Genomic DNA, 60,948 nt, shown 5'->3' with positions numbered 1-60,948 from the left:
TCTCTGTAACATGCAAACCATGTGCGTTGAGGGGTGTTGACCTCTATCACAAAAGGCTTAGCCAGTGCAAAGTGACACAACTGTGAAATAATCTGCACTACCCCACCCACCTTTGGCTTGTCCAACTTTACCTATGCATAGGAAAATACATTTCTGAAGTGTGTAAAATCATCTCAATTTTTCAAAAACAGCCCATTTTCTAGGGGGAAGGAAAAAGCACACCCATCTCAAGTAGTAGGATTCATAAATAGCAGCCAAATACTGTAAATTTATTGAGAAAACTTTTTTTGCAAAATTGGATTACAACAGATTTATCAAGGTGGTTTTTTTCTTATCCTTTAAATTTATAAAAGTAGATTTAACAGGGCAGACTGCTGTCCTGTAGCATATCTACACAGAATTGTGGATTTGCAAACATGACATGGAATGTATAAAACCATCCAAGGTAGTAGAAGATGGCAAACCGTTAAATATTAAAGATTCACTTTTATAGCTAGATTTACTACCTACAAAAGAGAAGGAACAGATAAATGTCATTACATCTTTAAAATACTCATTTTTCAGAAAGAAAGAGTGGGGTTAATAGATTTTCATTCAAATATGAATAGGTATCAAAATGGCCTAATACTATTTTTAATGCAAAATCAAAGTTAATCAATGGTTGAAACAAAATCAGCAATCTCATGTGTACAATGATGAGGGCTTTCCATTTTCTTTGATACAATATCCCTCCCTGAATTAGGTGTAAAGTCTAATTTTTAGAACGAGAACTCCATTCTAGAGATCAGCATGATGGTCTTTGGGTGGTGGAATTAAGCTAAGGGAAAATTAAACTCCTTAATTGGGTGGGTATCTCTGTCTTCTCCTCAAGGTGCCTACAGCTATTCAGCTGCTCAAATGGTGCTGTATTTCAATGTCCATTAACTACATCTGAATAAGACCCATAATTCTCTGCATTCTAACTAGTTTGCCACAATTTAGTGCCACTGGAGACTGAGAAAACACAACCGGAAACTTGCTTAACATTCAAACATTTCTTTTCTGCTCTCTTGAGAAACCTGAAGTCAAATCTGAAAGAAGTTATCCTATATAATATGAATAATCAACTATACAGGACACAGCTTCAATCTGTGCATATACTCTGTGGAAAACATTTTTCAGCCAACATGACAACTGCCTTCCCCCCAAATCCCATTTTATTTTTATTTTACAACTCTTGCCAAACAACACTTTATCCTGGCTTCCACGTATCGCTCAATTAACTCAAGAAAAAAACAAGCAGCATCAAATATGATCCCCAAATTAAGTCACCCCTTATACACACTTCTATATCATGAACTAGGATCTAATGTATGCCAAGAAATGATAGCACATTAATCTGAAAATGCCACTTCTGTTTAAGACTCTCTCTCTCTCCCTCGCAGCTTCCAAATCTCCCCCTCATTAAAGTATGTTCATTCTAAAACATTTCACACCTCAGTCCAGCAGAGCTGAGTGAAAAGCATTTGTTGGAATACAGCAGTTTAATGTCCTTATGTAATAAACACCCCCAAACCCACCCCATGACACTGAAAGAAGACAATAGTCCTATTAAGAGACCCTCCCTGTGAATAAGTTATATAAAATTTTGAGGCAGCCTGACCAGAGACTTCTTGCATTCTTTTCCTTGCCCTTCAAAGCACCTTTTAAGAGTAGTAAAGATGGAAGAATAATTTTAACCATAGAAGTTATTTGCATCTTTTTTCCTTAAAGAATCACATTTGAATGATTATAAAAATTATCTATTGTAACAACATAGGTCCAGCTACACTGAAAAAAATTACACCGCTTATTTGAAATACATTTCATTTTAAAAACAGGCTACTAAATAGGTCTATACAAAAACTCTAAAATAATTTTTTTCTGTATTAAAATAAAGAGTGTGTTAGGAGAACTACTCAAATGAGATTAAGTTTTGTTTACTGTCTTTTTGCTATAATGCTTGATATTCTGTGATGATGTGGCTAGCTCACTCCACAGCCAGCATGCCCATCCACCCGCACCCACACGCTCACGCTCACGCTCACACACACACACACACACACAGAAAGCAGGAAAAAATTAATGATACACAGTGATAATTAATGCTCTGGAATTTAGTCTCACAGTCTTTTTGATTAGTACAAAGGAAACCAGGGTCATCTCCTCTTTGAGGAGAAAATCCAGGATATAAAAGCAAGCATACCTCATCAGCTGATATGAAATTATAAAAAATTCCACAAGTGTCAGTCATTTCGAAATCTATAAAAGTCAACAGTAAAACGTGCAAGCCAAACTGGGCTTCTCTCCTATCAGTTCCCCTTGGGCTTGATAACCACTTTTCCAGACAGCCGGAATTAATGCAAAGCTCTTACACTGGGGCTGCAAAAGAAACCACAAGATTTCTTGGCGGGGAGCACGCTTCCAAGTCCGCAAGACCAAGACAATGGCTGATAGAAGACAAGAGTTAGTGGTGCTGTACTGAACTGTTCTTTTCTGCTAGGTGTCGCAGAAAACTGTCCTCGCCTTGGCCCCTATGATTTAAAGGCTCACTCTTAAACAGAGCAGGAGGTGGAGGTAAGTGTGAGACAGGGGGAACAGGAACTGGAAGGTGATGGGGATGGTGGGGATGGAGATGCAAGTGAGAAGGATAAGGATGGCCAATGGGACGGGGGGAAAGTGTGCCCACTGGGTTCATATTCATCGGTGGAGTTGGAGCAGGGGCATTTACTGTGTTCACAACAGAAGGTAAACTGGGAGCAGGAGAGGTGGTGGCAAGTGGTATCTGGGCAGCAGGCAGCACGTTAACAGGACTGGTAACACGGAAGCACTTCTCCTTGTGTGCCTTAAGCATGTTGGAAAAGCGGAACCGCTGGCCACACACGTCGCAAGGATATGGCTTCTCCCCTGTGTGAGTTCTGCGGTGTCTCTTCATGTTGGGACGACTGGTGAAGCTTTTGCCACAGATTTCACAGATGAAAGGTTTCTCTCCTATTAACAATTAAAGATTGAACTCATCAGATGCTATTCTCTCATGTGTTAAGATCCCCTCAATCAGATTCAGTCATTTCTATTTATACAACTGCAATAAAAACAAACTGAGTAGGTCTACTATCAAGGACTTACAAATAACATACAGAAAAATCAAGATAAATGAATACTAGAGTATCCAAGAGCAATAGAATAATCTGTTACTCCTTGAACTAACCAACATTACTACACTACTATATGAATCCTTGAAATGTTTTAATCCGAGATACCACACATTATATCTCAACATTTCTACCTTCTTGTTTAAAGATACAAAATCAAAGCTATCCACACCAACTTTTCATTTCTTTTCTTCTCTATGTCCCTAAATTTTCTCTTCCTATCCCTCACAGGCTAAAGTGACCACACTAATGTCTTACCCTGCTCCCTGATTCTGTTCTCTACTAATTTCGGTTTCTCATTTCAATCAATTGGATTCCTTTTCATCAGGATAACAAATTTATAAGAAGTCTTCATGTCTAATCAGTGACATTTACCTTCCAGATTTTACATTGAATTTCTGGTTTATACTTTCAACACTTTCTGAACCAAGTTCTCTTCCAAAACTTCTTCTCTCAATTACTTACAACCTAGCCTTGACTTCTGGACTCAATATAATTGCCGCAGAAGTAATTATGTCAGCAGCCCAATTACAGTATTTAAAATTCAGTCTGACAGCAATTCTTCATGATTTCTGGAAGAAGTTTTTTCTATCTGAAAAAGCTCTCAGTATCCTCTTGAATTATCTTCTGTCTTTATTTTTCCAAACATATGTATTTGGCTTCCCCTTGTCCCATCTCAGTATTCCCACATCTATTCACAACTTAATTAACTTTTACTAGGAATGTTTTACTTTTTAATATTACTTTTCAATAACGCAATAATGTATACCCTCTTTTACCATAACCATAACATTCTCCATTCCCCTCAGCATAATGAATGGAGTTCCTGCATCTGATGTATGGAACTCCATGGATTATGCCAACAATCTTTTGTTGTGAATCTTATGTCTTGTTTAATCTCATTCCCAACAGAAATGAAACAGAAAGGCAGTTTAACATCATGTTTTAAAATTTAATTCTTGTCAGTCCTGACTTACTTCTTCACAACTTCTCATTTGGACTAGGGCAGGGGACTATGCTTTTTCTCCACTAGGAAATTATTACTAAAGGGAGAAAGAAGTTACATGCTGCCAAATTAAATCTGATCTCACTATTACAACTCATATTTGATCACAGTAGGTCCCATGTACTTTTTGATGTTGCCAAAGATTACTGAGGAAGGGGGGACAACTCATCCTTACCAGTGTGGGTTTTCATGTGCTCATCAAAGTACTGTTTCATGTTGAAATCTTTACCACACCACTGGCACATAAACTGCTTGTGTCCGATGTGAATGCTCATGTGGGAACGAAGCTGATATTTGTACTGAAACCTTTCATCACAGTTCTGCAAGAGGCAGTGAGAAACAGATGTTTAATTTGCAGAAATCGTAAGTAATGGCATTATAATATTGCAGTAGTATATCCGAAATACAACAGAGTATTTGCATCAATATATCACTTTAGTACACAGCACTTCAAGGTTATTGACAATATATTGTAATGTAGTTTAAAAAATGAATCATCTGCAATGTTGAGCAGTTTTGGGGATAGCTTTGGAGTATATTGTCTCGAAGTATGAAACTACATAAAGATTTCACGAGATTATTGCACTGGTAAAAAAAGGAATGCAATACCTATTTTTCAGATTTATGGACCTCAAGGCAAGGCGCTGAAATCTCAAATGGCTTTGGCACAAAGCAGAAAATGAAGAGGAAAAATGTTCTATTTTATTTCAAGTTCCAACACCCAAGATGTAAGTTTTACAAAGAATTTGTAGAAGAATTAGATCATGTCTAATACTGACATTTTGCATCCATCAAATTTAAGTACAATAGGAAGGTATGTGTGGAAAGAGGAGCATATTGTTTCCCAGGGCCAACCTTTCATTGCTATGGATCAATGTTTCTCAAACTTTGGTCTTCTGTGTGTTTTGGACTTCAACTCACATAATCCCTAATCATTACCAAGGCAGCTGTGGCTTCTGAGAGTTGCAGTCCAAAACATCTGGAGTACCAGAGTTTAAAAATCACTGCGATAGATGACAAAGCAATGACAAAAGATTCACACTACCATGAGCTTGAGTATTTCTTGCCCTGTACATTCATACTCAAATTTTGTTCTGTTACTTACACTAAAAGAGGATGCAGTCAAAATTTGCAATATAGTGACTAAAGATTCACGAAGAAATAGCACCAACAGCCAATCAGCTGAACAAAGCAAACTTTAACAAACTCCTGCTCCCTTCCATTTTTGTTCATCTGTGGGGGTGGGTATAATTCATAGCCTTACAAAGAGTTAAACAGCCACCATGAAGCAAATAGTCACCAGAAGCAGGGTGCAGAGTGTCACTGTACTTACATCTTGCTTGTGGGCCTCTCAAGAAGTACTAGCTAGATACTATGTAATGGGAACACAGGACTAGAAAGGCCTTTGCGATGTAACCAGTCTCAAGAACCATTCATGACCATATGGTTTTCAAAGTCAAAGTAATTCTTAATGCAACATTGAATTAATTGAGTTCATACCTCACATCGAAAAGGCTTCTCTCCAGAATGCTGCAGGGAGTGAACCTTCAATGACATACTACGCTTGAAGGATTTTCCACAGGTTTCACATGTAAATGGCATGTCCTTTGTATGTGCTGAAACATCAAATTATGGAAATTTTTATATATTTGTATGTAGTGAATCAAAGGAGGAGATTGTAAGGGATACTGAGGCAGGATTCTCCAAAAAGTATTAACATCTAACTAATGTTTTGAGTTGATATAATAAATATCTATTGCACCTTCCAGCCAAAATCATCCCCAGGTTCATATATAACGAAACATAAATATGAATTCATTGAAATATAAATGAAGGAGCAGGGCAATAAAATATCACAACCAAAAAACTTAAAAGCCTACTATTGTGCCTTTCAAAAGGAAACAAACAGAAGATTAGAGTAGGGGGAATCTATGGTTTTCCAAATCTCCCAATTCCCAGTCTGATCAATTGTGAAGCACGACCAGTAGTTCATCAACATTTAGAAGACTTAAGGTTTCCTACTGTTGGGGCCAGATGGGATGCCCCTCTTCAAGAAGGCAAACCTCCCCCCCCCCCCAAAAAAAAAAACCTTGTCCCGGTTTTGCAAATAAATAACTAGGAGGCAGATGAGATAGGGAAAAAAACCCCACAGATTTGCAAATAAGCTGCGGGTGACAGTCCTGAAAAGACGGCACACTGAATGAAATCTTACATGGGTTCTTATAGTGTTTGCAGGTACAATTCACTTCACAGACATCCTTGTTCCCACGCCCCCTCTCCCTTTCATCCTGTTTCATCCTGCACATGGTCCATCCGGTCGGACACCCATCAAAACGTTCAGGAAAGCAAATTCGATTATAAATAAATATACAGTCTAAGGTTTATTGCCTGCTTGTGTGAGTTCCCTGAGCCACACAGAGTCCTTTGCATCTTTAAAGAAGGTAATTTCTGAGCTTGTTTCCTTGTTTGTGTTTAGAGTTCTTTGCATCTCTAAAGAATGTGATAGTCTGTTTATTGCCCTGATTCCATTTGGTGCATGTTTTACTTGTTCTGTTTATGTGAGCCTGTCCCCCACTGTCCCCTTTATTATCTCTACTGTAAATAATTCAGTTACAGTTATTTTGGCAATGTAATCTTACCATAGAACCTATGGCTTATCAATTTGACTACAAGAAATCCTTCTTTTCTGCTGCTAAACTACTGCAAAAACCCAAAGAACTAAATATCTCAACTTCTTACTATCAAAGTGGAAAACGGATTTTTACTAGTAACCCAACCTGTTTTAAATCCCACCTCTAAGGTCAAACATTTCATTTTACTGGGTTAAAACAATGGTTTCAGCCAAGCATCAAGGGTATCTTAATATAAGAGACACTATTAAGCAGGGCAACATAGCTTCTATAGTTCAAATCTAGCTATTTAAAGCAAACAAATATATCTCCCCCCCCCCCAAATTACACTGAGCATAATTCTGTCAGACCATTATCAGTAGGATAACTCTTGTTGTCTCTGCCTGTGGATCTTAGGTCCAGAGGTAAAAAAGTTAGGCAAACAACCTGCCAACTCATTTTAAAGCTATAATTAGATGCATCTTTTGATGACGGACATCTTTATTTAATTTTTAAAAAGGAAGAACCGCACAGAAAGCTGAATCAAGGCACAATATTATTTCAGTGTACACAATCTGGAGCACCACCTACCTTATTTCAAGCTGCATTTGTAGCTTTCACATTACATTGCCCCCATGTTCTTGCATTTGGCAGTTCTTATAAGATAGTGAAATATGTGAGGAGGGGGAGTGTAGTCTGGTATTTAAAATGTGAAAAGAATGCCAAGATCTACTTGTCTGCCCTCTTGCCACGTGGACATTCAGCTGATGCAGGCATTTACTCTGATTTTGGAACTTGGGTTCAAACAGTGATGTAATGGTTGATCAGAATCAATAAGGGCATAGAACTGGAGAGAAACCTTACAACTCAGGAGGCACTTGTAATCAAGAGTGAAACTTGGAACAGCCTTAGAAGGGTGGAACAGAGATACCATGTTGTGAAAAAACAGGCAGCAAGAACTCACCAACCATGTGCTTTCGCACGTGAGCCATGGTGTAGAACTTCTTTTCACATATCTCGCAGGAGAATTTTTTCTCTGCATATCCATGGACAATCTTGATATGCTCATGAAGGGACCACAGCTTCTTGAATGATTTACTACAAGTGACACACTAAATGGATGGATGGGACAAAAAGGCATAATTTAAACAGGGCTCAATTCTGATACTTCAAGACAACTATAGTCGAAATGAAGAAAACATATATATGAAAAATGAACACAATCTTGGATGCATTATTTCAGAGCAAACTAACAAAATGCCACTCACTGCAATTTCCTAAGAGTTGCTGAAATGAAAAGATACTAGCTTAGATCAAAGGAGTGTATGCTGCTGGACTTAGGATGCCACCTACTGATTCCTCAAGAGAAGAACATGAGACTTCAAGAACCTGTGTGGTATACAGTAGTTCACTCCACTCCATTTGGTTTAGATGGAAGAAGGCAGCTAGCTCTGTTGTTACAGAAAAATTCAGTAAAACCCATAAGCCAAATCCTTTTTGTGACTAAAGCCACTTTGCAATATTTTAATTTTGAAATAAGTCAGCAGATTTGCATTCAAGTACTGTTCTTTGGAAGTTTATAATGTTATGTATCATGAAAACAGAAGCCACTTTAATTTTCCTTTGTGGAGAGAAAAAGTGAGGTATCTAACAACAACAACAACAACAACAACACCACCACATTATTTAGAGTGAAGCACATTCAAGGTTCTTATTCACTTCAGAAAAACCTTGTAGTTTAGGCAGGAACTGAGCTGGGGTGGAAGCAAGGCAGCTATCCAAAGGCTGTTTTTAAAAGGATTTACAAAAGACTGACCTAAGCAAAGGCAATAATAATACCAATTTTAAGTTAGTAAAAGGAGATAATTTTGTTTTTCATCAACTAATAGTTAGGTAATTATTTATTTAATGATTTATATTGTACTTTCTAAGTTATAATAGATCCAAAGTGTCTCAAAAATCAGCTGAGAGGAAGAGGTGGATTCCAATATTTCAAATCAACAGAGTTCGACTTGCTCAACTATAATGTCTCATGCCCTCTTACTGCTTGCAACTCCCAAAATCTGCTATAAAGGACCCCCAAATCCTGTGGAGAAGATTAGTGGCATAAAGTACAGAGCTTGCAGGAAACTCTACACTTGAACCACCAGTAGTCTTTGTTCTGTCTGCAGAATACCATCACTGGACACAACATAACACGGAAACAACAAACTTAATTCAAGCCAAGATACAATGAGACAATTTACCTCGACTCTTGGGTAACATACAAAAATTTGAAATGGGAATAATCACAAATAATCCTTAACACAATCCCTAATATCTAATGTTTAATGCTCAAACATTAAAATTATAAGCCAAGAATTAGAGAAGTGGAATTTTATAACTTGTATCAACTGCATACATAAAATATACAGAAAAGCACTAATCATTCAGTAAATCAATTTAAAACATAAAAACAAATATTATAAAAATATGCAATAAGAGCCCTGATGGTTTTAATCCAGCCTCTGGCACTGGGGATAGAGCATTCAAACAGATTAGCCTGCTACATAATCCAGATTAGTGTGGTCCATTTGGAATTCTCATTTAATTTACTTGCTTGCTCTTTCCCATCCAAACTGGGTGTCTATAGAAGAAAATGAGTTCCTGTTCCAACGAGGAAATATTCCAAGATGAGATAGAGGCATAATAATAAGAAATCTAAAATGGTAAAGAGAAGCAGCAGCTAATCTGACTCACATGAATATCAGAACAGCTACTTTTAGTTTATAGGGTAGGCTCAATATCAGAATGTGGAACAGCAGAAGAGCCCTTGGAAGATTTAGCAAACACTCCACTACAAGAGTCAATTGAGTACATGAAACACAGCAACTACAAAGCTATTGTAACTGTGCGGTATTCCTGACAAAAAAAGAGGTTTTTTTATGTTGGTATTTAGTCATAATATGAAGAATACTAGATGTAAGTCTTCAGCATCTTAACTACCAGACACTCCTTAACAAGCAAAAGCTGTGGCCATCAACTGCAGAAATATTTGAAGGTTCCCCTATCATTTTATAATCTTTGATAAAGTATAAATCTAAACTAATCCTGATACTTAGCTCTATAATACTGGATTCCTTGGGTTCAGAGTAGCAAGTTGCTTCCCAACCCACCTATGGAATACCACCACCTCTTTTATGTTCATCCATAAATCTGTGTCTTTTTTTTTATCATAGATGCTGTTCGAAACTTCATTACTTCTACAAGCCTAGATGAAAACTGCATAACTTCTTGCTGGAATTGCTTTCTAAGGGCCCCCAAGATTTAAAACACTTTCTTATTAGCTCTGGTAAAATATCTCTAAAAAAATAAAGTCCAAACCATCTTACATACCAAAAGGCAACTGAATCATAATTACTCAGACGTTTAAGGCAATACCACTAAGTGCAAATTTGATTGACTGCAATGGAAGCATTTTTGTTATATGAAAATAAAGCTTTTATATTATTTTTATTCTGGCTGACAAAGCTGTGTCTTAAATATAGAGGTGCTAAGAGCCACACTTGAATAAGTGCATCAGTTGTGGCTTTATGGTAGCATGACAAAACAAACAAACAAACAAACAAACAAAAAACAAAACAGAGTATTAAAAAGGAAGCAGAGTAGGCCTTGGTAGATTGTAGTATACATAACATGGATATCCCATTCCCAGAATAACGGCTGAGACTGGTTACAGACCAAAGTAACTACATATGCAGACTGAGTTGAACATGATTTCATCTTGCGTTTTGGCTTATATGTATTTTAATCTTGTATTGTTGTATGATGTTTTAATTTGTATTAGTAGTATTGAATCCTTACTGTAAGCCGGTCTGAGTCCCTCTATGGAGGTGAGAAGATCGGGATATAAAAGTTTTAAATAAATAAATAAAATTTTGATCACATAAAGATGCACATTTTTAAAATAATGTATACAGAAGCAAGCCCAAAATATACAAGATTGTATTTTGTAAATTGCACACCATGTCCCCAAGTTCCATGCACTTGTCATTTCCCTTTAAAAACAAAGCACACATGGGACAGACTTTTTTCTGTTTTATGTCTAGTGTTAGAGCCAATGTAGAACACTTTAGCAAAAATTACCCTTGTTTTCAGTCATGATGCCGAACTGATGTTCTCTGGTTGGCCTTGTTGAGAGAAAATCATAATTTCTATTATTCAAGGGACAATGGGAGTCACTGGACTCAGGGAACACTTCACAATACAATGTGTGTGTGTGTGTGTGTGTGTGTGTGTGTTCGATTTCATTTCATCATATTTTGATCCCACCTCATTTCTTTGGCTCTGAGTGTCTGGGTAAAACAAAATTGGTTCTGTACATAACATCTTTGGACATTTAACACTCTGTATGTGGTGCACTGGAATTCTCACTGGGATCAGAAAATTGCCCACAACTTTAACAATCAACCTTATCCTAGTAACTGTTGTGTGCCTTTATCTTAACTCTAACCTAAGGCAATACTATGGTAGGGTTTTCATGTCACAGCACATAAAGGTTAAAAGAGAGGCATTTCACCAACAGAACAGCATAATCAATGAAGTCTTGTGAAAACTGCCATAAATTAACACAATAACAGAACTTTAGCAGAACATTGTAGTATACTGACTATAAGAGAGATGTTTTTGAATGAAGAAACTTTACACTAAGACTATGACACAAATTCATTGAATTACAATTCATCAAGAATATGGACTTCCAGGTTACCTACAGGATCGCCTTCTCCCGAACAATACACCCCAAACACTGAGGTCCTCTGGAGGGTGTCTGCTCCAGTCTGGCAACCATCACCCAGAGGACCTTTTCATTGGCCGCTCCAAGACTGTGGAACGACACAGTTCTGACAGCTATATCAGGCGTCGGAATTTAAGACATAAGTGACTTAAGGCCTACCCAGAAAGTTTTAATAATGAATTTTAAACTTGCATCTTATGTTTAATCCCTGTTTTATGTATTTTAATATGTATCTTGTGGAAATATGTTTTAATATGTTTATTTTAAAGAATGTTTTTAGGCAAATGTGTGTTGTAACCAATCTCAAGCCATGAGGACAGGCAGGCAAGATGATGATGATGATGATAATAATAATAATAAGTAGTGCATGGCTTATATTGTGCTTTCAATAGGCAGTTCTTGTGATACTATAATATATAGTATTATATTTGAGTCAATAAGTTTTAATGTGCAAAAGAAAATGTTGATAGAAGCAGAAAGGCTGGAACCTTGTTCTTCTCAAAGGATTTCCATCCTTTCAAATGTCCAGGGGACAGCAGAGGCAGGGAATATATTATATTATATATAATATAATAATCATCTTAGCATTATCAAGATGTGTGTGCTATTATCAACACTGCATTTTAAATTATCACAGATTGCCACATTACTCAGTTGCAAAATAAATACAAATTAGCAGTGAAGAATCTTGCAATACCTTAAAGATTTGTGTATTTTGTCATTACATGGGTGGATTAATGAGCCAGGGATCCATGTTCCTTTGTATATGTATCTATATGTATACATTCTTTTTATATATGAATTTTCCCTCACATGTTTGCAAGTCTCTACAAATCCTATATATATATATATACACACACACACACACACATATATATATAATCAATAAATACATAGTGAAACCTATTTATCTGAATATCTCTGTGTGTATGTATATGTGTATGTATATAAATAATTTTATATATGAATTTTCCCCTCATATGTTTGCAAGTCTTTGTAAATCTTACATAGATATAATTATCTATATATAGAGAGATGTCTAGATGGATATATATGAATATAGATATATAATATTATGGGGGGAAATGCACACACCAATATATATAGACATGTATAGAAAGATATGAATATAGATATATAGAGATTGCAAATATTGCAGGCGAAATGCACATACACACATATATAGAGATGTCTAGATAAATATAAACATAGATACATAGGGCTTGCAAATGCTGCAGAAGGGAAATGCACACACACACACACACACACACACACACATATATATATATAGAGAGAGAGAGAGAGAGAGAGAGAGGACTTGCTAACATTTTGGGAGAAATACATATATGAAATTAGTATATGTAATTATAGATCTATATCTAACTCTGCAGTGATGCCTCAATTAATGTAATTTTATTGGTATCTATTTTTATTTTAAAATTTACCAATAGCTGCTGTATTTCCCATCCTAGGCTTATACTTGAGTTAATAAGTTTTCCCAGTTTTTTTGTAGTAAAATTAGGTGCTTCGGCTTATATTTGGGTTGGCTTATACTAGAGTATATACAGTAACACTGAAAAATTAGCTACTGTACCAACTGTAATGTTCTGGAGAACATTATACCCTGTAAAAGAGTCGCCAAAGCCGAGACAGAAAACACAATTGACATCTAGGTCTGCAACAGAATCAGTGTTCTGTGTTGGTCATCTGTACTGGATGTCTGTTGCTATTTGTGAGTAGTTGTTTACACTATCTTAAGGCTTGAATAAGAATACAGTCTTTTTACTACACTACCTCAACTCAACTACATAAGGATATATGTAAAAGCAGTGAAATACTGTTGGTTAATAGTCATTGTTATGAAAATTATCAGTGTTTTTTGCATGTAAGTTCCCAATGAACACACTGATTACAATCCCGTAGAGAATATGTATCTGCCAATAGAGGTAATACTTCATTATTCTACTGAAGAGATGATCAGTCCTCAAAAGCATATGTTATGATAAACTGTGCTAATCTTTAAGATGTCAAAAGACCTTTTATTGTCATTGTTCACAGATTTCGCCAGTTATCTTGAAAGAATAAATATATGCTTTGTCATCATGATGTATTCCTTAAGGCTTAGGGAATGGACAGTTAACACCACTGCTCACCATTTAGAGTATTTGAGCTCTCAACCCACACAAACAGAGCTTGAGTGATAGTACAATTTTGCTTCCCACAGTTCTGAAAAAGTAAAAAACCAGAGGCATTTGAAGGAAAAAGAGAGAAAGGAATCCTATCCAGGCTTCATAGGTAACTTGTAAGCCACTCTGAGTCCCCTATAAATGTCATAAATAAATAAATAGGCATTTTCTTATCTTCCTGTAGTTGGAACTGAGGATCTAACTTCCACATTAATCTGCCTCTTCTCATGTCACCCAGAAAAATTTCACACTTGATGAATCACTGCACAGTTTTGTAATATGTATACAAACATATTTCACAACATACACCTCAGAAATAATCTGCAATTACCTATTCCATATATGAGTGGTTATGACACATACTCATTTGTTATGCATTACAGTATCCTTTGCAGCTTTCTTACATGTAAGTAAAATCCATGTATAAAAAAAATGGGTGAAATCATACTTGAACCCATTTTTCTCCCTAACACATGACAAACTCAAAGTTACATTTATATTATTCAGAAATCACCTGTGTATGCTAACCAGTGCTCAAAAAAACACACATTCTTAGCTCTCAATGTGCTATTTGCACTGTGATGTTGTACAGAAAAATCCTGTACCTCAGCTATTGTTTCCTCCCCCTCCCCCATTCAGAAATATTGATTTCCTTTAATGTGCAAAAGAAAATGTTGGTAGAAGCAGAAAGGCCTGGAACTTTGTTCTTCTCAAATGATTTCCACCCTTTCAAATGTCCAGGGGACAGCAGAGGCAGGGAAATCTTGCAAGCAGGCAAGAGAACCTACCTGGATGTTTTTTTCACAGTCTGTTTGCTGGTGAAGGGAGAGCTCACTTTCTAGAACAAATTTCTTCCCACACTTGTCGCAGATCTGCATACGCCTATGAGTGACGTTCATGTGCTTCTCCAGATACCAGCGTGTGTTAAACACCCTGGGACACTTCTCACAGGTCAAAGTCTCCTTTTCTTCACACTTTGATTTCTGCACAGGTGCCTTGGGCTCCTTTGCAGCTTTCTTCTTACGCTTGGGAAGATCAACGCTCTTTCTACGGCCCCTTGTAGTTCTGGAAGTAGGGGAAGTTGTGGTGGCTGCAGCAGATGCAGCTCTCCTTGTCCTCCTTTGTGCAACACTATCATTTTCCTCTCTTTGCTCTGTTTTCTTCTGCCTCTCATTTTCCTCCTCATCATTACTGTCTTCAGTGGCCTCTTCCTCCCCACTGTCACCCTCCTCTTCCTCACTGCTGGTCTTAAGAACAGCAGTTTCTTTGGATTGGGAGGGGACCCCCTTCTCCCCTTTTGATACATTTAATGTTTGGTTGTTAAGGTTTACCTCTACTATTATCTGCTCCCTTTTGTAAGTCACTTCATCTTCCTCTTCATCCTCCTCCTGCAAGTCGTCAGAGTTCTCCCTGTCTTCTTTCACGGCTCGAACTTCTCCTACTGTTCTGTCCTCCCTGAAATATGGCTGCTCTTCTCGTTCATGGAGATGTGGCTTACTTGCTTTCGGGTCCACCAGTACGGAGTATGGACTTCCAGACTCCCTTTTGTATACTTTGGTGGACAAGTCAAGTTCCTGGGTGGCAGCATGATAAAAAGGAGGTGGCCCTTGACCTCTCTCCTCTTGTGCCATCCCTGCTATGTGTGTGGTGCAGTTTTTAGCCATCTGCTGGCAAGAGCTGGCTGTTTCATTCATGGGGGCTCCCGATTCATTGAGCACCTTGTATCCCAGAATACCAATGCAGTAATTCCTCTGGAACAAAACGAATCGTCGAAAATAGCTAACACATGACTTCCTTTGGGAAGCAGAGCACCAAAGCATGTGTAGGTCATGGAATTCAGGTTTTACAGCACGAGGACACTGGCAACAGTTCACAGGAAGAAAGCTGCCAATTAACAGCTGAACATTTTGTCTAGAAAAGAAAGAGAAAATTAAATCAGTGGCTTAAACATAACTGAAGAAATATAGTCTTAAAATCATTTTCTAACTAATCTAAGCAAAGTACAGGATTTGCTGCACACAATGTTAACTATTCTCAATAAAGGACTATTTATCTTATTTCCTGGAGAAAGGGACAAAAGGTTTAATTGTACTGTTGGAAGTACATGCTTTTCATCTGATCCTCAGAGTAATGGAAGGCACAGACATACATTTTTTTTTTAAAAAATGCTTCATTTACTGTAAAGATAACACAAAAAATATGTCTAGCTATGAACCCAGACATCCACACTGGCATTCTCTCAATCCAATGTTTAATTATCACAGTCACAACTATAATAGAATTATAAGAATGCCACACAGCTAAACTTAACCACACGGGTAAAGTATTCTTCCATTTTATTAAAAAACGTTTTAAAATGCAAATTATTTTCATATTTATTGAAAATTATTGTAAACACTAGCTTACCCTCCAAATTAATTCTGTATAACAAGATGAGTTTTCATATTAAATCTCTAACAGTCTCTATAAGGCTTATGTTTTTGATTTCAGATTCGAAATTAAGAATTTGATATGTAGCACAGAACCTGGCACATCCTGAAAATATTTTATCATTACAGTCTCAATGACCATTTTGAAAATTTGTGAGCAGTATCTAGTGAAACAGGAATTCAGGAAGCTGTCTTGCATCAGAGGTTAGTTTAATTGTCCACCTAGCTCAATATTTCCTACTATGACTGGCAGCCATTCCCTAAGCCTTGTGACCCAAGATCTTTTTCATCTCTGTTACCTAGTTCTTTTAACTGGAGGCGCTAGGAATTGAATCTGGGACTTTTTGCATAAAAAGCATGCATGCTACTTTAGGGCTAGCTAAAGTTTTTAAATACCTTTAAATCCCGCCCCACACAAAATTTAGGGCATCATTCAAGCATGGATGAATGCATTTTGTCTTTCAGAAGCAGACAGAGTCAGCACATAAATGAAGTTACCTACAAAGTTCTCGAAGCTACAGCTGGAATCCAAGAATTGCACTGGGTGGTTCTCAGTGGTTCTCAGCCTGTGGGTCCCCAGGTGTTTTGGCCTACAACTCCTAGGAGATCCCAGCCAGTTTACGAGCTGTTAGGATTTCTGGGAGTTGAAGGCCAAAACATCTGGGAACCCACAGGTTGAGAACCACTGGGGTACAATAGCATATTTTGTCAGAAACATTAAATATTTTTAAATGCTTCATTTGCTGTAAATATTAACTAGGTATTTTTAATTACAAACTGTGAGTCAAGCATTGAAATGGTTAAATGGATGCAATGACTCCACAAAAGCTGCAGTTCAATATAAGCAGGTGTGCTTGTAGCTCAGTAGCTCTCACTCTGAGAGAGGCCTCAATGTTAGTTCCCCTCAGTATGTAAGAGAGATCTGTGAAGAAGGGTTTCAGTAGCCCTCAGTATGAGAAGGCCTCAGTGTTAGTTCGCCTCAATGTGAGAGAGGCATCAGTGTGAGAAAGCCCTCAGTGTGAAGTAGGCCTCTATGTTAGTAGGCCTCAGTGTGTGACACTGCTGTGAGAGGAAACCTCAGGTTGAAGGCCATCATGTGTAAAGATCCAGTGTGAAGGCTGCTGTGTGTAAAAAGCTCCTGTGTAACTCTGGTGTGAGAAAAGGCTCTGTGACAGTGAAGCTCTTTGTCTGTTTGAGAAAGAAGCCCAGTGTGGAAGTAAAGAAGGAAGTGTAAAGATTTTTGTTCGTGTCATGGAAACCTTGTTCTTGTAAATAGTGCAAGCATATTATTTTGCTATCAATAAAAGCCTCCTGTGGAAGAGATAGCATTGGTCTGTGTGTTTTTCCTTCTCTTTATCATAGAATCAAAGAGTTGGAAGAGACCTCATGGGCCCTTGCCAAGAAGCAGGAATATTGCATTCAAATCACCCCTGACAGATGGCCATCCAGCCTCTGTTTAAAAGCTTCCAAAGAAGGAGCCTCCACCACACTCCGGGGCAGAGAGTTCCACTGCTGAACGGCTCTCACCGTTAGGAAGTTCTTCCTCATGTTCAGGTGGAATCTCCTCTCTAGTAGTTTGAAGCCATTGTTCCGCGTCCTAGTCTCCAGGGAAGCAGAAAACAAGCTTGCTCCCTCCTCCCTGTGGCTTCCTCTCACATATTTATACATGGCTATCATATCCCCTCTCAGCCTTCTCTTCTTCAGGCTAAACATGCCTAGCTCCTTAAGCCGCTCCTCATAGGGCTTGTTCTCCAGACCCTTGATCATTTTAGTCGCTCTCCTCTGGACACATTCCAGCTTGTCAATATCTCTCTTGAATTGTGGTGCCCAATTGGTCTACTGGTGTTGGGCCACACTGCTGCTAATAAGTTACTCTGCTGTACATTTATGAAGAGGATCTTTTGTTAATTAATCCACTTGCCCAACATATTTGCATGGTAAATCCAGCTCTTACAAGAATAATGTTATCCTATCTAAAACTGGGACATCTGCAATCATGGATTTCCAGTCATTAAAAATTTTATTACCGTAACTAAACTCAAGTTTATACACCATCAGCCAACCCACCACTAACTGCAGGCTTGTATTCAAGAACTGTAGTGTTACATGTGGGTTTGGTGGAAAGAAGAAACAAAACTAGATACAATCTGTGTAATATAACATCTAAGAAGAGTCATAACTGCAATAGGCCAAGTTTCAGATACACTGGACCAAATTGCTTTCACCTCAAGCTACAATTATAAACTCAATTCAGGCATTTTATGTACAGGTATTAAGAATATCTTTTAGGGGAAAGTGATATAAGCACATACCAGAGAACAAAGGCACACCTCTTGCAGTGACATTCAGGCAAAAGTCATTCTTTCTGTGCACTGCTAAGTACCATGGAAGAACTCTAACAGAAAGGCAATGGAAAGATTTTGTCCATGTACCAGAGGCGAATGTTCTGAATATTCTAAATTTGTTTGATTGAAGTACTGCCCCCTCCCAAAATAGGATTCAAAGCAATATAATGGACAAGCTAGATAAAGCATAGTCAATATAAATCTCAAAACAACAGCAAACCAATTTATGTAGCATCTATTGCTACTAAATAAGTTAAAAACATTTAAATTCATAGATCTGAAGACTTTGAAGTCTTTAATTTTAGACTTAACATCAGTAAGTGTGTGCCACTTTAGAAATATGGAAGGAAAATTTGGGACTTATGCTTCATTGCTTTCTCAAATACAGATGACCCACTGAATGAACTGCTGAATGGTTTATACATTATCTTTTCCTTTCTGGTCAATAATTTTTCTTTGAAATGCAGTTTTGGTTACATAGAAATTCCTATAAAGTCGCTTGCATAATAAAAACTGCAACCTTAAACATAAATACTAGGGAGTAAGCCCCACCGAGTGCAATTACCTTACATCTGAGTAAGCATGTGTATGTTTGCCCTGCAAAATTTAGAAATACTCAAAACTAAATTTTTCATCTTTGATCTTTGAAAATAACTAAGTCAAGGGACTTATGTACAATTATGTTCAAATTAACCCATAATATATAAAGTTTTTCTATTTTAAAACTTCATTTTGAGAAATGATCTACAAATAGTTTTCATTAACAAATTATGGCTCTTAACTGTAATTTAAAAGCTTGCTTTTAATTTTATCAAACTGTTCTCCTCATCAAATGCACTTGAACATTTTATGAATACACCAGCGAGAAGCTGTCCTATTATATTTCAGTAAAAACGTATCTATGGACAATGTGTTTAGAGTTGTATTAAGTGCTCTCCAGTATTAAGCTATTTCACATTAAGGTTAAACCCATTTTACTATGACTGTGTTCCATTAATGATCCACATTATCCCAAGATTTAATTATGACATGCAGTTGATATACATTTAAATCTAACCTTAGTTAATGTGATGCTTTATAAAAAGAGGAATAAAATATGGCCTGTAAAGAGCTCAAAAGGGAACTATTCTTGCTGATGGCTTTTATGATTAAAAAATTAACTGTACATTTAATCTACTCATTTTAAACACAAACATTTTTATTGTTAAATCAGACTCAAAGAATAATAGTCTTTTACTCTAAAGCACAACAAAAATAGAAGACAAAAGTCTTCTGTCCTCAAGTTTACCTATACTGCATAATTACAGCCATTTGAGGGAAGTTTAATTGCCATGGTCTCCTGCAGTGGAATCCTGGGATTTCCAGCTGGAAGATAACTGGAATTTTCTACGAGAGTGTTGAACTGCAAACTAGACCTTTCTGGCATTGAAATCTAAGTACCTGTATCTATCTAACTACAAGTCCTAAAACTTTGTAAGGATGACCTATGACAATTAAAATGGTATCATAGAACTATAGAGTTGGAAGAGACCACAAGGTTCATCCAATCTAACTCTCTGCTGTGTAGGAACACATACTCTTAGCCCCAATTACACTAGATCTATTGTTTCAATTACAGAATGTGATTTTAAAAAAAGAGAATCTGCCTCAAACCAAGCCAAACCACTGACTACTCTAGTTTTTAAACTTTTCTACAGGCATTCCAAAATGTGGATTCTCCAGATATGTTGGGATTAAAATACCTATCGCCTCCCAGCTAAATGAATTAAATCTGGGATTTTTGACATGTAAACTATGTGCTCTATTACTTTCTGTATTTCACAAATTCAGCAGGCCCTCCACAAAATTACGTGTAGAACCCACTTGAAAATGAGAAAATGGCAAATAAAAAACTACTTTTTAAACTCGAGAAAACACTTCTCTAGCAATCTCTCATATTCCAGGGGAACTCTATGGTCAGCTTCCACCAGAATGAGTAACATTTTATGAACATCTACATAACTTTGCTACTAGACACATAAGCTCCCAGTTTCTGAAGCTATGGAGCCGACATATTTTTACAACCAAGAGACACTTGATCAGTCATAGCTGGTCATGTAAACATTTAAGGCAATGTCCTAGAAATAAAATGGATCTGTAAGGAGAAAGTATCTTAGTGGACCTCATACCAACAGAGATCAAATGTCCACATGTCCTCATGCACAATGTTTCCCACATATATATCAGATGGGGTATATATTCCTTTACTTCAGATTCCTTCAGATCCAATATATTACTGAAACAGTTTTGAATCTGCTCTGAGCAGGCAGTCATCTCTGTAGGAGAAGCTTTCCAAGGGTCTATAATTACCTGCATCATAGTATAAGCTATTTCATAGTGTTCTATACCTTAGAAAAAGGGCACACAACTTAGTATTTTGAGTAACTCTTGTATTTAGTCATGAAAAAATGCATTCTTGCATTTATGACAAATGTGAAGTTAATACATTTTTCAAAATCCGAAATCCAAACATACACTGATATTATATTATTTGAAGAAAAACTGAGGGAAAAGCTGCACCAATAGTCTCAAATACAAGAAACATCTACACTACCAATAAATTAGCGTGTTAAATTCAGCAAGCCAGAAGACATAATAATGAAGGAAGCTATATAATTTCCATTAAATATATATAAATAACAGAAACGTTATCCTAAAAATGATGTGGGCCCAAATCACTACTGCTTTGCCTGTATCTACCAGAATAGATTCTGCTGATCTCATAATATGTAGTTTAAATGCAGCTTACATGTTAAAAACACATGTTTCCAAGTTATGTAACAACTACATTTTACTTCTCAGCTGTGAATTTCATACTTCATTACTGATGAAGCTTTGGACAGATCGAAACAGGCATACTCAAATTAGATGAAGTCCTCTATTACAGAGTGAAATAATATTTTTTCATAAGAAATAAATTCTCCTGAGGTCAAGGTCCGGTCCCATACATCTACTTGTCCTACTTGTAATATACCCTACTGAACTCAGTAAGATTTATTCCAAATAATATATATGACAGCATATACAATTTTATGCATGGCAACTTGGATGTGGAAATGAATTAGATGGGATTTACTCCCAAGCAGCAGAAGTAACAATGGAATTTGTCAGAGATGGAGAATCTGTAATCTTTTACATATTGTTAGACTGCAGGTCCTTCACCCCCTAGCCAGTAAAATGTAAAGATTGATGTGAATTGGATTCAAAAAATTGGGGGACCTCGACTTTCCTATTCCTGCTTTTAATGTTTATTTAAACAAACACTAAGCTATATCTTATCAAATAACTTTTGACGGAGCAAGAGGATCAATAACACTTGGTGTAGAGAAATTACCTTTGGCAAAGCAATGGTAATTGCTTTACCTGGAAAAAAAATGTGATCTCCCAAGAAGGTAGCAATATTGCCATGTTACCTATGAAGAAATAAAAGTTCCCTTTTGATGCAAACAGCAGAATAATGCATGCTACTAATCTTTTATTCAACTATTAAAAAGAAAGTGTCCTCTGCTAAGTGGACTGATGGAGAAAGAATGGAGAAATCCATCCTCCTTCAGCCACAATAAAGTGTTTCCCTGCTGAAGAAACTCTCCTTACTTTCTGATTGCTCACAAAAACAAGTAAATTGCAAAGAAAGGCTGGAGTGGTCCATATATTCTCTGCCAGTCTCCTCAATTGACATCATGGAATTCCTTTTTAGTTTTAGCCATTTAGCCAGTTGTATATGGGTGGTATATGAGTAAGACTTGAAGCAAAATATGAAAAAGAATAACATTTTATGAATATATTCTAAAATTAGAATCATTTTATTAAATGTAAAAAACTTCAGCAAGCATGCTTTGAGTCTTTAAAGTGGAACAATCTTGTATATAAACACTTGGAATAAAATTCAACTAACAGAAAAATGCATTTATAAACCTAACTTTATTTTCAGTTATTTTCCAACCCAAGACAAAAATAGACATTTTAAGGTGGTAAAAGGAAAAAAAAAGATGTATCATAACTATTTAATCCACATTCTATTTGTTTTATTTGATTTCACAATAGTCTTACTCCTCCATGAAAGAAATAAAACCTGCCTTAGATGAAAGCCTAGTTACACCTACCACAGACTTTCTTGCTGTAACTGAAACTCTCCACCAGGAAAAAAATAGAAACTCAGGTAAGAACATGTGAGCCAAGTGACTCTTCCTTGCCAATCTATGTTTGCTTTCTCCTGGCAAACTGTTAACAGAGACTTGTTTCTTACCTCCTATTCCTGCTTCCAAGTTCTACACTCACCTGTGAAATGCTGGGCAAGAAAAAGCTGCTATCTGTGTGTACACATTTTAAACATCAGAAAACTTAAAAACCATTTTAAACAAACAGAAAACCTAAACAGTTTCTTCCTAATTAAAACTTGGATAGGATATTGCCAATGATTTCCTTCCCTAAGAAAATCCTATGTCACTGTTATATGTTCACAGGCAATTTGAAGGCACGCACACACACAAGCAATAACTCTTCGCTGTGGGTTGCAGGGTTCATTTTATACAGGCCTACACTTTTAGCAATTATATTACAATTCAGGAATGACTACAGATTAGTACACATTAGTGAAATACTAGTTCACACCCTCCATATTATTATTCCCAACACATAGCAAAACTAAGTACTTTGAAAATAAGAAACAAATCACTACTGTAGGACTTTTCTTAAGAAAGTAGTCTTAACTTTTATAAATGAAGAAGGAATTTCACTGTTTTGTATCTTACTTATTTTTACAGCCTGCACCTTTAGTCCTAAATGACTCCTCCCCAAAATCTGGTTTTTTTTTTTCTCTCTCTCTCTCTGCAATTGTAAAGTCAAATAAAACACATGAAAACAGCAAAATGCAAATGTAAAAATAATGTGATGGAAATATTTCCAAACATTCCCCTTGACAGAACTATTTCCGCATCAAGTTGTCTGCTGTGTAATCTCTGCATGCCTATTATAAAAATCTTTGCCATTCAACCATACAGATTTAATTCACAGTAGGCCCTCACTTTGATTGGTCAAGGTATCCAGGCATAAAAATATCAGTCTCCTCTCCAAACATCTATCTGGGAACTGATAGAATTACTGTAAATACGTGAAAAATGAATATTTTCTAGAAATGAGAAACACTCCAAGAAATGTGTCATGCATGCAATTTGGAAGAGTTCTATATGAAACATTCAAAGTTTACACTGTCATATTCCCTCACTCCCAAGTTATCTAAATGTTTCAATCACAACCCTATGTATATAACAAGGTAAAACTAGAAAAAATATAACAGAATTTTTTGAGTAATTAAGTGCAGATAATGGCCAATCTGAGATAACATAATAAGCAGGAATCTATGGAAATCCATATTTATCAATTATAAGTACTATTTTTAAGTGATAACCCAAGGTTCCCAGAGTTTCCTGGCTTTCCCTGTCATTTGAAGGTAAATATGAAATCATCTGCTCTTCAAACAAAAATGCTCTTTTTATTAAAAGTATGATTATTTTTACCATACTTAATAGTTTAAGACTCTCTAATTGCAATCAACCATATGCAAATGACATACCAATTGGAAACTGTTGGATGTTAAGAGCCATACTGGCCCACCAGGTCTCTTGACAACTGTACTCTCCTAGAGCACCAATAGGAAAAAAGTTGAACATTTTCCCACTAAATCCACCTAGAAGGTGTGGGGCCAAATCCCTCCATGTCTTTGGTGTTCTATGACCATTTTAGGTCAGGAGAAGTCTTTTTATTAACAAAAAATGATGTAGAAAGGATTATGGAGTGGATTTAAAAGTTCAGAACTGCCTGAAATATGGTTTAAGACTTCGGCTCCAACTACACATGCCCCTGAGCATTTACCAGCATTTCTTTAACATGGTCAGGGTTCACCAACATATAAATGACTGTAGTTATGCTTAAAATGTACCTGTTCCAACTTACATAATTTCCCCACTGAAATGCATTGAAATGCTTTTCATCTGCCCCCCTCCATTTTTGATATGTGTTTTTAAATAAGAAAATGTACTTTATAAATAACAAATAACATATAAATAAATGCACATTCACATGGAACAATAAAAAGAAAGATTAACTTTAAAATGGTAGACACATAAAGTTGTGGGACAATTGTAGAAGCACAAAGTTGTGGCAAGGAAGCACAAAGTAAAGAGGCAAAAGCATCATTTTCTTCATACTGTACTCATTCCAGCTTCCCTCCTTCTCTTGGCTCTCTCTCACTCTCTCTCTTCATGAAGCCAAACATACCAGGAATAAAAACCACATAAAATCAGCTAACTCAAAGGTTCACAATGCGGACAGCAATCTCCCAAAGTAGACAACAGCAGGAGGCAGAGAGGCTGCTCCCTTGAAGTACTAAAGCCCTGTACTCTGGTGCTCGCGCTTCCTCTGGAGTTAGCTCTTGACTCAAAACACTGTTCTTAATGTAAAAGAAAAACCCAGGCCAAGAAGGGGTCTTAACTCAAACACTCTTACGTTGATGTACTCTTAAGTATAAGTCCCACTGTATATAAAAGCTTTGGATTGCATAGGGAAGAGTTTGAACCCCTGTGGTGTTTATTTTGCATCCTGTTCAGAAGATTTCACCTCACTTTTTGTCCCTGTAATAACAGGAATTTGACAAATTTGGCTTGTTGCAGAAACAAAGGTTGGTGATAAAGCTTCAGTGGAGACACCTTTTCCTCACAATAACTCTTTCAGGAATTTATTTCTATTCTGAGGGGTAGATTTCTCTCACTTCCTGTTGTTTCACCCCTGTTCTTAACTATGACTTGTTTGTAACTCAGGGACTTCCTATACACACTATCAAAGAGTCTTGGAGTTATTTTTAACTAAGGATGTGCTAGATTAAGGTGAAAATAAACACATAATAAAGTGCTGGTCACTCAATGGCACAAAATAAGGGCTCTGTGAAAAATGTTCAGAGTGTACAGAATGGCATCTCCCAGACCTATAGAAATATAAAGATGCCGGGGGCGGGGGGGAGGTGCGGGACATACTGAATTAATATATTTATTCCCTCAAACCTTTTTGTAAGACTATGTACATGATAATTGCAATATCTGGTCTTTTCCTTTTCTGAGTTCTTTTTATGGGAACAAGTGCTGTATGTCAGCTTGACATCATGGAGGACTATTTTACTAATGATATGTCTCTTCTGCTTGTATTTTTTGGGGGGGGGGGGGTCTGCTTTTAATAACTGTGCTTAATTTGGCAACATTAAATAAATTGCTTACAGTTCAATTGTTTCTTGCTGCCCAAGATCTTGGTTGTTCCATTTGCAACAAAAAATTAAAAGTAAATTCAACTTGAAATTACTATCAGAACAAACTGCAAATATATCATAAGATATATAAAGATAATAACTTTATGCCAAACCAAAGTATGCATAATACAGCTAACATCTCTAAAGTAATGAAGTAGCATTAAATCTGTAAAGTGTGCTAATAACACTTTTTTCCAAAATCTGTTCTTCTGAAAAATATGACTAAAATGTTATATCCCATGACTTTAACATTTCTGGAAATGTTACATCTCTAATCGCTTGTCATTACTTGGAACTAGCAGGAAGCCAAAAGTAATAGATAATATATGATTTTATTGTGTAATTTTAGTAGATAAATCTTTTTCCAAGCATTCTTTTTATGATCAGAAAAGGAGCTGCTAATTCAGTCTGATCATCACAATTCAGTTATAGATGACTATGAGCAGGGGTCCCCAAACTACGGCCCTCTGTTCAAAAAGTTTGGGGACCCCTGACTATGGGTATAGACTTGCATATAATGTTTTAGAAAAATCTAAATCAATCTATTTTTAAAAATGATAACGCTTATAAATACTTGTAACTGTGTTTGTTAAAGGAGGGAATAAGGGAGAGGGACTGCATGCATATACAAGCGAGATGGGAGTACTGGAAGAAAAGAGTTGGTGCAAAAGCAAAAACAAGTATTTTGCTAACCTCCCTCTACAATTTGTTATGGATCTCTTATGTTTATTCTCTGAACAGAATCGATGGAAATCTCTCTAACCTACCATTTTTATGTCTACTGCATTTAAAAAACACACTTAACAATGTGTCCAAATTGAAACTTAGAAAATGAGGAAAAAGAAAAGTCTGGGAAATATAGTTCCACCTCATTTGCTTTTGTACATGCTTTGAATACTTTACCTGAACCTGTACAATAACCAAGTATCTTAACCAAAGCTGTGAAGTTCTGCTCTAATGCTTCTCCGCATTAGAAATACAGGATGCAATACAATACAGAGTTCAATTCAATGAAACTTATGTACATCTGGGTATTTCAACTTCTGGAAACCTATAACCACTCCACAGAAGAAGAGTCCATAATATGGCAGCACACATTAATTTCACCTGGGAATTGACAAAATCTAGCCTAAAACTGGATACAGATAATCAAGTTTTCCTGTGAAATGACAGACCACTCAATGTGAATCATTATTCAGTTCTTGAAATCTTTTGCTAGGCTTGAAATAATAAGACATTCTTTGAAGGAAGTAAGAAGTATTCTCTATATCCTCTTTTTAACCATGAGTGTTTTATGTAACCTGTGAATCTCAACAGAAACTCTATGATGTCCAAAACAAAACTGCAATAGATAAAGGGAAACATTAGCTCAAAGCATAATAACTACAGTCTCAATGTAGACACTGTCAGAATATTTCCAAGGATGAAAGTTCCTTATAATCCTATCCCAAATGATTCCTGGTACACAAATGTAGTATGTTACTCTTTTAGTGCCTATGGTGTTGTCTGCACACTTAATAATATGAAATAGCATATTCTAGTAAAGTGGAGATAGAAAAGCATTTGATCTCACCCCTAATTTCACCCAGTGTTACTGTATACCTTCGCTCCAAAGTATTCCCAATGCATGCTTCTATACCACGAATCCCTGGTAAAAAGTGTTCCAAGTAACAAAGATGATATTCAAAGCAGCAGTGTACCTTAACCCCTTTTAAGGTTCCTATTGCTTTGATCATAGAGTATCTGGCAAGTAGATCCCTTCATTCTCTTCCTAATGTAAACTAAAATAACAAATATAGTCCATCTTTTATTCCAAACTTTTCTCTAACACAAAATGCATTTTAATAAAGGGCCACAAAAACAACAGTTGAATGATCAGGTGCTTGGACCATTTGCTACTGATTCTCAAGTTGGGAGAGACTATATTTGCTTTTCTAGCACATTTAATTTAAACTCACATTATAAACGAAATAGGAGATAGCATGGTATAGTGGTCTGACTCTGGAGACCAGGATTTGAATTTCAGTTCTGTCATGAAATCCATTGGGTGATTTGGGCAAGTCACACTATCAGTCTCTGAGGAAGGCAATGGAATACTTCTGAACAAATCTTGTCAAGAAAACATTATGATAAGCCATAGAGTCACCATAAGTCAAAATGACTTGAAGGCACACAACAACAAACAAATGAAATACTGTCCCACAGCTCCAACTACTTTGAGATTTTTCACCTTTCTCATTTCTCTGGAGCACAATAGAGACACCATATTATCAACATCTATACATCGATTGGTCCATATAATAGTATTATAGTTCATATTAACAGCTTTCCTTAGTATGAGCAACATCACCCACAAATCCACAGACCTGAATGTATTCTTTGTCCCCTAATTTGTTACTACCTCTGCACACAGTGAAGCAACTTCATTTTCTGGTAATAATGCAGTTTGACTGTGGAAAACTTCAGTTTTATCTTCCCCATCTTTGTCAAATTTATCCTGTCTGTTCATATGTTTTCAGACAAATGATCAAAAACGTAACTGCATTGCTATCTCACCAGGCATTAAATTGAGGGAAATGGAAGGCAGCATGGCTATACTCTAGTGAGCACAAGTGTTGGGCATCCTTGCCTACAGACCCCTGCACCAGTTATTGTTAGTTTTGTATATTGTTGTGAATTACTACCAACCACAAGCTACTGTCTCTTAACACACATACCACATAACTTATATACATACAAGAAACAACATGCATTTTTCTGGGGAAAAGAAAGGCTTTAGAAATGACTTTTTTTTTAAAGAAAACTGTCCTGAAATAATTGCACATAGCTATACCATCCAAAGAAATGTAGCAAGGCAATCAGTTACAATGTAATAATGCATCAAGTTTGCAGTTTCAAACCATAATGCATTGAAAATAAGCTTGTTCATAAACTTAGATAAAGACAAGCCATTTCCAGAAGAGGTGACGGGTGATCATTTTAGATACCTGTATTTTTGCATGTTTTAATTTGTAGTGGTTTTTCCTACAATACAATGCACATCTGCCCATAAATTCTACTGAACTCACTCCTGAGTAGAATTCTATGTACTAAAATAATTCTTATATTTAAACATTAGAAGAGAAAATATTTCAATAGTTTGTAGCATTTCTCAGAGATGATGACCCAAAACTTTTCTATTTAATGGGACCTTTAAATGGGATGTGTGTATGTTCATGTTCATTTAAGTGTACAAGAGAATATGAGTTGTATATTCCTTATTTAGAATTCTGAAATACACCAAAATCAATATTACCCACATGAGTGACTGAGGTAGTGACATCTTTGCTTTCTGGTTGTTCAACGTACACACACTTTGTGCGTACACACACTTTATTTAAAAAAATTGAAAAAAATATCTTCAGGCTATGAGTATATAAAACATAAATAAATTTTGTGTTTTGACTTGGATCCATTCTCAAAATATTGCATTATGTACATATGCATGCACACACTCCAAAATCCATTTTCCTCAAAAGCCCAAACACTTCTGGTGCCAAGCATGTTGGATAATGGATATTCAACCTATATAACCATGCTCCCCATACCAAACTTCTTAGATACCTCAACACCAATGATACACCAGACTGTACAACACTCTCTATCCAACTATTCTTAAGTCTGTTGGGGGTTGGAAAGGATGAAGCAGGTGTTAAACTAAGCTTCTCTATGGTAGGGAGGGGAGCCTGTGGCTTTCCAGATGGGACTGCAAGCCTAGCCAAAGTGAGGGATGATTGGAGTGACAGCTGAAAACATCTGGAAACCTGCAACTTGTTCATTCTTGCTTGTCTAGAAGCACACACCTAACCACACTCTATTGAGCTCCCTAATGCAAACATACTTTTTATTTCAAGCTCTTGTCCTCGGAAATACTCTGAAGAATTAATTCAGTTTGACGCCACTTTAACAGTCAATGTAGCCTTATGTCTTTAGGTTTCTCTGCCAAACAGTGCTGGTGCCTCATCAATCTACAACTCCCAGGATTCCATACCATTGAGCCATGGCAGTTAAAGTAGTGTCAAACGTTAACTCCCGTGATTCCACAGTATTAAGTTGTGCCAGTTAAAAGTGATCTCTGTATACTTTCACTGTGTTATACCCTGCCTTGCGCTGTGAGAAGAGACAGATAACAAATAAAAGTTATTATATTCCTATTTTACAATTGTGGGAGCTGGACTCCAAAACACCTGGAGGGTTGAATTTGGTCCATGACTGTTGTATATGCACCCCTCCTTGGGACTGCAACATCTCTTCTCCCACATGTTGACTTTGTTCCACATGGTCCGACTTTGGAACATCCTCCCCAGGGCAAGCCCCACACTGTCCTCCTTTCGAAGGTATGTGAAAACCTGTATGTCCCAGCAAGCATTCAAGAATGACTAGTTCCTAGCTACAATGCCCAGTCCTTAGGTCTGTTAGTATATGGTACTCTGTTTTGCACTTCATCCACTTCCTTGGCGCTATGGTACGCTGTTTGCACTATTCCTTGCCTGGCCCTTTTATAGCTTGGTCACGCCCATCTTAGTAATCCTGGCCATTGATTTTTTTGAACCTTGTCTGGAGCTTCAATGTAATCTGTTTTTATATTTTTCTGCTTAGTGGTTGTTATCTGGATTGTTGAATTTTATGATGCGTTTTTTTTAATGGTGTTTTTGTTTTAATTGATTGTTTTGGCTTTTATGTGTTGTGGACACTCTGTCCCATATGTAAGCTGTCCTGAGTCCCTTCGGGGAGATGGTAGCAGGGTATAAAGAATAAAGTTGTTGTTGTTATTATTATTATTAATGTTGCCCACATGACAAACCTGCCAGAAAGTTATGCCTTCGGATTTACAGCCCTATCACGCTACAGCATGGATCCACTTTAAATCCGGTTTCTGCCTCCTGCAGAATTCTGGAGTTTGTAGTTTAGTTGGACCTGTCTGCTGTACAGTTGAAAGGCCCCTTCCTAAACTACAAGCTCCAGAATTCTGCAAGAGGTAGAAACTGGATTTAAAGTGGATCCATGCTCAAGTGCAGGTGTGCTTTGCACTTCAACTCCCACAATTCTCCAGTGCAGGCATGTTTTGGACTTCAACTCCCACAATAGGGGAACACATCTCCCTCTATGAACCACCATGGAGATTAAGATCTTCTGGAGAGGCCCTGCTCTCGGTCCCACCCCTGTCATAGACACGATTGGCAGGGTCGAAAGACAGGGCCTTCTCAGTGATTGCCGAATAAACTTCAGCTATGGAACTCCCTCCCCGGTGAGATTAGGTCAGCCCCCTCCCTCCTATGCTCAGAAAGATGGTAAAAACTTGGCTGTGGGACCAAACTTTTGGGACACTGCAATAAGGCAACAGTAGGAAACTTTACCCTGCTGACCGCATCCAGAATGGCTGATCTGTGATGGTTTAAAACGATTCATATAAAGTGGAGATAACTGATTTAATGTTTATGTATATTTATAGTTTATTTTATGTTCTGGCATTGCCGTATATATGTTATACTCCGTCCTGAGTCCCCTTCGGGGTGAGAAGGGCAGAATATAAATGTTTTAAATAAATAAATAAATTCCTAACGGCCAATTTTGGGAGTTAGAAGTCCAAAACACCCGGAGGGCTGAAGTTTGCCACATATGCTCTAGTGCAGGGGTCCTCAAACTAAGGCCTGGGGGGCGGATACGGCCCTCCAAGGTCATTTAACCGGCCCTTGCTCATGGTCAATCTATGTCTGAAACTACTTGAAAGCACACACAACAACAATCCTATCTTATCAGCAAAAAAGCAGGCCCACACTTCCTATTGAAATACTAATAAGTTTATATCTGTTAAAATTGTTCTTCATTTTAATTATTGTATTATTTTAAAGTGTTTTTTGCACTACAAATAAGATATGTGTAGCGTGCATAGGAATTCATTCATTGTATTGTCGAAGGCTTTCATGGCCGGAATCACTGGGTTGTTGTAGGTTTTTCAGGCTGTATGGCCATGTTCTAGAAGCATTCTATCCTGATGTTTCGCCTGCATCTATGGCAGGTATCCTCAGAGATTAAGACCTCACAACCCGAGGGGGCTTGCCATAGTTGCAGGTGACATGTCAGGAGAGAATGCTTTTAGAACAACCTACAACAACCCAGAATTCATTCATTTTTTTTTCAAATTACAATCTGGCCCTCCAACAGTTTGAGGGACTGTGATTTGGTCCTCTGCTTACAAAGTTTGAGGACTCCTGCTCTAGTGTGACGAGGTTCTTAACGTTCTCCCAAATAGACATTTATGAATAACACAGTGGCACTCTGCACATGCTCAGCTGAACTGCTAACTGGAATGTCCTTCCAAAGGAAATAAGACAGGCCCCATCCCTCCCCTCCTTTCGTAAGAGCTTGAAGACCTGGTGGTTTCAACAAGCCTTTGAAAATGACCAGTTCTAACTCAGCCCTACATATTGTCTAATACGGCCTTATTCTTCCTACCAGTTACCCAGATTCTTTCCTCTAATTGGCCCTGGAATGGACAGCCACAGACCTAATATTATTGTTGCCTGCCATAGCATTGCACTTAATTCCCGGGGCCCCTAGAATTTTTGGGCTTGCACAAATCTTGGCCCGGCCTTTTCAATTTTTAATTGCCTTGAAGAGGCAGGATTACTTTTAATATATGTGTGTTATGGCAACAATTTTTATGCTTATATTTTGTTTGTTAATCCTATGGTTATGTTGTTTTTACTCTGTATGTTTTGTGATATTACTTGGGAACCGCACTGAGTCCCCTCGGGAAGGTGGAGCGGTATATAAATAAAGATTATTATTATTACTGTGCTCCAAGGCTGTGCAGTGGCAGTGAAGGGGGAAAGGCTGCAAGTGTATTGAGCAGGAATTCTAGATTTGGAAGAAACCCCAAGGGCCAGGCATGTAGCGGGGGGGGGGGGGGCTTTGGGGGCTTCAGCCCCCCCCCCCCAATTCTCATGGTGGTCTGTCAAAAGGCCTTACTGGTACATTATTTAAACTGTTATGTTTATTCATATCATGATATGATCACCATGCTGAATATATCTCATATGCATGGGGGTATTGGGGTAACGATACAAAAGGTTTGCTAGGGTAGACCCTCTTTCACTCAGACTCAGCCCCCCCCCCCCCGCCCCGAATCAAAATCCTGGCTACGGGCCAGCCAAGGGCCATTCGGTCCACAGGCATGGGCAAACTTTGGCCTTCCCTCCTGGTGTTTTGGACTTCAACTCCCACAATTCCTAACAGCCTTTGGGAGTTGAAGTCCAAAACACCAGGAGGGAGGGCCGAGGTTTGGGCTCCAACCCCATTCTGCAGAATGTGTTCCAACCCCATTCTGCCATATCAAAACACATGGTATCAAAACACAACCAAACCACTCCCGACAGATGGCTACCCTGCCTCTATTATACCCCTCCAGAGAAAGAGGCCCCACTACAATGGAAGCGAAGGCAGCATATTTCAATGTGAACAGGTTTAACCATCAGGGAGTTCTTCCTGGTGGCTCAGTGGAGCAGTTTCCCGGTGCAGGAACTCACCCAGGCCGGGCCCCTCCTGTGCCGCCGCCTCCTCCGCCGGTCCATCGGCGCTCCCCCGCCGCCAACACCGCCTCCTCCTCCTCCGCTTCGTCCTCCTCCTTGGCGGTCCATGCTGAGACCCGAGGGGGGAGGGGGGAAGGTGGAGGGCAGCCAGGGCCCCCTCCCTCCCTCCCTCCCCTCGCGGGAGCCCTCTCTTCCTCCTCCTCCTCCTCCCTCGCAGCCTCTTCCTCAGGACCAGGCCTGGGCCCTCAGCTCCTGCTGCCGCCTCCTCCTCCTCCTCCTCCGCGCTTCTCTTTACCCTCCCCTCAGGCCGCAGCGCTACGTGGCCGTCTCCGCAGCCAACCCAGAGCCTGTCAGGCAGCCGACCTCGCGATTATACCGCGCCTCAAGCCTCCCCCCCCCCTTCCTCCTCCTCCTCCTTCTCCCTCCCGCTTCTGTTTCTCTTCAGCGTCGCTCGCTGGCTCGTCGTCAGGAACGCGGCGAATGCGCATGCGCCAAGGTCCTCGCGCGAGAGAGCGCGCGGCTTGTTCTGGCTTTCTTTCTTTTCTTTTTTTTTTAGGGAACTCACATTCTCCCTTTCTGTTTCCATCCCCCCCCTCCCCTTCACTCCCCTTTGCCCCGCCCAGTTCCTTTTGCGCGCGCATCGGCGCGAGACCACCGCCACCCACGTGATCGCAGCCAACCGCCTCCGCCTCGGCGCGAGACAACACCCCCTCCGCCCCGCCCCTCTCCATAGGAAAAAAAGAAAAAAGGACGCGCTCGCGTGAGAACAGCCAAAAACGCTGGCGGCTTGCCTTCCCTTGTGCGCATGCGCGGTAGGAATTAACGTCGCCGCGCTTAGGTTGGAAAAGGGAAGTGAAGGCTAGGAGAAGAAGGCAAACGGGACACAAAGTGCTGCCTCCTTGTACAATTGTTGCAAGTCGACACTGCTTTTAACTGCCATGGGTCAGTGCTAGGGCCTTATTATTATTATTATTATTAACTTTATTTGTACCCCGCTAGCATCTCCCGGAGGACTCGATGCGGCTTACACAGGCCGAAGCCTCAACACAATACAGTAGAAAGTATAACATCACAACAACAAGGCAAATCAAACAATAAGCAACATAATATAACACCACAATACTAAGCAAATCAAGCAATAAGCAGAATAACAACAAAGACAGTACATCAGGACATTATTAAAAACTGGTTCGGCCGGCGCACTGGGGTACAAGGGTTAAAAGTGCTGAATGGCAGGAGGCACGTAGGGTTAAAAGTGCGATGTGCAGTGACAATTTGTTATGCTAAGGTGCTACTAGGGCTTGGGTGGGGATTCCTAGTCTGGGAAGGCACAACGGAACAGCCAAGTTTTTAGGTTCCTTCTGAAGATGGCTAGAGTGGGGGCTTGTCTGAGCTCTTTTGGGAGGGCGTTCCAAAGTCGGGGGGCCGCCACAGAGAAGGCCCTGTCACGTGTCCCCACCAAGCGCGCTTGCGACGTGGGTGGGATCACGAGCAGGGCCTCCCCAGATGACCGGAGCGAGCGTGTGGGTTCGTAGATGGTGATGCGGTCACGCAGGTAGGGTGGTCCCAAACCGTTCAGGGCTTTGTAGGTGAGCACCTGCGAGGTATTGGAGCAACAGCAGGAAGAGTTGAGGCCTAGCCTTCACTGAAGTCTGCTTTGGAGAGCCAAGAACAGCAGAAGGCTACCCAGTTGTTTCACGAATATACTCCAGTGCTGAACCTTGGAATCATAGAATCATCGAATCAAAGAGTTGGAAGAGACCTCATGTTAGTCATGGGGGTTCTGTGTGAGAGGTTTGGCCCAATTCTATCCTTGGTGGTTTTGAGAATACTCTTTGATTGTAGGTGAACTATAAATCCCAGCAACTACAACCCCCAAATGTCATAGAATCATAGAATCAAAGAGTTGGAAGAGACCTCATGGGCCATCCAGTCCAACCCCATTCTGCCAAGAAGCAGGAATATTGCATTCAAATCACCCCTGACAGATGGCCATCCAGCCTCTGTTTAAAAGCTTCCAAAGAAGGAGCCTCCACCACACTCCGGGGCAGAGAGTTCCACTGCTGAACGGCTCTCATAGTCAGGAAGTTCTTCCTCATGTTCAGGTGGAATCTCCTTTCTTGTAGTTTGAAGCCATTGTTCCGCGTCCTAGTCTCCAACGAAGCAGAAAACAAGTTTGCTCCCTCCTCCCTGTGGCTTCCTCTCACATATTTATTTATACATGGCTATCATATCCCCTCTCAGCCTTCTCTTCTTCAGGCTAAACACAACCATGGGAATATATTATGTTTTCCAGTCATCAATATTTTTCAACGAACAGTTGAATTTGTTCGTAAATTGGAACAGGTACATTTGTAAGTAGCTCCAGCCACGCACACACATATACACACACACATATCGATAGAAATAAAAATTAAATAAAAATTACTTGTCTGAACACATCTCCCACTACGTCCTTCCTTGCAGTTTAAGATCATCTGGGGAGACCCTGCTCTCGCTCCCGCCAGCATCGCAAATATGTCTGGCAGGGACGAGAGACAGGGCCTTCTTGGCTGTAGCCCCCCCACCTGTGGAACTCGTTTCCCAATGAGGTAAGATCGGCTGCATCCCTCCTGTCTTTTAGGAAGAAATTGAAGTCGTCGTTCTGGGACCAGGCTTTTGGACAGCAGGCATAAATAGCGCTTTTGATATGGAATTTGACTAGAATGGTGATATGGCGGTTAATCCTGTTTTATTGTTTTAATTGTTATATTTAATGGCATCAAATTGTGCCAAATGTAAGCTGTCCTGAGTCCCCCTTCGGGGGTTGAGAAGGATGGGGTAGAAATGCTGGAAATAAATAAATAATGTTTGTTTGTGGGATTAACATAACCACTGGACGAACTGACACCAAATTTGGACACAATACATCTATTAGGCTAACAAGTGACCATCACTGAAAAACACAGCAGAAGGGACTTAAAAAGCAAAAAACAACAACATTACAATGCATGCGCAAAACCATATATGTACACAAACACACCTATAAACAAATATACACACAAAGCACATATTCACAGACTGGGCCACAGCGACGCATGGCAGGGGACAGCTAGTATGTGTGTGTGTGTGTATACACACACACGGGCTCCTTAGTGGCGCAGCGGGTCAAACCACTGAACTGCTGAACTTGCTAACCAAAAGTGGGTTTGAGTCCTGGGAGCTGGGTGAGCTCCCACTGTTAGGCCCAGCTTCTGCCAACCTAGCAGTTCGAAAACATGCAAATGTGGGTAGATCAATAGGTACTGCTATTGTGGGAAGGTAACGGCGCACCATGCAGTCATGCCGGCCATGTGATCTTGGAGGTGTGTACAGACAATGTCAGCTCTTCAGCTTAGAAAAGGAGATGAGCACCAACTCCCAAAGTTGGACATGACTGGACAATGTCAGGGGAAACCTTTACATTTTTACACCCACCCACCCACCCACACACACACACCCCTTTGAATGGCATAAGGAAGGGGTAATACCCATGTGATGTTTGTTTTTCTGTCTCTGCCCCAGTTTAGATTTTTCTCTCACTTTATGTCTCTGATCAATGTATTTTGACAAATTTGGCTTGTTATGGAAACAAGGATAGGTGATAAAGCTTTAGTTGAGACACCTTTTCCCCTGATTGATTGATTTATCATGTCAGAAGCAAATTGAGGGTACAGATACGATGTATTTGAAAGAACACAAACAAAGTTAAAAACTTGCCATTATACTAAATTTCCTTTGTGTCACTGTGAGAAGGTCCTCCGTTGTGCATGTGGCGGGGCACATGCATTGTAGTAAGTGGTCTGTGGTTTGCTCTTCTTTTCCCTTCTGAGGGCTGTTGTCTCACCCGTTTTTAACTATGAGTCGTTTGTAAGTCAGGTGTTTGTAACTTGGAGAGTCTGTATTGTAAAGTGCCTGTGAGGGCTATTGTCAGAGATCGAATGTTTCTATTAATTTTGGAATTGGGAACTCATCTTTTTTGGATCACCTCTGGTGGTGACTAGTGATTAGATCTGCAAAGGTTCTAGATCAGGGGCCTTCAAACTTTTTAAGCATAGGGCTAGTTCATGGTTACTCAGACCATTGGGGGGATGAGTATTGTTTGAAAAAAAATGAACCGATTTCTATGCACCTTGCACATACCTTATTTGAAGTGCAAATAAAATGAAAGAACAAGACATTATTTGAAATGAAGAACAATTTTAGCCAACACAAACTTACCAGTATTTCAATGGAAAGTGTGACCCTGTTTTTGGCTGATGAGATAGTCAAGTTAATTAGGATTGTTGTTGTGGTGTGCCTCCAAGTCGTTTCACTTATGGTGACCCTGAGTCTAAAGTTTAGGACAGGGGCTGGGTAAATTACCTTGGAAGGCTACAACTTAGTGTGGGAACCCCTGGATTAGATGTGGGCTTTGTTGCAACGTTTAGACCAGAGCTTTCAAAACATTTCATGTTGGTGACACACTTTTTAGACATGCATCATTTTGCGATACAGTAATTCAGTTTTACTAGCAAACTGGAGGTGAAGCCAACTCCTTATAAAAGATATGGATAACGAGGTGTATAGGGACACATGTCTCATGCAAACCTTTCATTTATATATTTTAAATATTATTTATTCCTTATTTCACATAGCATCAAAGGTTTCTGGTTACACTTACACACTGCAGCCGATATACTAACGTGTCGCGACACACAGTTTGGAAAGCTCTGATTTAAATCACTGCTTCATTACAGAAAGAACCTCAGCCGTGGAAGGCATTGTGACATTCTCTCCAGAGAAGTTCAGATGAATCTCCTAACATATTAAAAGCAAATTTGAGTAAGGAAGTTTGAGAGCGGTGCATGATGGTGGTCTGAAGTGCCTTTTGGAGATCACTGAGCATGCAACAGACACAGGAGTGGGACATTAGGAAGGGTTAAAATAGCCTGTATTCTTCCACCACTGATCCCAGAACATTTACATGTCATTTATAAATCAACTTTCACAGTGACAATCTGGCAGAATGACACATGCAATTTTTAATTAAGACCTGCTTATACCTGGGAGTAATTCAAAGTAATGACTGAAAATCCTTTGGTGGGAAAGATGTGCTTGCAAATGAACAACCCTGGCCACAACATTTCCCTTGTTTTTTCATAAAGTGCTTTGAACTATGTTATTTACTCTGCAAGTCTAGACTCTTTAGTCTTACAAGGAATAATAGAAAACAAATATTTTGGCATGTATGAGTTGCAGCTGCAAGCCTATGCAAAGGAATAAGCCCCACTGAACTTAACAGGGCTTACTTCTAAGTAGGTACCTTCAAAGGAAATGGTTCTGATTGTTGCAACCTGGATAACGGTGACTGCAATTAAAATTAGCATCCCAAATGAGTGGGGTGTTAATTGGGCCAGTGCACTGAATACAATTTTCCCAGCCATTGTTTTGTTGACACGAAACACACCCACAGACTAGGAGTTCTTTACTGCAAGAAACACTCACAAAATTGTTATGATATAGCTCTGCTGTCTTTACTGCAACAGACTAATATGGCTGGATTTTGGGGGAAAAATGTCCTTTTTTCAATTGGATGCTCGTTAAAGTGTTGTACTATTATTCTTTGTTCTCAGCCAGGCTGACCATTCGTTGTATTTTCTGGAGATGATGAGAGTTACAGTCTACATATTCAAATTGAGAAGGCTGTTTTTTGAAGGTTATTTTTTTTTTAATTATTCTAGATGTTTATGGACGGCAACTCCCAATAGCCCCATTCAGCATAATGGATGTCAAGGAATGCTGGGGATTGCTTATAACCAACCTGAGGCCGGTTATAAGTCCAGAGGAGGACAACCAACATTGTAAAGGAAGAAAGAATCAAGTCATGTGAGAAACTTGAGGGAGTCAAGTAAATTTAGCTTGGAGAAATAAAATATAACTGAGTAAATTTAGCTAACAGAAGAAAAGATTAAGGAGTGATATAGTAATTTTTAATTATTGGAAGGATGTTACTTGGCAGGTGGAATAACTTTATTTTCTCTTATTTGAAAAGACAGAGTCCAAATCAATTGATTTTGAGATTCAGATTAAACATTGAAGATTTACTCAATGGTATGAGCCATTCAGCAGTGGAGTAGACTAGTTCAGAAGATAGTGGACTCTTCATTTGAGGTTTTAAAACATGTCACAAATGCTTGAGTAGTGGTAAGGGCTTGCACCCTTGGGGTTCCCTCCAAATCTGTGGGTCTCTGAAGTTCAACATCTGAAGAGTTACAAAAATTCCCATCCCTGCTCTGAGACCTGTTATAATGGGTAGTAGTTATTGGGTTAGCAATGGAGATATCAGTAATTGTCCCAGAAACATGTTATGTTTCAGAACCAGCTATACTACCAATGGGAGCTACTAGCAAGTTAGATTATTTTTATCATTATGATTTGTTATGAGTTGCAGTTCACTTTGATGTTTTAGTGCCTCTGCCGTATGTTGTTTATATACCCTGTTATATACCCAGGGTCTTTTTATAAACCCTGACTTCAAATGCTCTAGCCTGGTGTAACTTGACAAGTATCCAAACCAATCCAGGGCTACCTGTCTGACAGCATTACTGATCTGAGAATAGGGAGTATAGGGAAGGGTTGGGGAAGGCCCTTGCACCCAGAGAGAAGAGAAGGATTGTGCTCACGAAAACATCTTTTCTGTTAAGAAGTGACGTAATTTTGTGTGAGAAACAGAGTGCAGCACAAATAAAATACAATGAGGCAAAATAGGAAGCAAATTTGATATGAATGGAAACTGTAAAACAATGTTTTCTAATCATCTGAAATGAATATTGCCCATACAACTTTGTTGACAGTTTAAATGTTCACCCCATCAATATTATGACAAGCCTCCAAACAGGAGGCTAAAATCATGATCTCAGGGGTGACAAAAAAAAAAAAAAACTCCAAACAAACAAAACCAACAACTAGGCATGAGAAATACAAAAGTGATGGAACAACAATATAACCAACCTTCACTTTAGCCCTAGTCAGCACAGCCATAAGTCAGAAATACTGGAAGTTGACGTGCAACAATATCTCTAGAACGTTTCTTGGTTTTGTTCTGATACTCTTGGCAGTGCCAAGTGACTGGCTATCTCCCTTCCTCGTTTCAATTTGCTACAGTACCATGAGCCTAGTGTTGACTAAAGTTGTCAGTGTATTTGAAACACTGCCTCATCAACTAAGACCATCAGGATCGACTAACATGAAGGGAATGATGTGGCCTTCCAGATGCTGTTGAACCATAACTCTCAGCATTCTTCACCATTGGCCATGCTAGGACTTGTATTCCAACAATGTATGAAAAGTCACATGATTTCCTGTGCTCGCAGAATGATTTGAATGAGAGTCATGTTGCTCATGACCCAAACATGGAGCTGACCATAGTTGTGATGTGTGCAGGCTGTCCAATGGGTAATTCTCTCATTCTTGTTCTGACAAGGCTGTTTCAGTTGACTGCAGCCCCCCCACTCCATACTTTGATCTTAGCTTTGACATGAAAAGGCATGTCACCTAGGCAGAGAAAGAAAGTGTATAACAAACCCACACCTGTCCTTGCACCTTAACTGTTTGCCAATCTGCAGAATGACACGCCTGCCTCTGAGCTGATCTTATCAATCCTGTGATTTCTCTGTTGGCTCTCAAGGCTGCAAATGCCTAATTCACCTTCTACAAAGATTCTGCCTAGCCCTTGAATGTTTCTCAAGTCATTTTTCTTTCCAGGCATTCTGGCTTAATTCCAACAGATATTCTACTTTTCATATCTTCCCTGTGGTTTCACCTGACGTTGTGTATTTGTTTGCCAAATAAAGATTATCCAATTCCAATGTAGATGGGGTTGTTGATGACAATTTTTCTACCTATACATGCAGATGTTTGTACTTTGTTTTGCAGAAGTGTGTCCTTCCCAATATGGTTCTTCACTTTTTTCTTTTTTTGTGGGTGGCAGTTCTCAACTATTGGAATTTCAGACATTTTAAACATCAACTTCCAAAAGCTCCAGCCAGCATAGCTAATGGTCAGAGATTCTGGGAATTGAAGTCTGCATACCTTGGGGGGGGGGGGGGGGGAGTTTATTTGGAATTTATGTTCTACTTAACATGTATATTAATCTATAACAACCTAATAGAAGATGATAGTGGTATGGAGCTGCACCTGATCTCATATATAATTAAGTGGCAGAAGTGATTAGGGCATTTGTAATTTAGTTGATGAACCATTTTTAAAATTTCTTTCAAATAATACAAATAGGACATTGATAAGAGACTACCTTTTGAAGACAATCCAGATACTGCAGATGGCCAGTTTGGCAGCTAGACTCCTGAACTAAAACTGTCTGATGATCTCCCTATTTGCATTCTGCTGGCACATCACTCCCATGCTCTCTTATATGTTTGTGGAAGACAACTGTTGATTGTCTAAATCCATTTGCAGGCTGACAGTCAGCTACAGAGTGGACCCTCCAAGTGCTGTTGAACAATTCCTATCAGACCTTCACAATGACCAGGCAGATAGAAGTGATGGGAGGTGGAGTTCAATACCATGTGAAGAGTCCCCAGCACTGGCCTACTGTGCATATGATCTGAAAGTCGATGAAATTTCCCCCCATCCTCCTAATTTAAGACTTCCTGTTGGGTTTTGATGGTTTATTACTGCTTTTCTCTTAGCAAGATTGTTTTTTTTTTTGGATTGTGATCTACTGCTTTCTGCAACAAAGAAATACATAAAAACACTACAGATAATTTAGTGAAAAGTGGTGTTGGTACTAGTATGAAATTAACCATCTCATTGCATTTAGGGTCAAAATCCAAGATGGCCATTTGCCCTATTTTACAGAAAACAACTCTTTGCTTGAGGGCCTTCTCTGTTTGAAGTGCAGCACAGTTTGAGTATTAAAAGAAAAGAGGGACCATGAAAGTATACATCATGTTGGGAAACCTGTAGCTCATCATATATTGCTGGACTACAGCTCCTAGCATTTTGGCTAGCGATGCTGGGACTTGCAGTCAAATAATATCTGGCATCCAAATCATTTGGGATATTGCATATTAACACGAGCATATTGAAGTGGGCTCAGAAACAGATTGGTAGCCAGTGCAACTCCTTTAAGATTAAAGAAATATGAATCATACATCTACTGTCAGCATTCATGCTGCTATATTTTCTACCAGCTGCTCCTTCTAAACAGACTTTGGTGGCATCTCTACTATAAGCATCTATTGCAGTAGTTCAGTTGGTTAGGCTGAGGCTAAAATACCTCTGTCAAGGCCCAAGACGGAATTGCTCCTAAGGCCCATCACAACATTCCTTAACACCGATTATGCTGATTAGGAATTTGCAGTTTTAGAATTACCAGGCAGAGCTCCCACTTTAAGAGTTTTAGTCCAATCTTTTTAATCACTCTCCCCATGCAATATAGCAAGTGGGGTGGTGGCCCAGTTTTGCTTGCTTAAGGTTACAGTGAATTCAAGGAAGAAACAAGATTTGATCCCAAGACTTCCCAATTTATAGTTCTTACTACATTAATTTCCAAGTCACACTGTTAAGAAGGGACATTTTATTAGTTCATTTATTGAAGGTTGGTTATTACAATCTCAACTTCTTGCCAGAATCATTGCTAAGTGAACTTCTTTTGAAGTAATTAAAACATCCCACTAGTGAATGCTGCTATCATCAGGCAATCAGTAGAAAACCTGCCATATTCCCCTTACAGCTGGGGTGAGACTGTGAAACAGAGACCTGCTGTCTAAAAGATGTTTTTTCTTTGTATGAAGACAAATAAATTCAACTATTGACAAGTCACAGAGGAGAGCAGGAATAAAATTTACATAAACGTGTTAGCTCCATATGGGAAACATTCCATCCCCAAATATCATGATGTTTGTTATAATCTGTCTTACTGTATGGGTGGAGGTAGTTTCTCATACTGATAAACTCTTGCATGGCATTGTATTTGACAGCAAAGAAAGGGCTGAAGAAAGACTGACTCTTTTGTTTTCCCAAAGCAAAGCCTAAACTGAAATAATACAGCGAGATCTTGTAAAAAACAATATTCATTCCAGAAGAGGCTTTAGGTTAAATGTGCATAACAAAAAAACAACTCCCTAGTCGTTTACAGCTATTGTTCTGATCAACATAAAAAATAATATTTTAGTGGAAGAAAACGAAGATTGATCACCTTTATTATAGTAAGGGGGAAAGGGGATTTTCAATCTCTTGAATTTTCAACCCCAAATTGTGAAACCTCGGTGATTACTTTTGGCTAAACTCTCTTATTTTCAAGGGAATTGTAGAAAAAAGTTAGGGCTGGGGACAGAAGGTGCTCACTGGGGTAGCTGGAGCAACACTGACTGTCCTGATGGTAGATAGGTGATGTTGCGGGACCGTGAGAGCTGATACGCAATGTCTTCAGCTGCTTCCAATTTGCGTAGTTCAATGAGGCCATCGCCAGCAGTAGCCAGAGAATTGGCAATCAGCTCAGCTGCTTTTGAGTCCCCCTCTGCTGAAATGATAGCTGCTTTTTTCTGCTGCTCTGCCTGTGAAAGTGTGGAAGGAAACAAATAATGTAAGCAGGAAAAGGGACACCTAACCCAATCAATAACAAATTTCAGCAGTGAGTGTTGACAGTAGCCAGAAGAGAACAAATGGGGGGGGGGGGGAGGGTGCATTAAAAGTTGTTACTTCTGAGCAGCATGGAACAACTGGAAAAAAGGTATAAATCTCTCCAGCAAGAAGTGATTCCCTGCCAACATCAGCTATCAAACATATTAAGCCTCACCTTTTCCACTATGAACCTAGCCCTCTCTGCTTCTTGCTGGGCAACTTGCTTCATTTCTACTGCTTCTGTGAACTCTTTCCCAAATGTCAGATGTGTCTGAAAGAAAAGAGGGAAAGATAGTCATTCATAAACTATGTTAATACAAGCTACCAACATTAAAGATTATTATTATTTTGAAATAATAATAATAATCTGCCTTTTCTCCATTGAGCTCAAGGCATTCAGAAAAAAAGCATACTATTAAACACAAATTACAGACATTTAAATCCATACATTAAAGATATCTAAAATATACAAATTGCATTATAATAAAAGGAATGCAACCAAACAGAACATGATGACTTCTGCTTGCTTGTTTTTCTGAAAGCTTGTACAAACAAGTTTAAATGGTGTTATTGGGGTGCTAACATCAAGAAAACTTGCTGTGTGTTATAGCCCTTCATATCACACTATTCTGTGGTGCATTAAAAAGATGGAAAACAAAGTCTTCTTTGCCTAGGAATTTACAATCTAGAAAAAGACACAAGGGAAGCAGATGAAAGGGAGGGAAATGGAAGTAGAGGTAAACAGGAAGAAATGGCTGCTGCAGTTTCATGTGCCTTGACAGTAGAATCTTGAAACAAGGGAGTGTTCCAAACATTCCAGAGAAAAACTAATCTGTTTATTCCCAGTATATATTACAAAGACAGACTTCATTCACAACAAGATGGAAGCACCACTTTTCAAAGACACCCATGGCATTTCACAAATTAATATAACCTGAATCCAATCAGCTGCTTGGGGAAAAAAGCTAGAATTTATAAAGGTTTAAATGAAGGCACGTTACTGCTATGACTAAAGTGTTTCTGACACAGATCTGCTCACTGCATCTAAACCCCCTGCTGCAGCCTTTAGACTTCAAGGTCATCTTTCTCTTCTATGCCAGAAGATAATGGGATATCTGCAACTCTTCAGACATTTTGAACCATTGTTCGTATCAATATTTAGCCAGTAAAATCAATAGACAGGGATGATGGGAGTTGTAATCAACATAAAGATGGCCACAGGTTCCTTCCCTCTTAGTTTAGACCCTAACTTGTAGGAAAGATGGATTCTTACCAAGGAAACATCATCCAGGATAAGGCCAAATGTTGCTGCTCTTTCTGTAAGGTCTTCACTCACTTGCCGTGAAACCAGCTCTCTCTGGGTGATCAACTCACCAGCATCAAAACGAGCCTGAAACAATGAGATGCGTTAAAAGGCAATGAGTGTCTGTATGTAAGAGAGCCTTCCCAATGAGGACGGCTCACTGGGGTTTATTCATGAAACCCCATTCCCTGGGAGGTCTGGCTGGCCTTCTCCCTGATGTCTTTTTGCCAGCAGATAGACCTTTTTAAAAAAATTCAAATAAGCTTTTGGGTTTTATTATACGTAGCAGATAAGTTTTTAATGTAGTGGTGGTGGTATAGTATTATTTTACTATGTTTTAAACTTAAAGTATTATTAATGGTTTTTTAACTTGAGCTTTTAAAAATAAAAATGTGTTTTAATTTTTATATTAACAGTTTAATTATATTGTTCTTTTAAAATATTGTACATTGCCAAGGATCCTATGCTGGAAAAAGGCGGATATAAATGAAATAATTAGTCCCTCCTGTCACAGGATCACAAAGGGTTGCACACCCCAATCATTTATTTAAAAATGTTTAAAATTACATTAAAATACCTGATAGTCCCCTTAGAGCAGTGGTCCTCAACCTGTGGGTCCCCAGATGTTTTGGCCTTCAACTCCCAGAAATCCTAACAGCCAGTAAACTGGCTGGGATATCTGGGAGCTGTAGCCAAAAACACCTGGGGACCCACAGATTGAGAACCACTGCCTTAGAGAATACGGGGAAAAATGTCCCCTTGTTTTTGGCCTACCCTGGGATGTATTAGGATGATAACTTCTCTAGTAAACTAGAAGTCATTTGCTGTTTTAAAAAAGGGGGGGAAATGTTTTCCCCATGTATGTCCAAGTCTAGCCATAGGGTTTTGCAAAGTCAGACGTCCCTAATGCTGGATTTATTTATTGATTCTCCTACTGTCATTTGCTATTTTTAAAAGGGGGGGGGGGATGTTTTCCCCATGTATATCCAATTCTAGCCATAGGGTTTTGCAAAGTCAGAAGTCCCTAATGCTGGATTTATTTATTGATTCTCCTACTGCGCCCCGGGTGCATGATACCACTTGATAATCGCCTTCTCCTTACCACTACAGATTTCAGAATCTCTGTTGTAATGGAAGGCAACACTCGCTCATCGTAGTCTTCACCAATAGTGGTGTAAATTCTGGGAAGTTGAACAGTCACTGGCCTGAACAAGATTCGCAATGTGATGTTCACATTCTGTAAATCTACCAGAAAGATAGGAAGAACATTAGAGCAAGAATTCAAGGTTACAAGTCAAGGGTATGTTATTCTGGACCCACTCCATGTTTTTGAGGGTCTATAAATCAACAATTCCCAGCCCAAGCCTCTTCGCAAGCTTATGTGAATTGTTCCCCACAATCTGCCCTCTTCATGTGAGACATGAGCTAATGGTGAGGAAGGTTACAAACTGCAGTCCCAGTAACATTCTCAGAACCACATCCTCTTCTTTTTAATTTAGGATTTCTCCAATCCCAGCAAGGTTTAGGAGCTAGGAAACCAAAACCAGAAAGCTAGTATTTTTTAAATCACCTTCTGTAATAATTCCCCAAGCTAATATTTTTTAAATCACCCTCTGTAATAATTCCCTATGGGCTTGTTTTGTCTTGACTGAAACATATTCAGGTGAATTTGTTTGCTGTTTATATGCTTGAAATGGAGTCACAAAACATTCTGCTTAGTTTACATGCTTGCTTGTTCAAATCTATCATTGTTGCAACAATTGATGCATTTGTTTTTTTGAAAAAAATGTGCGCTGTTACTGATCGTCTCTTCCTGGAATCCCCTTAAGTTCCTGAGAAACCTTGAAAATTATTACTGTATGCCAGAAGTGGTTTGGATCTGCTTATATAAATTTCAGTGATTTGCAATCAGTTGCCAAAGATTTCTGAGTCCTACTTATTATTTATGGATTTGCAGATACTTGCACTCTATTTACATTCCAAAGTTCCAAAGCTGTGCACACTAATAAGCATAAAATACACACAAAACACAACACCCTAGAAATACTACACATATTCTTTTAAAATCCAATAAATATATGTATGTTGATGGCACTAACTATATAAATAGACGTTGAGTTGAATGAGGAATACATGTTTTTAACTTATGTTAGAAAGTAAAGACAATTGGCAAGTTCTAGTTTAATTTGAACAACAACAAAATGTCCCCATTCTACATAAATTATACAGATTAAGAAATCTGAAGGGAACCAATAATTTGGATTTTATAGGGATTGTGAGTCTAAATTCAGTTCTTGCACTGAACTGCATTTCCATCAGCTATTTGTGGATGGAATCAGGGTGCCAGCTCTATTTTGTTGGCATATAAACCAAGATAGTGGGGGGAAGTTTTATTTTTTATTTTTTGCTGCTGTAGTTGAATAACTGAGGGGCTGGACATTGTGGTAACCTGCTGTAACTTGCCCAGAGCTCTACCTGTAAATCCACACCAACCTTTCAATCAAACTGAATTATGTACCAAGGATAAAGTCAACCTGATCCACCCTCTGATTACCTTTGCTTCCAGTGATCACAGGTACATTGCGTGGACGAGAGCGGCAGTCGAATATGATTGGCTTCTGTACCCATGGAATGAGAAAATGGGTGCCTTCTCCCACCACTATGTCCTGGACACCTCGGAATCTGTCAAAAATGACAGCCCTGTGGCCTGCATCCACTAGAAGAAGAGTAGAGCAAACAAAACATCAGCAACTGGAACCAGAAAAAAGCAAGAAATAGTGAATCATGACCCACATCAATTTGGACTTTTATGTGCCAAACTTAGTAAAGATTTATATACTGATAAACCAGACAAGGCAAACTTTGGGCCCCTAGATGTTTTGAACTTCAACACTGCAGGCTAGAAATGATTTCCCCCCAATTTTTGATTCTAGGTCCTTACAGTAGGTGTGTGGATTGTATGGTCCTGCAAGTCTTGTTAACTATTGCTCCCATGTTTGAACATAGTGGTTGGAGTGCAATGACACTGAGAAAGCCACAGAATCCTTATATGTCTTACAGGATACTACACCTTGACTTTACTAATAATATAATATAGTACATTGTATATACATATTATATTTATAATATTATAATGTAATACAATATAATACTAGTAATAATAATACAATAATTATAATTATATATTTACATTACATGTAATATTACTAATAATATTACAATATAATTGTATAGTGCAATATAGTTATATATAATACTGATATTGTACTATGCTAATAATATAATATATTGTATGAATATATATATTGTAAGATGCTCTGAGTCCCCTTCGGGGTGAGAAGGGCGGCATATAAATGCCGTAAATAATAAATAATAATACACTGCAAAATACAATTTCCCTTTTGAATGTGCGGCCTTATTTGGCACTTTGTGTGTGTGTGTGTGTCCATTTTGTGAAATGCTGACTTCTTTTCTTCATTGTCTAGTGTTTACTTCTACAGTGGGACCTGCTAAGGTTATTGATCCATCTAGGTATTGTATTACAAAATTATTAGGACAAAACCCAAGCCTAATGAAGAAGGAATTCCATAGGCTTGGGTTTTGTCCTAATCATTTTGTAATACAATAGTTATATTCCATAGGAAAGTATCCAGATCAGCTGTCTCTGCTTAGCAGTTTTTAATATTCTACTGAAGAGTTCTAGACAAAAGGAAATCAATAATATCAACTGCAATCAGTTACAATATCTAATGCAAGGAAAGACCTCCTCACCATTATAAAGAGCAGAGTTGACAACTCCACCAGCAATTGCCAGGCCAAGGCCTAGTTTACCAACAGTCTCGAAGATCTTGGCAGCCATTGGGTCAGCTTCAAGCCTGCTTCTTTGTCTTCAAAAAAATCACACCTGCACATAGAACAGGGAAATTCATAGAAGCCTTAAAAATAAAGGTGGTGAAGCAATTTCCTTCAATGGGAGCTGACTATAAAGCAGTCTGTTTTCCAACAATGCCAAGTTATAAATCACCCATACCAACCTGGCAGTGTTGAATATCATAGGATCTACTCCAGAGTAAAAACCCACATAATAGTACTACTGTTTTGCGAGTATGTATTATTGTTTAAGCCCTCTAGGCTATGTGTTTATGGTGTATATGAAATACAGGGTGTTTCAAAGAGAAGTACCTGATTTCAAATTGCTATACCTCTGCAACCACGAACCTCCTATGAATCAGACTCTAATAATAATAATAATAATAATAATAATAATAATAATAACAATAATAATAACACTTTATTTGTACCCCGCTACCATCTCCCCAAGGGATTCGGTGCGGCTTACATGAGACTCTTACCCCTTGAAAGTTTCAAAACATAGTTTCAAATGATTATCGCTAGAGGTCTCTCCCAGCTCACAAACAACCCCCAGTCTCAGTGTTTTGCAACATGGTGACTCCACAACGTAAGACCTACTGAGATCATCTCAATTTGCAGAGGTATTGTCTAGTTTCTGTATCAAAATGGTTAGGAAAACTTGATAACTAATTAAACAGTTTGATGTAACAGCAATTATAACATGTAGCTATTGTGAAATGTACTGCTTTGAAATTAGCACAATCGTTTTGTGTTTTCTTAGCCATACATTTTTATGTCATTTTCACACTTTTATACCGTAACAATGGGGAGAAAGGGCCAAGGAAAGTACAATAAGTTGATTATAAAGTTATGTCTATCTATAAGTCTAATGTATATTCAAGAATGAGGAAGGGAAGGATATTGTTATACATATTTCTATTTTTCAAAGCAGTTCAATTCACAATGTTTTTCACTTAGGAAAAATAATTATTATTTCCCTCCCCCTTTTTTTTTGGTGCCATTTGTTTTTCTTGTTTATCTTCTTTTTTCTTATATTGTCCCATTTTTTATTATCTTCTCCTCTGAGCTTATACCATTAGTATTTCTTCTAGTTCACTTTACTCATACATTACATTTTCTATTATCCCTGACATTTAATAATATTTCATTTATATTTCTTAGAGACTATTTTGTTTTTTAATGTGTTAGTAATGCCTGTATAAATACTTGTTTGCTTGATCCTTCGTCTAGCCTTCTTTTATATCAGACTGTCTCACTCTCTCTATACATATACATGCATACATAAACACATTCATATAAATACACCTACGTGTGTATGTGTACTTCTATAATTTCTATCTCACTGATATTGTGCATTTTTTTCTATTATAGTTTCTTAACAATTGACCCATCATTTAGCTTTCGTCTCTTAAGTTTTAACATACAAAATATTGAAGATAATAATCTATTATTTCTCTTATTTTTAGTTATCAAATCCTGTCGTGGTCTTTTTCCTTTGGTTTTTCACAAAGTCTATAAAAAGTTTCAATTCTTCTTGTAGGTTCTGCAAATTAGTTTGCTGTAGGGCTCCATCATTTTGGAACACCCTGTATAACAGAATTTCCTATTTGGACCTGGGTCCCATCTCCAAGATATCTCATATTACATATTCAAGTATTACAAAGGGTGCATCTACACCAGGCATGGGCAAACCGCCTCTCAAGGTGCTTTGGACTTCAACGCCCACAATTCCTAATAGCCGTAATCTGGAGGGAGGGCCGAGGTTTGCCCATGCCTGATCTACACTGTTGAATTTAAGAGCCTCCAGTGGCAGAATGGGTTAAACCAGGGGTCCTCAAACTTTTTAAACAGAGGGCCAGCTCAGGGTCCCTCACACTGTTGGAGGGCCAGATTATAATTTGAAAAAAGGATGAATGAATTCCTATGCACACTGCACATATCTTATTTGTAGTGCAAAAACCCACTTAAAAACAATACAATAATTAAAATGAAGAACAATTTTAACAACTATAAACTTATTAGTATTTCAATGGGAAGTGTGGGCCTGCTTTTGGCTGATGAGATAGGATTGTTGTTGTTGTGTACTTTCAAGTAGTTTTAGACTTAGGTTGACTCTGAGCGAGGGCCGGATAAAGGACCTTGGAGGGCCGTATCTGGCCCTCGGGCCTTAGTTTGAGGACCCCTGGGTTAAACTCTTGTGCTGGCAGGATTGAAGACCGACAGGTTGCAGGTTCGAATCTGGGGAGAGCATGAATGAGCTCCCTCTGTCAGCTCCAGCTCCCCATGCGGGGACATGAGAGAAGCCTCCCACAAGGATGGTAAAAACATCAAAACATCCGGGTGTCCCTTGGGCAACGTCCTTGCAGACGGCCAATTCTCTCACACCAGAAGCAACTTACAGTCTCTCAAATCGCTCCTGACATGAAATTTTTTTTTAAAAACCTGCCAAATTTGTGCAATTTGGCATCACTTTGCCATGACTCGATGCTATGAAATTGTGGGATTTCCGATGTTTTTTGGCAGGGAAGGTTAAAGACCTTCTAAAACGACAACACCAAAGACTGCATAGCATTAAACCAAGGCAGTTAAAGTGGAGCCAAACTATAGTGTAGATGAACCCAAAATAAGGGGGAATCAATCAGAATTATGGTCTGGTTCCAAGTATTAGGCTAACTGTACACATTTGCAGCCCTCCATTTGCCAGAACTGGAATCCAGAAAAGCCTCCCAACCACCATGTTTTCCCCATCTCCACCCTCTTTAACCCTTGCTCTCTTTTCTTCGTCTCTTCCATTGCATTTTCCTAACGCTCACAGCGTTCTCTACCCTCCCAAATGCAGACTCAACCGAAAGGAAGGGGAAAAAAGGATTCGGGGCGGGTGAGAAGTCCGAGGGCCGCTTGATCGCATTGCTTCACTCACCTCCCCAGCCAGCGCTGACCTCCACATGAATCCCCAGCAAAAGCACCTGGCCTTGCTCTACGGTGACGTACAATCTACGCGCCTCAAACGCCTCGCGCAAAGCCTGATGGGATTCGTAGTCTCTCCAGTCGCGGTGGTAAATAGTATGCAAAGGAGCATGGAGGCGGAAAGAACTACAAACCCCGAATTCCTCACACAGTCTGCCCTTATAGGCTCAGTGGCTCAGAGCTTCTTGGGATTTGTTCATATAATCATAGAATGATAGAGTTGGAAGAGATCTCGTAGGCCATCCAGTCCAACTCCCTGCCAAGAAGCAGGAAAATTGCACTCAAAGCACCCCCAACAGATGGCCATCCAGCCTCTGTTTAAAAGTTTCCACCACACTCCGAGGCAGAGAGTTCCACTGCTGAACATCTCTCACAGGAAGTTCTTCCTAATGTTCAGATGGAATTTTCTTTCCTGTCGTTTGAAGCCATTGTTCCGCGTCCTAGTCTCCAGGCCGCAGAAAACAAGCTTGCTCCCTCCTCCCTGTGGCTTCCTCTCACATATTTATACATCGCTATCATATCTCCTCTCAGCCTTCACTTCTTCAGGCTAAACATGACCAGCTCTTTAACCCGCTCCTCATAGGGCTTGTTCTCCAGACCCTTGATCATTTTAGTCGCCTTCCTCTGGACACATTCCATCTTGTCAATATCTCTCTTCAGTTGTGGTGCCCAGAATTGGACACAGTATTGTTGTCTGTCATATAATCTCATATATAACTGAGATAGTTAACATGCTGTGAGTACTCTTGTGTTGAAAATATTGAGATTTTGAGTATTTAAATCTATTTAAAATGTTCAACATCTAAAAATAAAATTTAAAAATATCAAATCTGGCAGAAAAAAAAGAAAATTGATTATATGGAGGTGCAGATGTGGCCACAGACTTATATAATGCAGTTCAAACCACATTATACGTTTCAATGGATGGGGCCTAGGACTTCCTATTCACCTAGTTGTTGTTTATATGCCTATATGTTTTTATTTAATTGTATTTTTAAATGGTTTTCATTTTATGTTCTGTTTTAAGACACCTTGTGCCATGTGTAAGCAACTCTGAGTCCCTTCGGAGAGAGGGTGGCAGGATACAAGAATAAAGTTATCATCATCATCATAATTATTATTATTATTATTATTATTATTATTATTTGATTCACAACAAGATTAGTACACAGCAAACAAGGTCACTATGCTGGCTTCCCAAATGTCTAGGACTGTGTGATGTATCGGCGAATAATGTGTGCAGATCTGAATAGGGTGGCCTTTTGCAGCTGACAGATGGTAATTTTGTCAGCGTCGTTTGTTTTTAAGTGCAGGCCAAGGTCTTTAGGCTCTACACCCAGTATGCAGATCACCACTAGGACCACCTTTACTGGCTTGTGCCAGAGTCTTTGCAGTTCTGTCTTTAAATCCTCATAACATGTAAGCTTTTCCAGTTGCTTCTCATCAGTCCTGTTCTTGCCTGGAATTGCAAAGTTGTCGATTCATACTTGTCCTGTTACCCCCCCCCCCCTCCCCGCCGCCGCCGCTGCCGCTACTGCCGCTACTGCCGCCATGATTGTGAGGTCATGATTATTGTGCTCCAAAACTCTGTCAGTCCCAGAGTAGTTTAATGTTTTCATTTTTCATAACCTTTTCAGGCTTCTGGTCTCACCAGTTCTTTGTCGCACGAGTTGCAATGGATCATCTGAGCAATGGTGTTATGCCTCTGCTTGTAGTTCGTCTGCATGATCTTCATCTGCCTCCTTGCAGAGTCTACACCTGGAATCTGTAATCGACTTTTCAATTCTAGTTTGGTTGTAATGGCTTGTTCTTGGGCTGCAAGAATCAGAACCTCCATCTCCTTTTTCATTTATTTCCATTATTATTATTATTATTATTATTATTATTACATTTAAAGCATCATTTTTAAAAGGGCTAACAGAGGCCCCTTCTACACTGCCATATAATCCAGTTCCAAGGTGATAATCTGAATTTGATATAGCAGTATAGAAGGGGCCAGAGTCACTGAGTTGGTGGGATATAGTCACTACCCCTCCCTCTGTTTTCATCAATTATAATTCATACTAGATTTCGGCACAGAGACCAGGGATGCGTTTACACTAAATAATTAATGTAGTTTGAAACTCTTTAACTGCCATGGCTCAATTTATGGAATCATGGGAGTTGTTATTTTACATGGCCTTTAGCCTTCTCTGCCAAAGAGAGCTAGTGCCTCATCGAACTACAAATCCCAGGAGTCCATTAATACTGAGCCGCAGCAGTTACATTGGTATCAAACTGAATTAATTCCACAGTGTAGATGCCCCTCATGATTTCATCTAGAGCCCAATTTGAGTACTTGGAACAAAATTAGTTGTTGTTTATATGCTAACTAATGCTTCCTCTTCATCTTGGAAAGAAGTGACAAGTGGAGTGCTGCAGGGTTCTGTCCTGGGCCCGGTCCTGTTCAACATCTTTATTAATGACTTAGATGAAGGGCTAGAAGGCATGATCATCAAGTTTGCAGACGACACCAAATTGGGAGGGATAGCCAATACTCCAGAGGACAGGAGCAGAATTCAAAACGATCTTGACAGATTAGAGAGATGGGCCAAAACTAACAAAATGAAGTTCAACAGTGACAAATGTAAGATACTCCACTTTGGCAGAAAAAGTGAAATGCAAAGATACAGAATGGGTGACGCCTGGCTCGAGAGCAGTACGTGTGAAAAAGATCTTGGAGTCCTCGTGGACAACAAGTTAAACATGAGCCAACAATGTGATGTGGCGGCAAAAAAAGCCAATGGGATTTTGGCCTGCATCAATAGGAGCATAGTGTCTAGATCTAAGGAAGTAATGCTACCCCTCTATTCTGCTTTGGTTAGACCACATCTGGAATATTGTGTCCAATTCTGGGCACCACAATTCAAGAGAGATATTGACAAGCTGGAATGTGTCCAGAGGAGGGCGACTAAAATGATCAAGGGTCTGGAGAACAAGCCCTATGAGGAGCGGCTTAGGGAACTGGGCATGTTTAGCCTGAAGAAGAGAAGGCTGAGAGGAGATAAGATAGCCATGTACAAATATGTGAGAGGAAGCCACAGGGAGGAGGGAGCAAGCTTGTTTTCTGCTTCCTTGGAGACTAGGACGTGGAACAATGGCTTCAAACTACAAGAGAGGAGATTCCATCTGAACATTAGGAAGAACTTCCTGACTGTGAGAGCCGTTTAGCAGTGGAACTCTCTGCCCCGGAGTGTGGTGGAGGCTCCTTCTTTGGAAGCTTTTAAGCAGAGGCTGGATGGCCATCTGTCAGGGGTGATTTGAATGCAATATTCCTGCTTCTTGGCAGGGGGTTGGACTGGATGGCCCATGAGGTCTCTTCCAACTCTTTGATTCTATGATTCTATGATTCTATGATTCTAAATGAAATTAATTCCAGTTCAGTTCAGACTTAATCTAATTTGGACCCTGTATCTGAATTTGGATCTGGAAAACTGCGCTACCATGATTTTTTTCTGGTTAACTAGAACAATTAAGGTTTTAATTTTTTTTTCATACATCTACATAAAATATGGAAATATGCCCATTCAAAAGAAGGGATACCTCAGATATAGTTCAGACAAATAATCTTCCCAGTTTTTGTGTGCTAGTCACCTGTATAATTTGTTCTCTCTCTTTTTTAAAAGCCAAAACATTTTTTAAAAGAGTAAGCCATTCAATCTTGGCAATTTATGCTGCTTTTTCTTGGCACTGACACCATCTGCCTCTTTCTCCTCCTAAGGGCACCATGTATTATTGCTGCAAGGCCTCTTGGTAAAGTTAAACTAACGATCATATATAGTAGTAATAAATAATTGTCAAAATTGTTAACTTCCAACAGTAAATTACATATAAACCTGTGTGTATCTAAGTTTGACTTATAATGAGAAATAAAATGTAGTGTTTTGCTTGCTCAACCAAATGGGCAGTAAAAGAACTATGTTTGCTTTGCTTCACAATATATACACCAAGGGTGCAATATAATGGTAATATATGCACTTTTTGGATTAAATAGATGTGCCTTTTGGCACAGCAAAACTGCACACAGGCAGAAGCACTAGGCAGATGGTTTTGAAAAATGGAGAATATTGAGTAAGCACCCTGCAGTCAGGGTGAATGGGGTGTGTATGGAATAAATTTCCCTACCTAATCATGCACAAGCTCATAGAGAGACAGCTGCCCAAACCCTCTTGCCAATGAGAGACAACTAACAGCTAAGTCTAGCAAGCAAAGAAATGTAGGAGACACTTGACTCTATAATTTCAATTACATCACACAGTCCTTTCCTCTGAGCACTGAGTAGATGAGTGCTGGAGAATTGTTGCCCCAGATTGTAAATTAGAGATGTTAGTGAAAAAAGCTCTCCTCTCCCTAAAATCCCATCTTGGCATTTTCATTAGACTGTTTTGAAGACACTGGGTGCATCTACACTGTAGAATTAATGTAGTTTGACATCACTTTAATTGCTATGGCTCAATGCTATGGAAGCCTGAGATCTGTAGTTTGACAAAGTGATTATCCTCTGCCAAACAGGGTTGGAACCTAACCAAACAATCCCAGGGTTCCCTACCACTGAGCCATGGTAGTTAAAATTGTGTCAAACTGGATTAATTCTACAGTGCAGATACACCAACAGTTCTGATTGCTTCCCTACTTATTTTTGATGTCTGGATCACCATGTCTCCTCCCCCTCCCACCTTTTTTTACAGGCTATGTTGTTCCCTGGTGGCGCAGCGGGTTAAACTGCTAAGCTGCTGAACTTGCTGACCAAAAGGTTGGTGGTTTGAATCTGGGGAGTGGGGTGAGTGCCCACTGTTAGGCTCAGCGTCTGCCAACCTAGCAGTTCGAAAATATGCATATGTGAGTAGATCAATAGGCACCGACTTGGCGGGAATGTAACGGTGCTCCATGCAGTCATGCTGCCCACATGACCTTGGAGGCATCTACGGACAATTGGCTTAGAAATGGAGATTTATTTATTTATTTACTATATTTATATACTGCCATTCTCAGTCCAAGGGCAACTCAGGGTGGTTTACAAAACGGCACAATTCGATGCTCACAATAACATAAAACAGTTAAAACATTTAAAACAAATAAAATTCAATAAATAATAAAACCGATAAAAACATAGATCCTCTGCATCTCATTACCATGAGCACCACTACCCCCTCCCCCCAGAGTTGGACACGACTAGACTTATGTTAGGTCAGGGGAAACCTTTACTTTTATTATGTTGTTCTACTCTAGAATCAAATTGGGTCAACGTGAGCCAGCCCAGAATTGGTACCTATTTGCCTAACTTGGTTTAGGATCAGGTTGAATCATGTGCTTTTTCTTACTCATGACTTCTGATGATGCCAATCAATGCTTATTAGAAAAGATGTGAGAATAGCCACCTTTTCTGTGTCTTACTTCCAAAAAGGTGAGGCAAGAAGTCTACATTTTCTCTCATGTAGCCATAATTCAAAGGAAGGAACTGGCAAACCACCTCTGAGCATTCCTTATCCAAGAAAAGCGAAGCTATTAATGGGATTGCCATTAGTCAACAGCTTCCTTGAAGGCACACACATACAAAACATAACTTTAACAGCAATGTTGCTATACCAACAGTATGTGGCGTGATTTCCAGAACATTATTATCATTTATTTATTTATTTATTTATTTATTGCAGTTACTTATACCCCGCCCTTCTCACCCCCGAGGGGGGACTCAGGGCGGCTTACAAACAAAGGCACAAATTCGATGCCTGTCAAAATATACAGCAAATATAAAACAGTATAAACATTTAACAAAATTTAAAACACATCACTACATAATATAGTAAGACAATTTCATGCACAGTGATTCAGAGTTCTGAGATGTCCATTCATTCCAACAATTCCTGCTCATCAATGGGTCCTTATTTTAGCTGCCAGAATCTTCAAAAGCTTGGTCCCAAATCCAGGTCTTTAGTTTTTTCCTGAACAACAGAAGGGAGGTCGCTGATCTGATCTCCCCGGGGAGTGAGTTCCATAGGTGAGGGGCTGCCACCGAGAAGGCCCTGCTCCTCGTCCCCGCCAGCCTCACTTGAGATAGAGGCGGGGTCGAGAGCAGGGCCTCCCCAGATGATCTTAAATTCCGAGGTGGGACGTAGAGGGAGATCCGTTCAGACAAATACACTGGGCTGGAACCGTATAGGGTTTTGTAGGTTAAAACCAGCACTTTGAATTGTGCTTGGAATTGGATCGGCAGCCAGTGGAGCTGACGCAATAGGGGGGTCGTACGCTCCCTATACGCCGCTCCGATGAGCAATCTGGCTGCTTCTCGCTGAACGAGCTGTAGTTTCCGAGCAGTCTTCAAAGGCAACCCCACGTAGAGTGTGTTGCAGTAATCCAACCGGGATGTAACAAGTGCGTGGACCACCGTGGCCAGATCTGACTTCCCAAGGTACGGGCGCAGCTGGCGCACAAGTTTTAGTTGTGCAAAAGCTCTCCCAGCCACCACCGAGACCTGGGGTTCCAGGCTCAGCGATGAGTCCAGGATCACTCCCAAGCTGCGAACCTGCGTCTTCAGGGGGAGTGTAACCCCGTCCAACACAGGCAGTAACCCTATACAGTGTTCGGCCTTACGACTGACCAGTAGGACCTCTGTCTTGTCTGGATTTAATTTCAATTTGTTAGCTCTCATCCAGTCCGACACAGCAGCTAGACACCGGTTCAAGGTCTGGATCTAATAATAATATATGATCTAATAATATATTTTTATTTATTACTCGCCACTCATTATGGCTCGAGGTGGGGTACAATATTGTTAAATACATCCATAAAAGCACATATTAAAGCATGCACATATTAAAATACATGAAGCAAAAGTTAAAACACGATAAACATAGAATGTGATTTTAAAATTTGTAATTATAACTGACTGAGGCCCCTTCCACAAAGCGGAATAAAATCCCACATTTTCTACTTTTAACTGGAATATAATGGCAGTGTGGACTCAGATAAACCAGTTCAAAGCAGATATAATGGAATTTTCTGTCTTGGTATTCTGGGGGCCCTTCCACCCAACCATATAACCCAGAATATGAAGGCAGAAAATCTCACAATATCTGCTTTGAACTGAGTTATCTGAGTCCGCACTGCCATATATTCCAGTTCAAAGCAGATAATGTAGGATTTTATTCATCTGTGTGGGCCTGGTTTAGAGAGCTTTGTGGAAGGGCCCCCAGGTCCATGGCTTCCTTGATTGAATCAATCCACTTATAATACTATATTTCTCTTTTCCTAGTAGCTTCAGCTTTACCAAGCATTACACTTTGTAACACGATTTTTGTTTCTGGGTTATAGATGTCATTTTCTAATTGGTTCTATCATAAAAACACGGAAAAGACCTCACTACCTCTGAGAATGCTTGCCATATATGCAGGCGAAACGTCAGGAGAGAATGCCTCTAGAACATGGCCATATAGCCCGAAAAAAACCTAAAACAACTCACTGATTCTGGCCATGAAAGCCTTCGACAAAACATGGAAAAGGTTAATTAAACTGCAAAAACTTTGTTTTTGCAGGACATCCGGTAGCACATTTTCATATAGTTTTTAAATAAATATCTGATAGTGTCTCAACCAATTCAAGCTACTTTGTGGCAGCCACAAAAAAGAAGTTTCTGAAGTGTAACAACTATTTCAAAGTAACTGTTGCACAATTAAACAGAAAATAACACTTTCAAACTAGGAACAGATTTTGCCACAATTTTTGTTACAGAGTGTTATTGTCTTTTCCAGTGAATTATGTTGTCTCATGATGTGTCTTAAGTATGACAGTCTCCAGTTAGTAATTTTGGCTTGTTGTATGTTGTATGTTATGTCTGCACTGTCTGCTTTTGATAAGGCCAGCTGGCTAATCAATAAAAAGTGTTGTTTTGTTGGCTTGTAGTGAGTTTGCACTAGTTTTCATCCTGGACATATTTCTTTATCTTTTTGGTAGTCTTTTCCAGAAGATTCTGAAACAGTCTTGTATTTATTGGCATCTTCTCATAAAGTTATTTCTGTTACATGGAAACAAAATTAACCTATCTTATTTCTGTATGGGTTGTACTTTATAAGGCAGATCTGATATGAACAAATGTAAGTGAGCAGCAGGGCCTTTAAATGTAAAAAAAATTGAATTTGCTGTATGCTTGAATAACGAGAGGTCAAGAGGCAGCACAGTCATATATCGTACTAAGCATGCTATGAGAAAGTACCATCATGAAAATCTATAAGCATAAAAAAGAAAATATTCATTGATATAACTAGAAGGAATTAGGTTTATTATATTTGCCAGTTTTGAAAATTGGACATTACAGCTAATCATGTACTTAGAAAAGTGGAGTGGGAGAGGGAGACGGTGAGAGCGGGGGGGGGGGGGGGAGTGGAAAAAAGAAGGAAAGAAAGAGAGAGAGAGAGAGAGAGAGAGAGACCCTTCCACACAGCTGAATAAAATCCCACATTATCTGCTTTGAACTGGAATATATGACAGGGTGGACTCAGATAACCCCATTCAAAGCAGATATTGTGGGATTTTCTGCCTTGATATTCTGGGTTATATGGCTGTGTGGAAGGGTCCTGAGAGATATAATGATTCTGAGACTGGCAGAAAGCCATAAGATTGTTTTCTATCCTAGCTGAGGTTGCATAGAGTGGTAGCTTTCATGCCAATAGTATTATGGTTTTGCACTATGTTTCAGTCTGAAC

At 39.0% G+C, this 60,948-nt stretch overlaps 2 protein-coding genes across 2 annotated transcripts; both read right to left on the bottom strand.

The window, feature by feature from the left end:
- Positions 1–235: 235 nt before the first annotated feature.
- Positions 236–33,964, bottom strand: ZNF652 (zinc finger protein 652). Its single transcript, XM_060780843.2, has 6 exons — positions 33,421–33,964; positions 14,534–15,656; positions 7,750–7,897; positions 5,677–5,792; positions 4,352–4,496; positions 236–3,009 (listed from the first exon to the last, which is right to left on the bottom strand). The coding sequence occupies exons 2-6, from the start codon at positions 15,563–15,565 to the stop codon at positions 2,486–2,488; spliced, it is 1,965 nt and encodes a 654-aa protein (XP_060636826.2). The 5' UTR covers positions 15,566–15,656; positions 33,421–33,964; the 3' UTR covers positions 236–2,485.
- A 9,042-nt stretch (positions 33,965–43,006) lies between these two features.
- On the bottom strand, positions 43,007–52,258 carry PHB1 (prohibitin 1). The gene is made up of 7 exons (XM_060780842.2): positions 52,164–52,258; positions 49,142–49,274; positions 47,925–48,086; positions 46,473–46,615; positions 45,341–45,457; positions 44,243–44,338; positions 43,007–44,000 (listed from the first exon to the last, which is right to left on the bottom strand). Exons 2-7 carry the CDS (start codon positions 49,227–49,229, stop codon positions 43,788–43,790), a joined length of 819 nt encoding a protein of 272 aa, XP_060636825.1. The 5' UTR covers positions 49,230–49,274; positions 52,164–52,258; the 3' UTR covers positions 43,007–43,787.
- Positions 52,259–60,948: the final 8,690 nt, after the last annotated feature.

This window comes from Anolis sagrei, chromosome 6, assembly GCF_037176765.1.
Source record: "Anolis sagrei isolate rAnoSag1 chromosome 6, rAnoSag1.mat, whole genome shotgun sequence".
NCBI lineage: Eukaryota > Metazoa > Chordata > Lepidosauria > Squamata > Dactyloidae > Anolis > Anolis sagrei.
This window is presented reverse-complemented; position numbering and strand designations above follow the sequence as displayed.

Coding starts and splice junctions, on each gene's coding strand:
- ZNF652 (XM_060780843.2), bottom strand. CDS start 15,565: ATGCTTTGGTGCTCTGCTTCCCAAAGGAAGTCATGTGTTAGCTATTTT. Junction 5,793..7,749: donor CGTGCGAAAGCACATGGTTG/GTGAGTTCTTGC, acceptor TTGATGTTTCAG/CACATACAAAGGACATGCCA. Junction 4,497..5,676: donor AGAAGCCTTTTCGATGTGAG/GTATGAACTCAA, acceptor TGCCTCTTGCAG/AACTGTGATGAAAGGTTTCA.
- PHB1 (XM_060780842.2), bottom strand. CDS start 49,229: ATGGCTGCCAAGATCTTCGAGACTGTTGGTAAACTAGGCCTTGGCCTG. Junction 48,087..49,141: donor CAACTCTGCTCTTTATAATG/GTGAGGAGGTCT, acceptor CTCTTCTTCTAG/TGGATGCAGGCCACAGGGCT. Junction 44,339..45,340: donor TCCTGGATGATGTTTCCTTG/GTAAGAATCCAT, acceptor CTTTTCTTTCAG/ACACATCTGACATTTGGGAA.